Here is a 55,130-nt window from a genome sequence, read left to right as displayed (position 1 = left end):
TATAGGCGTTGTGCGAGACTGTTAAAGAGGGAAAGGTGGGGAAGAGGAACAGGGGCGATAATCTCTACCGCATGCTGGCGTGGCGTCGTACAAGTATAGCACATCCAATCGCAGCAATTGCTACAAAGGAAACCCATACGGGTTCCTCGAAATAAATGAGGTGCATTGGCGCAAGCTCTTGGGCCAGCTGGTGCATGATGAACTTGAAAAAAGTGGGCACCAGCAAAACACAAAGGACGCGCACGCAAGGAAAAGACGTTAGACACGGACGGACGCTGGACTTTCAACGCACTTTATCGTAATTTACATTGCCGCACATAACCTCCGACGCATGCGCATCTTGAACTCCTCCCAAGACACGTGCATAGATAACACCTCGAAGATACATTACCGTGTGAAAACAGCCGACGCATGCGCAACTTCTATTCCTCCCAAGACCTGTGCATGAATGCCAATTTTTTTATTAATCATACTTTACCTACTCGATGTACCTCGATGTACTTTACCTACTATAAGTAATACCATAACATTTATAAAATTTCCCACAGCATTAAGGTGTGGCAAGGCGTAAGCGTTGTGTTTTCTGCACCTTGCAAATTGGCTAGCTTGTGCGGGAGGATTGGAAACGAGGGGACGAAGACGGGGGCCTGTAACGTTAAACACGTGACACCCTTCATCAAGTGCAGCACTGGTGTTGTTTACCGCAGGCCAGACAGGTATGTGTGTTAATAAGCACTTGCAAGAACATAACCTATCCTTAAGCGGGGAGCAGGGAAGCAATTTGGCGGTTCATTATCGCGGCTGCAATAAGTGCAAAAAAAAAAGTGCGCCATTGTTCGGTCATGTGACCATTTTAGGGAAGAGCAAGACCAGATACGAACGCGTAATCTTAGAAGCTTTTCACATTGGAAATGAGAAAGAAATTTGTGCCAGCGATACGTCTTTGTGTCCAACAAACAAGGAACGTGCTTACCTATCGAGTAGGTAAAGTATGATTAATAAGAAATTGGCATTCATGCACAGGTCTTGGGAGGAGTAGAAGTTGCGCATGCGTCGGAGGTTATGTGCGGCAATGTAAATTTCAATAAACTGAGCTGAAAGTCCAGCGTCCGTCCGTGTCTAACGCCTTTTCCTTGCGTGCGCGTCCTTTGTGTTTCGCTGGTACCCACTTTTTTCACGTTCATCATGCACCAACTGGCCCAAGAGCTTGCGCTAATGCACCTCATTTATTTCGAGGAACCCGTATGAGTTTCTTTTGTAGCAATTGCTGCGATTAGATCTGCTATACTTGTTCGACGCCACGCCAGCATACGGTAGAGATTATCGCCGCTGCTCCTCTTCCCCACCTTCCCTCTTTAACCGTTTCGCACAAGGCCTATATTAGCACGCATCAGAGCAATAAACGTTTTCTTGGCCTAGTCACCGCCGTGTATCATGCGTGTTCTTCAATGGCGACGAGGGTGGGATGACAATGGGCCGCCCTCTTAGTACGCCACTGCTTTCGCCACCATGAGAGGTTACGCCAGCCCGCCGCAGTTTGACGAGACGAGCGACAAGTAGCCAGCTTACCAAGTTCGACTGCAGATGAGCAGAAGCATCTGCAGACTGCAGATGACTGAAGATGCGCATGCGTCGGAAGTTATGTGCGGCAATGTAAATTTCAATAAAGCACAGTTGAAAGTCCAGTGTCCGTCCGTGTCTATGGCCTTTGTGTGCGCGTCTATTGTGTTTCGGTGGTAACCCCTTTTTTCAAGTTCTCGAAAGAAAAGTCGCGCAGTTGAATAAAAATTCGTCCGGGTTCAAGTCCTGGATCAGGGCGAATCCTTTTTTTTTCAAGTGCGGGGCTTTTCTTTCGAGGAACCCGAATGGGTTTCCTTTGTACCAATTGCTAGGATTGGGCGGACGCCTCATTTTCTTTTTATTGATTAGTTCTCTCCACCTTGCGGGTTTCCGCTGAACTATTACGTCAAACATCACTTTGATGTGATTAGCAATCGCTGTGACGTCGCGTTACAAATAGGGGAAGTGGACGCAGCCTGAAATGTTTTGATTAATAGCGGAGGGTTAGTGGCGAAAAAGGTTGGAGTCAGGAACAGTTAGTTTTATTTTGTTCGGTCTAATCATGTGTAATCATCGTGCACACCTCACATCAGACGGGGAATTCTCGCGTTTTTTCTGACGTCGCTTGACAGACAGGGGACGTGGGGGCAGCCCGGAAACTATTTCACTTATCGTGGAGGGCTAATTTCAGAAATGAAATAAAAACAGTTTGGAGCAGCTTTACGTTATAGCGCCCCTGAACTCTAACCCATAGGTATTTTTGTCGGTTCGACACCGTCCACTGATAATGATGACGGTTAAATAAAAAAGGAAGGAAACCATCCCCTCGCTTTTCGATCTACGGACCAGACACGTACGCAATTAGCAAATAAATATTTTTGTTTATTTTTAAACTTCTGCTTCACGCGGCCGCAATTTTGGACCAGGCACCACAAGGTAATAAAGGGGGAAGCGGACCAATCGCAGACGCCGGCACCACCCTCCTCCTCCAGTTATCTATTTGAATTGAGCTAGCTCGGCCCCATTGAAACCCTCTCCAGTGCTGCGTGCTTCTCGTCTCTTGTCAGCCAATTCGACAAGAATATTGGGAAGATACAATAAGTGGTAATCTGCAGGGTGTGCCACCTAACATTAGCCAAGATCTTAAACATAAAATATAGTATATACGAGGACGCAACCAATGGTATTCTGTAAGCCAGGCACGCACCGAGGGGGGAGGGGGGGCCGGGCTCCGCTCTTCACCCCACGCCACCGCTCCTCACACATATCCTTAAAGCGCCGACAAATCAATCCATTCGGCCGCTGACATTTTGCTGCTTTTTTACAGCGAACGTTGTATTGACAAACCCTCCGTAGGTTTTTCGGCGTCCGTCAACAGAAAAAATCATGTGGGCCGATCCTTGTGATAGTGCACAAAGGGTCCAAAAGCTCAATGGCGCATTCCCCTGTCGGCTCGGGAACCTGTAACACGCCCTTCGAAAACTTCGGGATGGGCCCACGTATGAGGGGGGGGGGTGCACTTAACGCCTGCTTCACCTTTGCCGCCGGTAGGCCCGGCATTGCACTACCTTCGGGCCGACCCACGGCGGAGGTGAAGCATTTTAACGCGACAGCGTTAAGGAGCTCGTGTCGTAGAAAAGCAGCTGTCGTCGGTGTCGGCGCGCCAGCGGCGTTGGCCGTGAGTGATAAATACCAGAAGGCACTTCATAAATAAAATACATCTTGCAAGATGGGCTGGTGGGAATCGAAGCTGGGTCTCCGGATTGTGAAACGGAGACGCTACCACTCAGCCACGAGTTCGCTCCTTCGAAACTGCACAAAATCGCCTCTTGTGAATGCGGTGTTGCCTTAGAAACGTGCCGTAGAAAGTTATACTGCGGTATATATCGGTAATTATGACCATGTAACTTACAGAAGTCGCAGTTTCACGAGTAGCGAAGTACGTTTCCGCTACATTTCTTCTGCGTTTTGCGCACACGCAGAGCCATCTTACGGCAAACACAGAAGACCCCCTCCTCGCAATGTACGGCGCTGCCCCGACAGGTGGCGCGCCATGATCGCGTCCGCCTTCATGGCGCGTCGGGGCCTGGCTATCTGGGCCGATCGCGACGTTTGGCTGGCGTAGCGCGTTTGAGTAGGCGGTGCGAACGGGGTGCGATAACGCTATCGCGTTACACTCTTGAAGGCGAAGCTTAAGCGTCCTCCAAATTTTTGTTTTTCGTTTGAGAGCTTTGACTGTCGTCAGCTCTCGCTGCGATTCAATCTTCACAGAGTGGAATGGTTGTCAATTTTTTCACTCTTCTTGGTTGGCGGTAGTTATCGGCATCTCCTGGGGCGTCAAGGCCAGTTTTCTCATCGATTCGGTGACGGCGCGATTAAACCGAGATGAGTTCAGTAGTGACCATCTATTCAACGATCACGCGCATCGCTGTTAAAAAAAATTAAATTATGGTGTTTTACGTGCCAAAACCACTTCCTGATTATGAGGCACGCCGTAGCGGAAGACTCCGGAAATTTCGACCACTAGGCGTTCTTTAACGTTCACCCAAATCTAAGTACACGGGTGTTTTCGCATTTCGCCCCCATCGGAATGCGGCCGCCGTGGACGGGATTCGATCCCGCGACCTCGTGCTCAGCAGCCCAACACCATAGCCACTGAGTAACCACGGCGGGTTAGCATCGCTGTTGCTTGGTTAGTCCAGCCTTCTTTGTTTAGACTGATCGAAGGACCAGGAAAGGGATTCGGTTCGTAGTCAGCCTCGTAGGCAGCCTCGCTCCAGGGATACAGGGCCGTGTCGGGCCGGCCCGGGGGCCGAGGGATTTGCACCTTGATCGATAAACGGCTAACTCATATCACCCACGACCTCAAGCTGGCGAGTGGTAGAATCGAATATGTCATGGTTGAGATCCTGCTCGACGTTCCGCAGCGGAATCAGCGCAGAAACAGCGTGTTCGTCCTCAATGTATATAGCAACCCCAGAGACTCGCGCCAGCAGTTCAAAACTATTCTCAAGAAGGCGACCGACTTGGCCGGCCCTCGACCCTTCGTCGTCATCGGCGACTTCAACGCACCATATGGCATCTGGGGTTACGTCTACGACACTACCAAGGGGCGAAACCTGTGGCAAGACGCCAACGAGATGGACCTCACTCTGGTCACTGACAAGAATTTCCCTACGCGCATTGGCAACTCCATCACCCGGGACTCGACACCCGACCTCGCCTTCGTGAGGAACGTCGAGGACGTGGGTTGGGAGAACACCGCCATGGAGTTCGGCAGCGACCACTACATTCTCGAGACCAACTTCAAGGTGTCTCGGAGTAGGGTCAGGGAATTCACGTTCATTGATTGGGACCATTTTCGCAAGATTCGTGACGAACCCGGGAGAGCCAGGGCACCCGCCACTCTCGAAGAATGGTGTGAAGGCATCCGGAACGACGCTTCCGCGGCCACCAAGAAAGTGGAAACAGATCTCGACGTCGAGCGGATGGACAGCAGACTCGCCCACCTGATCGAGGCCAAAACCGCCATGCTCCGCCGATGGAAGGGTCAAAGGCTCAATCGCAGACTCCGAAAGAAGATTTCGGAGCTCAACAAGGTCATCGAAGACCACTGCAAGGCGCTATGCCCGCAGCAGTGGGACGAGCTCTGCGAATCCATCGACGGACAAATGCGCAACGGCAAATCCTGGGGTATGCTGAAGCACCTTCTCGATGAAAGCGGCTCGAAGTCCAATCAAAGGCATACGTTGGCCCGGGCCCTTCACGAAGCCACCAGGTCTAACACGGTCGATGAACTCGTCGCAAAACTCATAGAGAAGTACTTGCCTGTCCGTCGCGACGGAAATCCGTCGACCCAACTCCTGGACTACCGAGGCCCTCCACGCCCCGAGCTGGATGAAGACTTCTCCATTGCCGAGGTCAGACAGGCCATCTTCGCGCTCAACCGCAAGTCTGCGCCGGGTCCGGACGGAGTCACCAACAGAATGTTGAGAAACCTCGACGACACGTCGATTGTCTTTCTGACCGACAAGATAAATGAGTCCTGGAAGAGCGGCATTGTACCTGCAGAATGGAAGACGGCCTGCACGGTGCTCATTCCCAAGCCCGGCAAGGCCCCGAACATCGAAAACTTGAGGCCGATTTCTCTGACCTCCTGCGTCGGCAAGGTCATGGAGCGCGTCGTCCTCAACAGGCTTAACGGGTACCTCGAAGACAACGAGGTTTACACGTACAACATGATCGGCTTCCGCGCCGGACTCTCAACTCAGTATGCCATGAAACTAATCAAGCATCAGATTGTGGATGGCCGTTCCAGAGACGTCAAGGCTCTGCTGGGTCTGGACCTCGAGAAGGCTTTCGACAACGTGCTCCACACCTTCATCGTCAAGACCATTTCAGACCTGGGTCTCGGTTCCAGATTCCACAACTACGTCAGCTCTTTTCTGACTGACAGGAAGGCCAAGCTTCGCATTGGAGACTTCCGCTCCGAAGATGTACCCCTCGGAGGGCGGGGCACTCCTCAGGGCGCCGTCATCTCCCCAACATTGTTTAACATCTGTATGATTGGTCTTTCCGAGAGGTTGGCGCGCGTCGAGAACGTCAAGCACACCATTTACGCCGATGACATCACCATATGGTGCTCCCGCGGCTGCGAGGGCAGAGTCGAAGAAGCCATGCAGGAGGCGATTGATGTGATCGAGGAGTATCTCCGCCCCACCGGACTTCGATGCTCCCCCGCCAAGTTGGAGCTGCTACTTTACAGAAAAGAGAAGGGAGGCAGACCCAAAGATTGGAAGCCAGTCTCTGAAAGCAGCATCAGACTTCGCACTTGTGACGGGGGGGTGATACCCAGGGTCGACGTTATTCGGGTCCTGGGCATGTTTGTCGAATACAACGGTGGAAACGGAACTGCTCTCCGCAAGATTATCGCCAAGACGGACAACGCTTTCCGCCTCGTTCGCAGAATCGCAAACCGGCATCGAGGCATGAAGGAAAGCAATCTTCTCAGGCTGATCAATGCCTTCGTACTCTGCCACCTCACGTACACGATTTCTATGCACAACTGGCTCAGAGTGGAGCGAGACAAGCTCAACGTTCTTATCCGCAAAATAGTCAAGAGGGCTCTCGGGCTACCCATCAGGACCCATACCGAGGATCTCTTGAAGCTGGGGGTACATAACACCGCCGAGGAGATTGCCGAAGCCCAAGAACGCGCGCAACTCACTCGCCTGGGCACCACAGCAGCAGGTAAACGCATCCTCGAAGAGCTGGGTTACCACCCTGCGGGATTCCCGATGGTCAGTACCCCGATCCCTAGGTGCATTCGAGACAAGTTCGAAGTCGCCCCTGTGCCCCGAAACGTCCATCCCGTCCACAACGAGGGCAGACGCAAGGCCAGAGCAGCCGCCATCCTCAAACAGATCAAGCGACACGACATTAGCGCAAGCTTCGTCGACGCTGCGGAGTACAGTGACGGGAAGACCTTTGCGGTCGTTGTGGTCGACTCGGGCGGCAACATTTCCAATAGCGCCTCAATTCGCACTTCAGACCCCGGAGTCGCCGAGCAAGTCGCCATCGCCCTCGCCCTGCTAGACGGTCGTGGCTCCGAAATTTATAGTGATTCCAAAACGGCAGTTAGGGCTTTTCAAAAGGGTTGCATCGCCAAGGAAGCTGTTCGTCTTCTTAGCGGCTCGAGTCCACATGCTCTCACAAACCATTCAATTCACTGGTTTCCCGCTCACGTAGGATCGGTCGAGGGTGCTCCCCCGAACCTCAATGAGTCTGCCCACGAGGCTGCGCGTGACCTCACCGACCGCGCTTCCTCTATAAGGAGCACTGACTCCCCTCCTCTCTACGGTCACAGGGACGCTCCCGCTACTCACAATGAGATTATTAAATATTTCTACATGTCCAGAAGGGTCTTTCCACCCCCTCACCCCAAGTTGAATAGGGCGCAAGCCGTTTCACTTAGGCTCCTACAGACCAGCACATATCCGTGTCTGTCCGCTCTCCACGAGGCTTACCCCGACGTGTATCGCGACGACGCCTGCCCGTCCTGCGGCCAGACCTCCACTCTACCTCACATGCTCTGGGAGTGCGGGTCGACATACCCAAAGTTCATCAAGGAGGAGTGGGACTCGCTTTTGCGTAGCCCCGCTCTAGAAAAGCAAATCCTGGCCGTCCGGCGTGCCCGCGACCGGGCCGGTGGGCTAGACCTGCCGGTCCCGACGTGGGACTAGCCGGGTGCGCGACAAGTTCGCGTCCTCGCCGGACCTACAATAAAGTTTATTCACTCACTCACTCACGTAGTCAGCTGGTCTGTATGCTCGTGGAAGGAGTTTCGGCCGGAGAAAACGCCAGTTGCGTTTAACTTTTCCTTTTGCTTCATTATTACCTCGATTGACGGCTCGCCGCGACGCTGGCAGATCCTCGGAACCATATACCCGCGATATCGGCTGCATAAGGGGGAAAGCAGGATGCGAAACAGCGTCTATCATCACAACCCGCAATAACCGTTTAAACCATAAGCAATATGACTGTCACCCGTTACCTCTTGTGGCTTTTCCCTAATTGTACAGCAATGTTCGTGCAAAATTCGCAACTGGAAACAAGAATCGCAAGGAGTGGATAATTAAATATATATATGTTGCCGTTAGTCGCGCATGACAGAAGCGCAGGAAGAACACTGCCAAAAACAACCAAACAAGGGAAAGTGTAAAATAAAGATTACTAGTAGCGTTTTTTTAATTAGCTCTGGACGAATTATACGGAACTTTATATATATATATATATATATATATATATATATATATATATATATATATATATATATATATATATATATATATATATATATATATATATATATATATATATATATATATATATACAAGGAACCACATCAAATGGACTCGCGCATGACAGAAGCGCAGGAAGAACACTGCCAAAAGCAACCAAACAAGGGAAAGTGTAAAATAAAGATTACTAGTAGCGTTTTTCTTAATGAGACATATGTATATATATATATATATATATATATATATATATATATATATTATATATATATATATATATACATATGTCTCATTAAGAAAAACGCTACTAGTAATCTTTATTTTACACTTTCCCTTGTTTGGTTGCTTTTGGCAGTGTTCTTCCTGCGCTTCTGTCATGCGCGAGTCCATTTGATGTGGTTCCTTGTTTGCCAAGTAAAGCTGTGAGGTACACCTTATTTCAATTCTCTTTTGCGGCTTTGCGCATCTTTATGGCGAATGGCGGGCATTATTCACATTTGTACTAGTAAAGGTAGATCCCCCCTTCATTTGCATAGAAAAGTTACCCATAAACCTAATGTTACGTTTAGAGCAACAGTACCGGAGGGGAACACTTGACTGTTCTCGGTGTCAGGGTTCCCTTCAGAAACATTTCCAATACTTGCACATTAGTGCACTTTCTCTGTTCCTTGCTCTACTTTTGTTGTAGATTCTTTGTCGGAGAAACGCTATAGGTTACAGAGCCTTTAGCAGTGACCTTCAAGAACGATATTATTCTATGCCGCATCACGCCTTCCTGCAGAGCGTGAAAGAGTGCCGCACCTTTCTTGGAAAAGGTATCTTCTTTCATGACGACGAAAACCCCCCCTCTGTCCGTCACGACGGCCGGGAGGCCGGACGTAGCTAAGTCGTCAGCGAGTGAACCGGTGTGTCCGGTGCGAGGAGACTGTTGGCCAAGCTTTGATCATTTGAGCACTCACGCATTCAGCGACACATGCGCTCTTGAATTACTCCTTCCGTCATTCCATTGTCGTCACTGCGTCGTCATCAGTCATCGCCACGCCGCCATGCTCATGGCAACCTTGACGAGGGTGTGCCATAGCAGAGTGGGCCAATAACGGAGACGGTGTACGTCGCATGTAGCCAAATCTACGGAAGTCTCAGATGAAGCACTACTGATTATTAAAAGACTGCTTACGTGTAAGAATGCGAAAGCATTATGTCGTTTGCAGACCTCGGAACGTCATGAACGCGCTCACTCATGACGTGGCGCCACGTCCTCCCCATTGGCTGCGCTGTCACGTGCCCAATGACGTATGCGCTAGGCACACCTACAGTCAGCCAGAACCGCGGAGCCCCCCGTGACGTCGTATTGGCGTGCTCGTCTCGCACCCAGACCGAAATGTACGAAATTTTTTTCAAGGCGATTTACTTTGTTTACAGGAACTTTCCAGAGAAATTTGACGCCAATTCGAGCATTATTTAACGTGTTTTTGTTTTTACTCTTTGCGCCGTCGTCCATTTTTTGTACCATGCTTCGGTCACGCTGACTACGAGGGATTTTCGCTCGATGGGACATTAATAAACGTGACCTGCGAAATATGCTGTGTGGCTACATTGCTCGAATGCTAATCATATCACCATCCACAATAATCGTGAGACGGGTTCTGCCCTAATTGTTCGTGGTGGAGAATCCAACGTCCCTCATTCGACAAGCTTGGTCGTGCGCGGCGCGCACCGTCCCTCAGGCACTTCAGGACTTTCACGTAGAACGCTGTCTTGACAGTTTGACCTTCCGCCACAGATTCGTGGCGCACAATTTCGTGGCACTCAGGACGCACCGTCCAAAATTACCGTGCGCACAGAATAGCATCACGGTAATACTCGTCCGAAGCGGGTGATACGTGTGATTGCCGGTGTCTTAGGCACAAAAACACAAGGTGACGATAAAAGTTCTTTTATTCCCCTGTTACCCTGTCGGCTCAAATCTTCATGTGAAACTACCCATTTTAGGAGGAGCGGGTGACGCGGCAGTGGCATGATGACGAATCGACTAATATCGCGCTGTAATATACGCCAGGATCGCGGCACTGTCGAGCAGTACCGAGCGCCTGCGAAGAGTACGGCACTGGACTAAAGTGATAGCAGCAAATGTACATTTTTTCACACATAAAATAAATCGCTTCGTATACGCGCTACGCTTATGCAAAACATGTCAGTCTAAATCATGCATCTGTCACACCTTAAAGTTCCGAATACGTAAAAAAACGAAGGAAAAAAAAACAGCATGCGGCGCGCAGTCAGTCGCAGCTGTTGAGCCACGCAGAGGGGGGTCCTGTGTGGGACCTCCAGCTGCCTCGTCGCTGTCTCTGCGCAGGGTCTATTTCGCTAGGAGGTGTTGCGGGCAGCGGGCGGCGGCGGTGGTCCGAGGAAGGCGTCGAGTATCCGCCATCGCCTGAGCACGTACTCCTCGAGCAGCGCGTCGAGCGGCGCCAGCGAGTGCATCCACAAGGGCAGCCAGGCCCAGGAGCGCAGGAAAGGCGGCAGCCAGTGCGGCCGGTGTCGCTGGGCCGTGTTCAGCGCCACCAAAAACAGCGCGACCAGCAGTAGCGGCACGCCCACGGTGCTGAACAGCGTGTTGCCTGTGGTGCATCAAGGGACGATTGTAGGCTGTAAGATATGTCCGTCGGGGTGCGAGACCAACTCACATCCGGAGTGTATACGCATGGGCATAAAGTGCATTTGCGGCCATTGTCCTTAATGCTTTTGAGCAGGTGCTCACCTGGGCTCAACATTCAAGAGCGCATTGAGTGACGAAAGCCTTAGAACTCTCTTCAGAAGCGCCTATACACTTTTACACTGTTTACAAGTTGGACGTAGGAATACGTGTCGGGGACTGCTCGAAGAACCCCAGAATGCAGGTAGTGCTGGCGCTGCATGGTCGGTCACTGCAAATTCGTATGTTTGGTAACTGGGGTCCCATCTCACCGGCAAGACACAAACAGGTGCATACGTTGACCAATACTAAATTCGCTCACAGGGTGCTAATCGGTGCGCTGCCCAACCGGATATTTGAAAGAACGGCTTGAACGAGACAGCTAATGGCAGCTAATATATTAGCCTTTAGAGGCGTTGGACTCGCCTGAGAGCAGAATATTTTGGTACAGTATACGCGAAACTCGGTGAAAGTCGTTCTTCCTCTGACTAAGGAGCATTGCGAGCAACACCACTGAAGACAAGGCCAAAAAGGAAAAAGAAAGCCACAGGACACATCCCTAGCACAGCCAGAGAACATGTACGGTGGTTGTCCTTCTGTCATCGTATTGAAACCATTCCGCTGGAAATGCATTATTTCCGACTAGTATAGCTTGACATCCTAGTAAGTGCCCATTTCTGAGCTGAAGAATGTGACTTGCGTCTGCAGAGAATCTTTGTTTGAGGTAGTTGGTGGGCCGTAAATCAAAGAAATTAACGGCACAAGATTTGTTAGCGTGAATGTATTAGAGTTAGCAGAGCGTCGTCGCTTCCTCGTTTGTCGGTAGGCACGAAAAGAAAAACTGCCGAGAGTTTGTTTTATGCACAAACTAGTACTTTGTATTTGCATTATTTGCAATTTATTCGGTTGTGAAAGTGGCGACAGACATTTACAGGCAACCAACGATGTCGAATTATTGGCTGGTAGTAATCGGTGAAGGCCATAAGCGCGATAGCACTTTCAGCAATTCGCTTCTACATTTTGCAGCGTTGTCGCCATTTTTTATTTTGTGCTTTCCTTTTCATATTCTATCCCTTCTACAGCACTGCGCGATTGTAATGCAACAGTATTCCGATAGCATGCCATTCCGCAATGTGGGAATCGGGTACGTACACCTTAAAGGGACACTAAAGTGAAAAATGATTTCTTCTGCATCAGTAAATTGCCGTTATACAGCACCAAAAACACCACTCATACAACGATAAGACGTTTGGTAAGCCAGAAGAAGCGCAAGAACGAAATACGAGTGGCGACGCCTACTTAAGTTCCCGCACCTGGGGGCTGTGACGTCTTGGATTTTGATAGCTTCTTCTAGGGCCTACTAATTATATATAGCGGTACAGATTGACTACACTGTGTTCTAAAGGAACCAAATATTAAACATGGTAAGTTTCGGGAACCTTTATGCAGCCAACGCGACCCAAATGCGGAAACATAATTTGGAATTCCTGACGTCACGCTGACGTACCGGCGCTGGGGTTTCGGCGCGAAATTCAAATAATGATACTTGGACCTTCATTTTCTCATCTAATAATCAAACTATTTTTTTGAAATGACTGCCTGCAGGGTTCTCATACAATGCTTCATTAGTCTAAACTGATTTATTGTTTTGCTTTAGTGTCCCTTTAACTTAAAGATAATGAAGACCATTCTACCTGGCGTTTACGTATACCATTACGAGCTGGTGCTATACAAAGTCATAGACCGTAGACCCTGCAGTGTCAAAATATTTGAGACTGTGTTCAGTCAATGTGGGTTTTAGTTTTGTGCGAACCGCGACTGGCTCTTCATTTAGGATGCATTTAGAAGCTTCTACTCAGGTTTGTTCCTTGGTTGTTTGTTTTCTACTAAGAAGAGCAACGCAGCTAAACACACGTGTAGCACACGCCTAAATACGCTGCAGCTGGTGATACTGTGCACCTCAGTACCACGTAAATATGAAAACTCTAATGCATTTTTTACGCTGAGATAAAACTCCCTCAGTGTTTCCTTCTATTGTTCGCACTTTGTGCAATAAAGATTCATTTACGATTCAACGTTATGGTAAGCTATGTGTGTTCTTCTGTGTTACCTACGGGTGTGAGAACAGTTATTTTCGAGATCGAACAGAACGTGGATCTATTAGAACCAGAAGCGAACCAAATTCAATGGCGAATACTTTTTCGAATAATGTGCGAATAATGAATAGTCGTTTTAACCATGAATATCAAAAAGATGTTCACATCCCAATTCACAACGTGCGCAAGCTTCCTTCATTACAATGTACACCATGCAGCTTTGATTACTAAAAGCACAAATGGGAAATTTATGCAATATTCCGGCGGTTCTTTCGCATGCTCGAGAATCTTCAATGAGTGCGAATGATATCGGTTCCTTCTTCCTTCTCGGAGTGATGTATAGCTAGCTCTACTATGCAGCTTGTATTTCTGACAACCTGAATGAAATTTATCGTCCATTTGGTCCAAATTCACGTTCTATCGCCTACAGCTGTAAATTGAAAAGCGTAGAAAATATTCAAGAAAGCTACTTGAAAAGTATTTGCATCTACAAGATAGCGATTATTACATTTCAAGACCAGCTAGAACTTTACAATGTTGTCTAACAGCGTAGAACCATCACGACCACGTATATGAATATCTTCAGTAAGCGTTGTCATGCGTCCTCGCGCACCGCCGCAACAGCTCTAGCTCACCGGCGAACGACAGGACGAGCGCGAGCAGCGGCAGCGTGAGGAACACGAGCAGCAGGTAGGCGACGGCGAACCACCGGTACTGCGCGGCCGTGGCCGCCAGCAGCTGCGCCAGCGGCAGCGGGAACCGCATGAAGGGCACCGGGTAGAACAGCAGGGCGCCGTACACGTTGAAGAAGCCGTGGCACAGCGCCAGCTGGAGCGTCTCGGGCGTCGGGTCACCCGCGAGCGCGGCCAGCAGGCCCGTGCTGGTGGTGCCGATGTTGGCGCCCACCAGCACCGGGTAGGCGCGCTGCAGGCTGGCCACGCGGTCGCCCGCCGACGCGGCGAGCAGCGCCAGGGTCGAGCTGAGCGCCGTGCTGCTCTGCATCACCAGGGTGGCGAGCAGGCCCAGGCAGAGGCAGGCGTAGCCCTCGAGCAGGCCCTGAGCGGGACGAGCGGGATTGACGTGTGTGCGTGTACACGTATGTATGTATGTATGTATGTATGTATGTATGTATGTATGTATGTATGTATGTATGTATGTATGTATGTATGTATGTATGTATGTATGTATGTATGTATGTATGTATGTATACGTACGTAAGTTATGAGCAGCCCCTTAGAAACCAGGGCCCGCATTCACAAAATGTTCTTACGCTAAAAGCGTTCGTGCCAGCCAATAGTAATGTAGTACATCTTATTAGCGAAGGCGATCAGCCAATGAAAAACAGCACTTACAAATGAAAAACTTTGTGAATTCGGCCCCAATTTTCTGGATGATGAGTAGTGCGTGCTACTGAAGCAATCTTTGCAAAGGTGAAGCTTTGGGCTAGTAATCGTCTTATATTCTTATTAGCAGCCTGATGATAGCGCCTAAGTAGACGACACGTGCTAGTGGTAGTTAGTGGATATGATGTGTGTCCTAGCGAGTCGCCTCCGAGATTTCTCAGCGCGCGGCGGACAGCTGCAGGTGGTGCCCAATCTCGGAGGCGACGCCAAAAATTCGTGCGTTCCGAGTCATGCGTCACTACCGGCGTCACGAAAGGGTCACCTACTTTTGCGACCCTTTCGTGACGCATCCACTCGCATTAGAACCGTAAAATTTTCTACAGAGGCTACTTCTGTATCGAACACTTTTTGCACCTATGCATGTTACGTGGCCCAATATTTCGTTCCAGTTGCCTTTTAAGGCACATGATAGTTCGTGCTAACGAGCCATTGAACCTGATATAAACTCACTGCCTTATAACTAAACGTATTTTGTGTATGTGTTATCTGCGACTATGCCACAAATACTACAGCCGTTTGTTGCTCTACTTACTCCACAGCGCATAAAGTTCAAGATGGCTAGCTGCGCATTTTACAGCGGAGCTGTTGGAACCTCACTGTGTTTCTCTTGACGTGGGCAGCTTCGCCGAGCTGGGGCGAGAGAGCTGAGAGAGAGTGAAAGCAGAGTATAAAAATAGCATTGCGCACTATAAATGCCCGCTACAACGCTGGCAACTTTACTGAAGACTGCCACCTGTCCCGCATAGTGGAGTCTATTAGGCCCCATCCTCCTCCTTTCTCTATCATCTTTCACTTCCCACTCCCTCTCCGCTGGCGACGCTTCGCCGTGCTCCCTCACGGGTTGCAGAATCAAGCGTCTTTCCTTTCTTTAGATCACTATCATCACTATCATCACTATCATCATAGCGACGCGGCTATGGAGGGTGGAGACTAGCACAGAAGGAAAAGCGGCGCGCATGCGAGCGAGCAACGCGGCCCGGATGCGTGCCCTCTCTTGTGGCGCGCGAGGAAGGAGGGGCGTTCTTCTCCGGTGGTTGCTAGGGTGCCTCGATGTCCTCCTCGCCCGCTACTCCGTACAGAGTGGAGACAACCGCAGCGGCTACTACGGCGTTGGCCACGCGAATCGCGGACGCCACAGCAGACGCCTTTGGCGCACGCCATAGGGACGCGTTGCCGGCGCTCGTGTGTCTTGTGTGCGGTTTAGCACTACTTTACTGGCCTTCCACCAGCTCCGCTGGTCTCTGATGTTTGCTATAGTAGAGCAACGCATCATTGTTTACCTGTGGCACCCGAGACAACGCCACCTGTAGCCGCAGGGCGGGGCTCAGGGTGCGCGCCAGCAGGCTCAGGCAGCCGAGAAGAAGCAGCAGCGAAAAGAAGAGCAGCACCAGGCCGGCCGTCTGGTCGCTCAGTTGGAGGCGCGCCAGCGCGTTTTGGCCTGCGAAAAAACAACATGCAGCCCGGACGGTCAGAGTGCTGGCCCTTGAGATCCGCATTTCACGCAGAGACGATGGCACGTGAAGGCGCTAATTGAGTCGAGGGTTTTACTTTCTAGCAGTCTTGTGCCGCTGGGCAGTAACGGCCAGCGGGAACGTGGTATATTTTACCACAGCGTGACCAGCTGTTGCGCTAGCATGGCAGGAAACACTAGCTGACCAGTGGCGACCGACCGAGGTTGAGCCGGAAGTTAACCATGAGTTGCATCCGTCGTCGAGACGTCGCGAAATTAGCCTTCTCTCGAGCGTTACATAAACAAAACAACATCAACAACAACGAAATGGCTGCAGCCCGGACCTGAGGCGAAAAGGGGGGAATTTCATTTTGATGTCACGTTATCATTTGCTAACCAACTGATTTTCCACAACAGCAACAGCCGTGGTGTGTGATACAGTGATGAGATAATTATTTGCCAGATACGACAGACAGAATGGCCCTTCTGTAGCATACTGAACATTCATTGTCATTAAATAGACGGATTGTATTGTCCCGTCCAAATTATAAATAAGGCCTCTCTGAAAACTTACCCGCAAGCTTTTCTATCATTACTCGAGCAAACTGGTTTAGAGAAAGCGCCATAGGCAGGTTTTCGATATTCAAGCACGAGTCGGGACGCGGAAAAATGGAGCCGCGTAACAAGGGTGCATAATGGTTCCATCGAGTAATGCTATTAGGATTTTTTTTTCTGGGGGGGGGGGGGGGGGGGTAGTGCCGGGCAGGCCACATGCTAGCGCAGAAATTTCAGTGCAGGAAGGGGGCACGTCCTTGATGTGTGACGCCCTAGCTACGCCTCTATCCGTGTTATGACTTTTCGCCACCTCCTGCTTGTCCCTTGTTCTTTCCACCCCGCCCATCAAGCAGAGGAAAGGAACTATGGCTATAAGTAAGACTGTCTAACTTGACGTACGAAAAGGCAGGTTCTTTAGCAAATTTTAAAACAGAAACACGCCTTGTCAATTTTTGTTCCCTACCACTCAATGTTTAAAGCCCAGGAAAACCAAATTAAAGATCACGGTATAGACATATAAGGTTATTTATTTCTCTCGCACATCTTTTGTCAATGCTTCTGCTTAATGTGTAACATAAAAAAGATAACTGGCTACCGACTTGTGGTTGGACGACTCGCGCAGGCAGGTTACCTAAAACTGCCATTTCTCAATATCGGGGAATTTCCTCTAAACACCACTGAGGCGTCATAGAGAGCTTTAGGTTAGGGGACGACTAAAACACCCGAAGTCGGCTTAAACTTTTGCTGGGACTGAAGCAGCTTGCGTGCACAATCGGAACACAAGACTCTTGCGTCTCCTAATCTGAACCTCTCTCAGGTTCGGCAAACCGGGGGCGTCAGGATGCCTTCAACACGACTGCTTTGGTTTAACGCCGCTGGGTGCTTGCCTGCCTTTCGTCCCACAGCTGCCCATTGTTCGTATCGCACGTCTCCGTCAAACTAGTGACTAGACAGCAAATAGAGCTTACATTGTTGCAGGCATCGATGCTTCCTCCTCGAAACCCGCCACAGTGCAGTCGATTTCAGGATAGGACAGAAGTGCTACACTAAACCGGTTTAAAACGACTGACAGCGCCGGGGCGTGTGCCCAAAAGGACAGACTGAGGCGGATCCCGACTAATGTCAGTTTTGAGCGAAATTTTTATATGAGGTGGGAAAATTTCTCCGTAGAAAGGAATCAACCTTCGCTTGCAAAGCTTAGTACGGACTTTTTTAAAAATCTTATTTCACTAAAGGTGGAAAGCAGGTCTAATGATTTTCGTTATTACAAATTCAAAGGCCTATTATTTTAACATTAACGCATTGTGCCCCGCCGCAATATTTTAGATAAATCTACGCCACTAGTACTATTGGCCCACGGGAAGCTTAAACTATGCCACCCACAGTATGTTTTTTTGAAAAATTGCCAAACTTTGGTTATTGAGCAACTGTCTCTGATTGGCTCCGAAATCAGTGTTCTTCTTTGGCCATTTTAGCTTAGTCAATAAAGGTGAAAAATATTTGAATGTTTCTCGCAAGCTAAAAAAAGGTATGCAACTAGACCGCGCTCTTATTTCGTTACAAAATCTGAAAAAGCCAGAATTGTAAAAATAACAACTTGGAACATCTTAGAGTGGTCTAAGAAATAATCATAACCTATTTATTCGAAAATTTATAGAATACCCACCAATGGCTTTTAAATCTAGTACTACAAACAGATGTTCCATTATTTTAAGTGGGAAAATAGAACCTGTTTCAGAATTCATTTATGGTCGGCCCAGCGATGTTCTACAAAAGTAAAATATAAATCACACATGTATTGAAATCTGATCTCATTCTTTTCGTTGTAGTGAAGAAAAGCGACTCAGATTGTGTCTGTTTTGTCTATGTTTCGCCGTGAAACGAGTTGAGCTTGAGTTCTCAGGGCTCCTGGATCCGTATTCCTACTAAGGTACGTTAAGGTAGCAATTTGAAGATTCTAGCAACCGACTTTTCTCTGTGTTGTCGCCGAACCTTTTGTGAACACATTGACAGTACTTGAGTCATTAACGCAGTAGCTTTAAACTGATGTCAGGCTAGTGTCATGAAAAGAAAAAGCGGTTGACAAAAAAAGCATAGGCCGATCACAACTGCAAATTAAAGTGAGTGGTGACCGCTGCAGGGAAGAGCGAAGCAGGGAAAAAAACGTGGAATCTCGTTTTCTCTCGCGCAGAACTCGCCCTCCTACAGAACAACTGCAGGAATCGTGGACGGTAGCGCTTCAACATTGAAATCTCGCACGACTGTGCATTCCAGGTCTTGTACAAAGCACCAGCGAATACGCTTCACACAGAAGAAAGAAAGACGAGGTTTTGTGTGGGGCAGCCTAACTATGGAGCATGTTAAGAAATTCACGTGTGACACGAGTCTAAAGAGTGGCTGTTCTGCTATTGCGGAAACGTTAGTTTACGCCTCACTAGCACGAAGTGCAGACGACTCCAACAGGAGGAAAAACACAAAACTCCCTGTATTCGTCTTAATATTTAAATGAATTATTTGTTTACAAATTGCGGTGTTTCGCGAGCCAAAGTCCTACCTTTGCATAAATCAAGTGATAAACAACTCCCTAACTGCATGCCGATCTCTCTCACACACCAGTCATGCTAGATGTTAGAGCTCATTACTGACAAACATATGATCGAATTCCTTAACTCGAATGATGTTCTCTACCATCTTTCTAGCATCTTTATTGACTTCTCTAAAGCTTTTGACTCTGTGATCCATTCTAAACAATTGTCTCGTTTTTTGGATGGTCAATTTTATTCCTTATCGCTCACAATTTGTTTCGTTTAACTCAGTGGGATCAATCAACTCCTGTCGATGTTACGTCAGGCGTTCCTCAGGGATCCCTATTAGGCCCTTTATTATTTCTAATATACATCAATGATTTACCTCGTAGCACCTCAACTAAAATCAGACTTTATGCAGATGACTGCGTATTATACAAGTCTATTAGCTCCACTGATGACCACCACAGCCTTGTCCAATCCTTTACCACTTTCTGCGCTTCGTGCAAAACGTGGCAAATGAACATCAACTGTAGTAAAACAGTCGTGATGTCATTTGCCAATAGACAGAGCCCCCTCTCTTTCGGTTATTCTCTCGATGGCATCCAACTTAACAGACTGTCGCAATATGAATATTTCGGTGTCATTTTAACAGAATATCTTTCATCGTCTGAACATATTGAATATGCAAACGGGAAAGTCCCAAAAACTAGGTTATTTGCGCTGCACTTTAGCTAAGACCCCCCGCGGTACTAAACTGCTATTATATCAAACGTCAACTAGCTCTGTTCTAGAATATGCATCTGTCGTTTGGTTCTTCTACAAACAATGCGAAATAAGCTCGCTCAATAACGTTCCACGAAAGTCTATCCGTCTCATTTGCCAAAATTACAGCCGCACTTTCTCACCAAAAAAGGCTCAACAATCGTTGAACATTGAGCCATTATTTTCACGTTATCACATCGAAGCCTTAAAACTTTTACATGCAATTAATAACTTCCCCTCTGGTCTTTCTGATTGCCACTATATCACATTTACTAACGCAAGCTGTACCCGTAGCTCCAACGCCTTGAACATAACATCTATTTATGCCCGTCCTAACACATTCAAGTACAGTTACTTTTAACACGTACAATAGAGCATTGGAATTCTCTACCCGGCAACATTCCTTTACTATCACTAAAACAATTTATAGCTACCAGTGTAAGCACTTCGCTGGCATGTAAAGCGCTTCTTTTTGATCCTTCTTATTTTTCGTGTATATGTGTGTTTTTAATGTGCAATGTATAGCAAAGTATAATGTTCCCACTCCTGCCATCGCCATATATTGGGCTGCAGTATATGTAAGTGAATGACTGAGTGAGTGAGTGAATGAATGAATGAATGAATGAATGAATGAATGAATGAATGAATGAATGAATGAATGAATGAATGAATGAAATAGTAATAACTGCGCACTCACAGGGTCTCACACAGCGGCTCCCGTTGAAGGCGCAGCAGGTGCGGACGGTGTTGATGACGATGCCACTGCCGTCGTTGCGCTCGGCGGTCATCCTTTGCGGAGGCCTCGCTTCTTCCAGCTGCAAAGTACGAGCATTCACGTTGCGTCTCGATAGTCTAAGAAAAACGCGGAGATGGCTGGTGCGTATGATAACGCGATCGCTTCCTGCGAGGAGTTGAAATCAAAGTGAAGCACCAACGATGGGGGCCACGCAAGAAAAAAGCATCAAAAATCAGGGCCCCCTCCGTGCAAAGTTTTACGCTTGAAATTAGATTGGAAGCATCAGTATAGGTTCGCAAAAGTAGACATTTGCGACATGCAGACTGAAAAGAAGCAAGAAAATCCTGCAGAACCTGATGAACGTCGATGTTAATGCGAGCAAGCATTGAAGTAATTTATCGACGCGCCATATTGCGACTGCTCGAACGCGTCATGTATGAAGCGTGTATTCAGCCGTGCAACTCTCTAGTTTTTCCTGTGGCCTCTGCGATCAGCTCCGGCAGCGCGCCGCAGCTCATCACGGAGGCCAGGCGCTTCCCTTAGACATTCACAAACGCGTCCCGAAGTGGCGCATTTGTGAATGTCTATTCAAACGAGACCGCCCACCAAGGGAAAAATTTAAATTACCTTAGTCATTGAAGAGCAGCACAAACGCAGTGGCATACGACCAGCGACCCAAGTTGGGGCCACAGAGGATCACTACAGAGCGGCAGATGCCTAGTTACACATAACCTAGTGACCCAAGCTGGTGTTAAAGAGATTCGTCGCAGAGCGTATCATACCCAGTCACTCCTACCCATTGACCCAAACTGACATCAAAGTGGTTAACTAAACTGTGGCACTCAGAGCGGCGAATAAACAATGACACATACCCAGTAAAGACAAGTTCGCGTACAACGGTTTAACTGATTGCGGCAAATACGCAGTGCAACACATCTGTTACGCAAGTCGGCCCGACAATTGATTTCCAACAAGGTTCCCTCGTCAGTGCGATGCTCTAAACATCATACCGTGTACCGCCCAGTGACCTCAGCTTTCGGGACAGCAGTTAGATACACATTCAGATAGATAGATAATCGGACAGATACACAGCCTCTGAAAAGGGCGTGGTGTAGTACCCTAGGAATGACAAACGCATTTTAAAACGCCGCCATTACCGCTCGCCGGGAGTCAGGTGAGCAATTTCTGCTCAGAATCAAGCCGGGCTCCAACATCTTTATCGTGTCCACGCCGCACCAGACAGTGGCGGACTGCGTTAGACGTATTGCAATGCTAAACATCAACGGCCGGCCTCACTCTGTCAACGCCTACGTAGCGACAAGTGACGGGACAACCAAGGGTGTCATTCACGGCTTGGACCCGCACACGACGCCTGAAACGCTAAAAGCGAATCTACGCATACGCACGCAAGGGGTTGAAATTCTCCAAGCGCGCATGTTCCATAACACTAAAACGGCCATTATCATCTTTTTTGGAGGAATTACGCCGCGGTACGTCTACTACAACTGCGGAGAACTTGCTTGCTATCCCTACAAGATTACCACTCAGGTGTGCAAAGTGTGTCACCAAATTGGTCACCGATCGGACGTCTGTCCCCAGCCGGACACTCCAGTATGTCGTACGTGTGGACAACGGGACCCTGTAGCCGGACATGAGTGCGCTCCCAAGTGTGCAGCCTGTGGGGAAGGTCACATGACAGGAGACCGAAGTTGTAAGAAACGTCTCAAACCCCAAAGCAAAATAACGCCGAGGACTGGCGTTCAACGGACTACCCGGAAGGACAGTTCAACGAAGCCACCTCAACGCCTACGTTGGTTCAGTTCCGATGATGGAGAATCCTCATCGGATCCCTCGCCGGAGGTACCAGAGACTCGCCGTGGATCCAGGTCAAGATCGGGGACCCGAAAGAACTCCAATCCCAAAAACCCACCTCATTCCCAATCACCAAAATCGCCTAAATCGGGGGCTTTCGGCACTATGACCACGCAAGCGCCACAAGATAACACGGTAAGCTGGGCACGAGTCGTTTCTCCTGCTGCTCCTGTAACAGAAAATCCCGAATATCGGAAGATTATTAACGAGAACAAGCTTCTCCGCGAGAGCTTGGCAGAAATTAAGCGAGAGTTGGCCTCCCTCAAAGCTAGTCGCTGTACCGAAACGAACAAAACAGCCCATACTAAAGCAGTAGGCACGCCTCTCGAGGTTATAACGACGCCGCATTCTACGGAGGTCACACTCCAACAAGTTGTGCATCAATTACAAACTACGCAAAATTTTCAGCAGCAGATGTACGCAGAATTTCAAAGCCTAAAAACTTACGTCGATGAATCTGTGGCCAGTGCAAAGAGCGCGGCTCGTAAGCGAGCCAGCATTAGCCCCAGTGCTCAATCTAACCGCCGTACGCGACCCATACCTACCTCGGACAGCGAAAGCACTATTCGTGGCGAGTAGAACGCGAGCACATCACGAATATCTCGAAATTTGGCAATGGAACTGCCGCACCTTCCACAAACGGGCGGCAGCTCTACAACAATACATTAACACGGTGCCAGTCAAACCTGATGTTATTCGTTTGCAAGAGATCGGTAACAAGCCGGTCAGATTGACTGGCTACTACACGATATCCCGCCCAGACTACGCTAAGGTCGCGACGATGGTGCTCAAGGACATAGCAATCAGTATAGATCATCTGGCGACTAGCAGCATCAACCACCAAATTATAACAATACTACCGCAGAAGCGTAGCAAGGCAAAAACCATAATCACGAACGTGTATAGCCCACCTAAAGAAAGGAGGGCCGATTTTGAGGCCATCATTCGGTACGTCATAGGTCACACCGGCACCCAGGATAGACTACTGCTTCTTGGGGACTTCAATGCTCCTCACACCAGCTGGGGTTACCGAACAGACGCCCCCAAAGGCCGGGAGCTCGAGCGAGCGGCCGAAGCATATAATCTCCAACTCATCATTCTCCCTCAAAACCCGACGAGATTAGGTAACAGCGTCAGTGCAGACACCTTTCCAGATCTCACGTTCACAAATAATGTCGACGAGGTATTCTGGACCAATCTAGGAGAGAATCTAGGCAGTGACCATTTCATTATCAGCGTGTCGGTAGGCTCCCCGAAAATTCGGCGACCCTGTGGCCAGGTGGTAATCACGAACTGGGTAAATTATCGCAAAATCTCCATGCCGGAGATATCACCTGAGAACGCTGATGAGTGGGCAACACACATACGAGACGCCCATAAAGCAACATCTAAGCTGCTAGCGCTCACAGCGGAAACGCCGGTAGTTGACAACCATCTGCTACATATGTGGGAAGCCAGAAGGAGGCTAACTAAACGATGGAAAAAACAGCGACTTAATCGCAAACTGTGCCACAGAATTGCTGAAATATCAGAGCGGGCAAACGCTTACGCACAGCAGTTAGAGACAGCGAGTTGGGCGAGCTTTTGTGACTCACTTCGCGAAACGTTACACACCTCCAAGACATGGGCGATACTTCGCAGCATAATGGAACCAGGAAAAACAAAAACGGCCAATAACCGCACCCTTCAAAAACTTGCCGGATAATTTTCAGGAACAGATCAGGCCCTCCTCACTAAGCTTAAAGAGAAGTACGTAGGAGCAGTTCTCACTCCCCCATGCACCTTGCCATACCAAGGGCAAGAAAACGCGGTGCTAGACGCTCCGATAACTAAGGCAGAACTCTTTGCGGCAGCCCAAGCTGCGAAGAGAGATACTGCTCCAGGACCAGATCAGCTCACAAATGCTATGATTCGGAACCTGAGCGACGAGCATCTAGAACAGCTTACCCGGTATTTTAATGAACAGATATGGGAGAAGGGCGTAGTTCCGCAACAGTGGAAGGAGGCCAAAATCGTGCTTATTCCGAAAGCAGGAAAACCTCATGATCTACAAAATCTCAGGCCGATATCACTAACCTCCTGTCTGGGCAAATTATTTGAGAAGGTGATCCACACACGTCTCACGTCTTACATTGAAGACCGCAACCTATTTCCTACAAACATATTCGGCTTTCGCCAACATTTGTCGACACAGGATGTTTTCCTGCTACTTCGCGAAGAAGTTATTTGCAACACCACCGTTGGTGCGGAACATCTCGTCCTGGCTCTTGATTTGAAAAGCGCATTCGACACTATTTCACATGAACTTATCTTATCTGAGCTAAATGACATCGGTTGTGGACAAAGAATCTATGATTACGCCCGCTCTTTCCTGACCTCTCGCATCGCGACAATAGGCATTGGCACTACGCGCTCAGACCCTTTTCCCATGCCTTATAGAGGTACACCGCAAGGGGCGATACTCTCCCCCCTTCTTTTCAATATCGGCATGAGACGCTTAGCCAAAACACTCGACGTCATACCTGGGCTAGGGTACGTGATATATGCAGACGATATTACCCTATGGGCAACCGGCGGCTCGTTAGGACAAAAAGAAGAAATCCTGCAAGAAGCAGCGACCGTTGTTGAAACCTTCGCTCGCAGCAGCGGCATGAGCTGCGCTCCCGATAAATCAGAATTTATCAGGATACGAGCTCGAGGCCGTCAAACTCGCGAGCCGGTCAACCTCTTTCTAGGAGACAGCCACATAAGGGAGGTCCAGAAAATGCGAGTCCTCGGACTATGGCTGCAAAGCAACAAACGATTACACCACACCATTAAAACCCTTAGGACTACGGTGAAACAGATCTCCCGTATGATTCGTAGAGTAACTTATCACCGAAATTGTTTCAAGGAAACAGAGACGATCCGGCTTGTTCAGGCTTTTGTGCTAAGTCTCCCACATATAGCCTCCCTTTCCAGGACCCCATGAAAACAGAACTAAAGGCCCTAGATGCGTTGATCAGAACGTCGTACAAAGCGGCTCTCGGCCTACCACAGGGAACCTCTACTGAACGCCAGCTGGCCCTCGGGATTCACAATAACTACGAGGAGCTACGGGCAGCGACGCTCATATCTCAACGGGAGAGGCTTAGCTTAACCTCCTCTGGCATAAAATTACTTTGCCGCGTGGGTTACCCTACTCGTCCCCAGTATGCGGGAGAAGAACTCGAATCTCTGCCCAAACTCCTTCGTGAAAGGATCATAGTAGCCCCAATTCCTAAGAACATGAATCCGAAATACCACCGGGGACGTAGAAGTGCTCGAGCTAGAAAGTTAATGCAGCAATTCGGTGGAAACCCGGATACAGTCTACACAGATGTCGCTCGGTGTGGTGCTTACAAATACGCGCCCTCGCAGTCGTAGGAGCGGCCGCAAATCAAGGGCTTGTGACTTGCGCCACGGCTACAGTTGCATCTGCGAATACCGCAGAAGCTTCAGCCATCGCGCTAGCTATTAAAACTAAGGACGCTGTAGGACAATCGTCGATAACTCTAACAGATTCCCAAGTCGCATGTAGACTCTTCCTCACCGGGAGGCTACCACACAGCACCACTCACCTATTAGGACCCAACCTAACGCAGAAACACATGATCATCTGGTGCACGGGTCACGCAGGACTCGAGGGCAATGAGAGAGCGGACGGCGCAGCTCGTGCTTTTATCAACCGAGCGGCCGACCACTCTGACGAAAACCCCTTTTTACCACGAGACATCCTTGAGCACCAGCGGCGAGAGCGAATACAGTCCACCACACCCTGACCTATCCAGGCAGGACTCTTATGACTGGCGCCGTATACAGACGCACACATTTCCAAGCCTTTATTTGAAAAATGCCATTCACCCAACGCTGTACAGCGCTCGCTGTCCTTGGTGCGGAGGCCGGCCAACTCTCGCCCATATTATGTGGGACTGCCAGAACAGGCCACCCAAAATTAATACACCAAAAATAGCCGGCAAACTTTCCGGAAGGGAGCAATGGGAGACTTGGCTCGCCAGCGAGGATCGGGAAATGCAACTAGCGCTCCTCGACCAAGCACGGCGGACCGCTCAAGCCAGTGGGGCCCTGGACTAGGGGCTCCACCCACTCGCTTTCTGCCTTTTTTTTTTAATATACATTTTGATATATATATTAGATGACACGTAGACCTTCGGCGAAGAAACTCGTCTTCTAGCCGTTTCAACCGCTATTTCTCGAGATAGAGAGAGAGAGAGAAGGGAGAAGGGAGGAAGGAAAGGCAGGGGGTTAACCAGAATGAGCCCAGTTTGCTACCCTACACGTGTGGAGGGGGAAGGGGAGTGAAAGAGCGCAAACATGAGTCTATATCGCACTTTCAGATGCACTAAGTTAGGTGCAGGATGTCTACTGTCGGGCACTCAAGTCTGTTGGCTTCATGTAGTGAAGAAGCGCTCAAAAGGTTTTCTGGGCTAATGAATTGTGAGGCCAGGCTCCCAAGATCCTTGCTTCTATGAATGGCTGCCGCGGTCGCTTAGTGGCTATGGTGTTGGGCTGCTAAGCGCGAGGTCGCGGGATCGAATCCCCGCCACCGCGTCTGCATTTCGGTGGGGATGAAATGCCAAAACTCCCATGTACTAAGAATTAGGTGCACGTTAAGGAACACCAGGGATCCAAATCATTCTCGTTTTTGCACCTAAAACCCAATAATTTCTTTTTTAATGACCCCATTCTATCAGTCGTGCTCAGCCTGAGGCGTATTGCCTTATTTGATCACCGAAATTTGCTTTGGGATGTTGTGAAAACACCCCCAAAACCTAGCTAAATGTGTAGTGCTAACGCTGTAGAACAGCTCCCATGGCCGCGGTTGAAGCACGACGGATATTCATCCAAACATCCATTCAGCGAGTGTCCAGAAGGTGTGTGCTACGTCGCACTCTTTTACTACAAGCATGTTGGTTTCTCGTTCTCAACAATGTATGCACTTATCATTAGGCACCATTTTGGTTCAACGTTCAAGCCTGTCTCTTGTTCGCAGAATGCCCCCTTCCCCCCTCCCCCAGCGATCAGGGGATAGGACGGTTGTCTATAGTTTGAGCAGAAGCACCCAAAAGAAGCAAAAAAGCGTGACGTAAAAAAGGGCCAGACAATGGCGGGTGACTATCAACCAAATGTTCATTAATTCAAGCAGCATATCTATTCTTCCGTTTAACAAGAATAACAGAAAAGCCACAGCAGGAGTATGGGTAGAAGTAGTGAAATGAATCACTCGGGCAGGAATCATGCATCCTTCGGCAGGAGCGAAATGGATGGGTAGCTTGCGCATGCATCACCACTTTTCTACGTGTGGCATAGTACTTCGGATAGAAACGCGTCGTGCGCGCTGATCGTGGTATTTTGACACAATGGTGCAATTTCTAAAAAAAAAAAAAATATTCACAGCCAGATTCAACGCAATACAGTGGCAAGCGGTTATTTTTTGCTAGCTTACAGGCCTCACTTGAGCATTCGCGCATTCAGTCAGCCACACAACGCCCCGTTTCTCCGACAGATAAACGCCCGCCGGGAAGAGGAATCCGGTAAGCAACATTACAACGGCACTTCACAACTGCAGCCACTGCTCTTCCTTTTTTTTTTTTTTGCAATTTGTTTAAGGTTTCATCATTATGTCAAAAACCATGATGACCAGAACGTGCATCATGCAATGCCCTCATGCCCTTTAGGTACAAATAAAGGTTACAGAAATTCTGAGAATCGCGTGCGTCTGTTAGCGAGCGTTATCGCGGGCCTCCGAGACGGTAATAGATACCATGTTAATATCAGAGGCCGCAACACGTGATTGCAAGTTGCAGCTGTTTGCCATGAGAGGCGCTCGTTGCCTTTTCGCGGAGGAGAGAAAAGGGAGAGGGCCCGGAACCGAGCTACCGGACAACGCGGCAGGCATCTAGTAAAGGAGGCATTGCTTATGCGTGTCTAGCCATGGACTTCCGGTGGCAAAAAATGCTTAGACTTTAGTGGACGATTGTCAGATTTTCTCGAAGCATCCGGCCTCCTCGCCAATTTAGCCGGACCACCGGGCACGGGCGCGCCTCGATGGAGCAGTGCCGTCAAAAGGGAACACCAGCTGCCGCAGTAGCGCGTGAGGAATTGCGTGAGGGTCGCTGTGGCTCTCGCCAACCTGTGTTGTGCGCGCGTTCCTTGTCCACGCAAGCCCTCGCCGGCGTTCTGACTGCATCTCCGCAAGGCACAAATGAAAACGCGCTAAGCGCCTCAACGTGTTGGCTTGCCCATGAGGTGTTCAGAACTCGAAGGACGCTCAGCAGTTTTCCATTGGACACCGGGCTGCACCAGAATCTCAACCTTCTAATTTAAGTACGTCCACCCCCAAATTTCAATTTGACCCACCCACAAATTTCAAGTGGGCCCGCTCCCCAATTTATGTTTGGCCACCGTCAAATTTCAGTCGGCCCACGTTCAATTCCAAGTTGGCCCACCCCCAATTTTACTTTGGCGCACCTCTAATTTAGGTTGGCCCATCCCACATTTCTAGTTCACCCACCCCCAAATTTCAAGTTAACCCAGCCTCCAAATTTCAGTTGGCCCACCCTTACTATGAGCTTCCCCATGCATTTTCTAAAAACAAGTTATGGGTTTTTACGTGCCAAAATCACGATCTCTTTATGAGGCACACCGCAGAGGGGACTCCGGAAATTTAGAACAGCTGGGGTTCTTTAACATGCATCTAAATCTAAGCACACGGGTGTTTTCGCACTTCGGCCCCATCGAAATGCGGCCGCCGTAGGCGGGATTTGATCACGCGACCTTGTGCTCAGCAGCCCAACACCATAGCCACTAAGCAACCACGGTGAGTTGGCGTTTGGCGTACACCTAAGGACCCCTATGCATCTCTATGGGTATCCTTTCTATTTTTTTTAATTGTTCCTTACCGCTTAAAAGCTTCCATTCATCTACATTTGCCGTATCATAACGTATAAATGCCTTAACTTTGTAAATTACGCATTTTTGTGCAGATACAAGGCATTACACTTGTCGCGTGACAGGGCTGGGGAGCCCGCTTAAGAATGCTTGCACATTCAAATAAATAAATGAACGCGCACGACTGATATCCGGAGTATTCCATATCCGGACAAGTGACGATGTAATTCATTCCTTCCTAAAAAGATATCATTGCTATCAAAGTAATTCACTACAATACTTCCACGCATGCTCCTTTTCTGTTTTTTTTTTCTTGTTGAGTGGTATTGAGCGTTAGCCAGCACCATTGTCTGTCCCTTTGTTACGTCCTGCTCTTTTGAGCTGTTTCCGTCAAGTCATAAACGAACCAGCTCAAATGCGTACGCTTCTGCTCTCCACGTTTGTGCTGTAGCTGAGATTGGAGGTACAATTGTCGCACACATCTTACAAAACCTGAAAACTGGTGTCACAATGTCACTTTGTACTTGGTAGTTGTACAAGCTGACTGTGTAAGCGTACAGCTGTCGCACAGTGCGGCGCTGGCATTACGACTGTCGGAGTCGAGACGTCGACCTTACGGACTGCAAGCGCTCGACGGTGGTGGCCAAGTGCACCTTGAGCTCCGCAGTTCGCCTCACGTTTATTTTAGGCCCAGACATTGATTTAACACGAAACACTCACATAAGACTACCCTAATTCTTAAGAACAAAATTGCGTCAACATATGCCGATACCTTTATGCATTCTGTTCCCGGCATGGCAAGTCGTCTGTCCAGCGCATTATCACTAAAACGTTTTGACCATGCGTCGATTGCAAACGCGAATAATACATATGACAAATAGTAGCCGTAATGGACTTGCCCTGTCACATTATAGCTAGGGGTCAGAGTGCTGTTAAGTGGTAGCTCAGCTTCTGTGCTAGAGTACAATATAGGTAGGATGTGTACCACCTCTATGGAAAAGGTGAAGTAGCGCAGCACTTCGAATAAATGCTGGTGCTCTAAGAAATCGAAAACTTTGGCTTGGTCCAGGCCTAGCGATACTCCCGAAACTTCCCGCGCTGTTGTGTACAGTATATCACGTGCTAGACTGAGAGATGAAAATATGCTCCACAGGAAGGGAACCAGTTGGGTGGACACTAATCATTTTCGGCAATAATACCTTCATTCCATCTAAAACAATCGTTGTCAATGTCACAGATTGTGTTAAACGGTATTATAGGTCTTCAGGACGATGGTTCTCGAAGCATAGAGCCAAGGCTTTGGCAGAAGTCTCGCACAGCCTCCAGTAATTAAACGAGTTAGCGGAAAGGTGAAAGACGCACGGCAGTGCGAGGAATATTGAAACGGAAGAATGCGGAGATAGTAAATGAGTAAGCGAAGAGTGGGGGCAGCGATGACCTGTTACCTTTTTATTACGATGGCGTAGTCAAACCTAGACTTCAGGCGAACAAGCCTTAGGTGCAGTAATCCTGAGTCCGTGCCATCCCGGGTGCCTCGCTCCTGCCATGGAATGCCGTCCACCCTCCCCTTGTCATGGATACGTTACCCGGGACTACCTGAACCACCGAGCTATCACGGGATGTCGTCTAAGTTTCCTTAATCATGAATCTTGTGATCGCGAGTACTGCAAACACCGCACTGTCCGCGGACGCTGTCCCTGGCACCTCCGGAGGCTCGCCTGGCAGCCCTACCGATGTCATCCGAGCTCTGTCGCTGTTATTGCAGCAACTCGACATCGTCTCGGTTGCGTACGGCTTCCGGCCCACAGCCGCCTGTCTCGGAACAAGCGGAGTTACGTGGTTTCAAAGATCATGCTGCTCGCTGAGTGTAGAAGGTGACTGCCATTTCTGGGGCCAACCCGCAAAAAAAGAGATGGTTGATGGCACAGGGGGGACTTTGCGGTGTCGTCAAGACGTGGGACGAGTAAGAAGGCCACGCCTACCGGTTCTGGACGGAATTAAGTGAAGCTTTCGTCACAGTTTTGCAGAAACTCCAGTTGATCGCTGACACAACCTCCACGCACACCGCCGTGTAAAGACCTGACTGCGCAAGCTCCCGAAATAATACCATTTGCTCAGCCCTAACCCATGAACGCGCGGCAGACCACCGCTGCTACTTTCACCGCAGTAGCTGGGCTGTCTACGTCAGCGCAGCTGCTGCGACGACAGCCCAGCAAAGCTCGGGAGAAGTACAATCCCGCCGCTGCCGCAGTGCCCGACAAGGCAGCAGCAGATGATCTCTCAACCGAGACCGGTGTGGACCCAGAATACGGGCTGTTTTTTCCGCAGCGGCTGTTGAACCCTGCGTCGGTATTCGACACTACACCGTCTTCACTGCCAGAGACCGAGACCCCTTTGCAACCGCAGCAGTCGGTGAAGCCGCCTTATAGCGCTGATTATTGTTTGGGAACATGGAGGCGCCGGCTCCTGTCGAACTTGACGCACTACCCTTCCGGGACCCCGACCACGCGGCTGCCGCCGAAAAATAGCGCGACGTGTGCATGTCCCAAAATTCTGGTCATGAACGACTTGTAAGAGCCACATCGCTGGACTACAAGCCCGTCATTGGGAAAATGTGCCACCGACTCGCTGAAAAAAGCCAAGGCGACCAACACGGCTGAGACCATCATTATCACAAACATGCCCGTGGTACCCAAGTCTCCCTATCAGACACGCACAAGACCACAGGTTTCGGCGAAGACATGGCTGTCCCCTGTTTGGAGCCCTGAAAAGCTAGATTCTCCGCATTACGCGCAGAACATAAAAGGTACGTCGTCTATAATGCCACGGCTCATGACCACGAATCGCCATATATATTCAATTGGGGCATGGACGACTCGGCAGCATGCAGCATTTCGTTGAGCTCGGGCAGTTTGAGCGCATTGGCATGCCTTGATTCGTCAGCAGCAGCCACATTATATTTCGCGCACCGTGGCAGCAACGCTGCGAAGACGCACCCGACGACTGAGCAGCCGGCTTTGCTGTTCGCACGGTGCATCAGCGCGGCAGCCGCTTATTCTGCACATCACCAATGTCCGCCATATTGTCAAATTGTGTAATGCCCATAACGCCACCATTATAGAGTTTGACAGTATGGCAGTATTCGGCAATGTCCGGAATAACAGCCCAAGATTCCCCGCCATGATTTTCCAACTGCGACAGAAGAATCTATCGCGAGGCCTGCGACAATCCCAAAACAACCAGTGCCGCCCTCCAGAGGAACCTTTGGCGACCGGGGTGGTGGTGAAGTAACGCTGTAAACGTGTCCGCGACTGTGAATAGATGAAAGGGCACAGGACAGTGTTAGGAATGGGAAACGAAGAGAAGGAGAAGTGAAGGAGTAAACTAGGGATGAGAGGGACGGCCTCTTGCCTCTTCGTTACATTAAGAATACCTTCTCGTGCAATAATTACGTTATTGAAAGATATCAGTGGCGTGCTTCCTTGCTGCCAGCTGGGCCGGTAGAATTCAGCTGGCAAGCTGTCTGTAGCGGGCACTGGTTCCCTGGCAGATTAGTTGAAGGCATTAAACTATTGCCTTCTCTGTCTTCAACTTGTGGTAGGCTATCACGTAAACTTAATACTTATTCGTGGAGGCTTGCACATTGTAAATATTTTCCGATGAGAATGTCCCTGAACCCGTTTCAAAATATATTTTCGATATCTCATCTCGCTCCGCTTTCGGTGGCATCTTTCATTAGAATCTTTTCTATAAAAGAGTTTTCGCTTTGCTTCCTGCCGTACTGCTAATGGTGTTACGGTTCACTTTCTACGGCAACGAATGAAACAGATGCCAAACGCCTGGGACACGGCGTGCCTAATTGTCACGCTCGTCAACATGAAAGGGCTTGTCCGTCGGGTGTGTGCGACGGCATTATACGCGGAATGTGCAAACCCTACTCCCCTCTGTCCTACGTTCAACCCCTCTACGCCAAGGAGTGGTTTGCCTCTCATGCGCCTCTCTGTGGGTTGACCCGAAGTGTCCTGACAAGGCCCTCTACCAGGGGTAAGCAGAGAATAAGGATGCCCGGATAGTGGAGGGTATCAGAAAGCCAGCGAGCCGCCACTTGTGGTCGCTGCGTGCAGATGCACGCACGCCGAACGTTTCTGTATTTTTTGTCTTGGAGCGCACTGCTCACCCGTAATGACGTATTAAACTTCTGTTATTTGTTCTTACATTACCTCGTATTTCCTGCCGAAACCTCTCCGATGATCAACCTGGTTCGAGATCGAAGCCGATGCTGTTGAAGGTTCACAAAACCCCGTCCCCTTAACAATGGTAATAACGTCTTTATGTGTTCTAGAATCTCAACGAGTAGTTAATAATTAAAAAAAGACTCAAGAGTACTCAGGATTAGTCTGTGGAAAGAGCAGAAAAAAGATAAAGTACCTGGTTCGTGAATTTTGAAATATGTGTGCGTGTGCGCGCCTGCGTGCGTGCAAATATTGCGGCACTTCGACAAAGCCACTTCCCAGCATCGCCTTGCCGCCGCCACACAAGGACGGCAGGGCAATAATTTTCTTCATTTTCTGCCGGTTCGCTACTTGAACTTGCTCTTTCCAACTGCCGCTGTCTTCAGTACTTACATCACCTGAATGGCCTTGGTAGGTATTTTCCCGCTGACCCTTTTTTTCTTTACTGTCATCCTCCCTCGCGGCAGCTTGTGTTGCGCCAATAACTGTTTATAAATTAGTAATTTTTCTGACCAATTAGAGTTGTGCGTATTCCATTGACTAGTCACATGTTTGTAACGTTTCGGTACGAATCGCTTCTATCAGATCGGTCTTTAGCCACTTAGGCAATCCATTCAAATATCTCTACGCATCTTCAAGTTACCCGATAAAATTTTCTTTGGCCGATTCATCGATTGATTGACCTAAGCAATGTGGTGCGGGATTACTTTGGCCCTCTTTTCTTTCAGTAGACAGAGCGCACATTCGTCGCGCGATGCCTGCGAGATGAACGTTCCCGTCCATTAGCATGCGACAACTTCGGGCACATACCCGCTGGACCGTGTTGTCTGCTCAGCGAGGTCTACCAACCAGCAGCATGCGACAGCTCCACATTGTTTAAGACGTCAAAGGGCGGCGTAAGGTGTCCCTCTCGACGCTCGAAATGCCGGGCGAGCGATGACGCGTGCGCGCGGCGTCTTGCTATTAAACTTCCAAGCGCCGCAATGCAGGTTTTCACGCTGTTTCGTTCACACGTGGCGCTGAACGCACCTGAATGATGAAGCTGGTCAGCGGCCGAGTGAGCGCACGCAGGTGGTTGTACCGGAGCAGGCGGTGCTTTCGGTCCAGGGCCTCCACTGCCATTCGCGATGACGACTCTAAGAACGCTGCGGGCGAAAATTTTATTATCATTATTCCTGGAATGTTACGTAAACGGGCATACTCATTCTGTGGAGCATCAGTGGGAGGTCCCAAGAGTAAGAGTGCCAGAGGGACCTCCCAATATTAGTACGTACAAAAAAAAAGCAGTCACTACATTTAAACAGTAGTGATACGAACGTGTAAGGAGACACGTTTCTTTAAATCTTCGTTGGAGCGAATGATACACGGGCTGATTTAGGCTTGCCTCAGGGACTCCTTTTAAAGTACATACGAACAGAGAGATCGATTTTCTCATTCGAATCCCCGTTTTCAATTTTATTTTAAGCTCGTAAATCACCGATTTCGATGAGGTAGGTTACATTTAAAACAAAAGGTTAAAACCTACTTACTGTAGATAGGGAAAGTTTTTGGCTGTCTTTCTTTCGAAAACTTATCAACACCGAAAAAAAGAATTATTCTACAGTCAACTCGGACATTTTTAAAGCACCATATCAGAATTTCAGAATTTTGTAAGCGGCGTCTATTGATAAATCTTAAGCGGACAAAAATTGATATATTCTACAGTGATTTGGAATATACTAATTCATTATTACCAATTTTGCGACATACTCGTAAGCACTGTAAACTTACGAGTATTTCACATAAGCTGCAAACTCGTACATCAAAGTTATTCGCTTCCGACACAATTACAGATGTTGTTTAAAGAGTTGCGATATCTCCTTTTTGCGAGACTTTTTGTAAAATTTCATGTTCTAAATGAAAACTCTGGTTACTACAAGGTGTACAATTACCATTTTTATCTTAAATGCAAGGCATTGCATCCAAATCAGTTCATCGGTTGTCTAATGATAGTGCTTCTGTGTTTCACGTTCATTTCAATATTGAAATCGCAGTTGGCGCCAGGTAAAGATTACGCTTAACCTTAGGCAGCATATTGGCAAGAAAGAATTCTCGCGATTCTCGGTTTTTCCGGCAATAGCAAAACTTTTGCTATTCACGTGGTTAAGCCTGCATATTGATGTGGATAAAGAGATATGGACAGGACAAGCGCTACCTACATAAAGCGGAAACCACAGCTGTCTCAAGCTTTTAAGCTAATTAAAACAAAAACAAAAAACAAAATACTCTGCGACCAGGCCATGGTAGCCACATTTCAAAATGATCCAATGTGGAGGCCTTTCTCGTTGAATCCACCGCAGTGGCCCCAGTCGCTACAGCTTTGTGCCGCCTAGCTCGAGGTCGCGAGTTCAAATCCAGGCCGCGCCGGCCGCATTCCGATTGCGGCCGGAATGCAAGAAAGCACTCACATACCGCGCTTTGGGCATGCGGTAATTAATCGGGTAATTTTTTATCAGCCGTTGCTCTTGTGTCTGAAATTTGGCAGAAGCATCGCACTTTCCGATGTACGTCCTCAACACCTCGCACTTTGCTTGCCCTGTTACGGTTAAAATTAAAAAAAAAAAGGTTGTTGCACGTTCAACTCGAAGGAGCAAGCCGATTCAGAAATGTGGACGGATTTTGTCATTTCAAATCCTTGTGTTATACTGAACGATGCAGACCAAAAGAAAATGCACTCTAAGAGAAAAGTAGGCAGCAGTAAGAACAGCAACCCTGCTTTCTTTTTTAAGCTCTTAGAATTGGAAGGGAATCATGAGCAAAGAGAAATTCGCATTGCGTTGGGCTTTAGTTGTTGGAAGCTGGTAAGGGTAAGGTGAATAGCCCGAAAGAAGGCTGCGGAGGCGAAGCGAGATTTTGACTGTACCTCTTTATAGCTGGAGCCTTGTCAAGCTGCAGTTAGCAGCTTTTCTTTCCGTCACCCCCATATTTCTCGTGCAGAAACAAAAGATTGATTGATTGATTGATTGATTGATTGATTGATTGATTGATTGATTGATTGATTGATTGATTGATTGATTGATTGATTGATTGATTGATTGATTGATTGATTGATTGATTGATTGATTGATTGATTGATTGAAAAACATCATGCGCCTGCGTTATGCAGCCGTCCGTCGCTGTCGATATAGGCCAAAGCCGGCAATGTGGATTGGGCGGCGAGCAGTTATAAAATGGGACAGGCTGTTGCAGAGTCGGAGAAGCAGCGTCCCTCACCGAAGGTGACCTCGAAGGGGAGCAGCACGACGAGCGTGAGCCAGTTGAAGAGGCCGTGCGCGGTGGCCACGGCGAACGCCCGGCGCAGCTCGTCGCGTCGCGTCACCTGAGAGAGCGCGGCCACGCTGCTCGTCACCGAGCTGCCCAGGTTGGCGCCCATCACGATCGGGATGGCCTGCTTCACGCTCAGCACTGCGCACGGCAAGACAGCGGGGCCGCGGGCGCAAATTCGTGGCTACGCGGAAAGCGTGGGCGCTGTAGCAGCGCTAGAACACTCCGAAAAACGGTGAATAAACGAGCAGTGAAAGTAGAAGAGTTGATTGTTGAGCTAGTTGGTCGTCCATAATTGAAGTAGTAACTTACCGACAATATGTCGGCCTCAGATGTCCACAAACTACTATTTTGTAGTTTTTATTGCGATAGCATGGTGCCGAGAGGTGCTCCCTAAAGGGCTGCAGAAAAGAGCTCCTCGTCCTCTCTGCCATCGCTCTCTCTCTCTCTCTCTCTCTAGATAGCAAACACACGGATGCTCGAGGTGCATTTGCGCCATCGCCGTCGGTGTCGGCGTTGCCGTGCTGTCCTGCTATAGAAGACGCATGCGCGGCTCGTGCATGGAGAATGCACCGTTTAAGAAACATGCAGTACCGCGCTTTCTCCTGGTGGCGTATATTGGCAAGAGGATGCGCCGGGCAGCTGCCGTCAATGCTAATGCGAAGGTATCCTTCGAATATTTCTTTTTGTTTTTTTGTAGCAGTTGTGACACCGCTCGTGGTTTTCGGCTGCAATAAGCTAGTGTGATACTACGGGACCTTGAGCAAGCATTTCACAATTAGCCTTAAGCATGCCGCAGAAAAAGAATAAAAGTGGCAACCTAAGCTGCGTGTGCCCAGCGAAATGTTCGATAGGCAACACCAACAAGAGCTTAGCAAAGGAAAGGTTGCGTCAAGGGGTTTTTAAAGCTTCGCCGCATCAGCTTTGTACGATGTGGTGAAGCGTACAAGATGCATTCTTGAGAAAAGTGAGAATCGCAGTCATGCTGTCTTGTATGCGAACATACCCCCCCCCCCCCCCCCCCCGACATGACTGCAGACAGCGAGTCGTCGCGGTGTCACATTTCGTGACGCCGACACCGACAAAACCAGTCTGCAGACTGCCGTTCGACTAGTCTTGGTAAAATCGGCCGCATAGAGAAAACATCGCACCGACAACGAGATTGCTCAAAGTCAACGGAAACATACTACCGAAGTTGAAATACATGATCGTCAGCTCTTGCCAACAGTCTTGTGTCGCGCTAACAACTGTGCCGATTTTGTCCAGCGAAGAAACTACCTGCAGCCGGGGTTCGTGCACGTATGTACCGATAACTGCTGACCTGAACTAACAACCCAGTCACGGTAGGCCGATGCGACGCTGATTTTGGTCTCTCGAGTTCAGTGTAGTTCACTTCTGCTCGCTGCAACATGAAATGGACCGCTCTTGACTTCGTGCAACCCGCACACAAGAAGGGGAAAGCAACTGACAAAGCACGGAAAGCGAGAAACCTGCCAAAATCAGCAGTGAGAGCCGTTTGCGAAGTCCGGTCGCTCATGTAAGCTCGTCCCTGGGTGATTCGGCACTGATTGTAAGCGCAAATCTGTACTTTTTGCAGCATTTCCTCAGTAGTTCAGGTCGGCGCAGGCATTGTTACCACAAGAACGTTGGTTTCCACTGTATTTGAAACAAACGGCAAACCACCAACGGTGATTAATATAAACACATGCGCTTTTCGGCGCCCTCGATCTGTCGAACAACAAACAAGCAAGAGAGAGAGAGAGAGAGAAAACAAGCAAGCCTCTGAGAAAAACGTATCGCCTCCGAGATGTCAGAACGCTTATAATATCAGATACTTTGTCGAACTTAGAGAGCTGCATTCGCTAGGCCTAATGGGCTAAGAAACCGTGAACGGATCTCGGAAAGAGCGCCAGGTTGTCTCTAATAGTTTGTTGTCGAAGCAGAATTACTCAAATCAAACGCAAATACAGGTACCTGTCGTGAGCGATAGTAGGAAACAATGCAGGACAACGACTTCACAGATCCGAAGCGACCGGCTTTCGCCGTGTGAAAAGAAAATCGCCTCCGCCGAGGCGGCCGTCAGCAGTCCGTCTGCAGACTGTCGGCGTCGGTGCAGTGTGGCAGGGACGCCGACAGGACGGTAAACGCTGTCGGCAACCGTCGTCAGACGAAAATCGGTGCCGTGTCAGCCTAATGTAAATGAGCCTTAAGCATTCTTAAGTGTCTCTGCCGAATTTTTTTTTTTGAGTTCATAGCATAACTGACTGGAACAAATAGCAATCAATAACTAATTGATTGACTCATTCATTCATTCATATTCTGACACTGTCTTGAACAAAAAGATACTGTAAAATGGCGTTATAAGTAAAACCTGGGCAAAGCTATACTCTCCACAGGGAGCAGTTATACTTTGGCGCAGTGATCGCTCGTCTACTATGTAAGTAGCTTTCAGAAATCTCGTTCGCCCAGTTGGAGTGCACCCACTCTGCTGGTGACCAAGCGGAGCAAGCATCCCGCATAAAGGAGCACCACAGAAAACTAAACTCAATCCAACAGCAGCAATATTGCCGGTACTTTTTTGTTGTTGTTCTCAAGGACGCAAATGCGAAGTACGGCGTAGCATGTTTACACGTTCAGCCCACAAGGGACCCTTCTAAGTGCGGGCACTTACAAATACTTTAAAGAGGAACTGTCAGCATAGTTCAATTAGTAATGTTTTCAAGAACTGGAGTTTTATATATTCTTGTGGCAAGAAGTGGTTAGCTATTGGCTCAGAGAAGGGCCAAGTTCTCATATATAAATGTCGCACCCAAAACGCTGCGCGGGTACTTTAGTACGACGTCAGAGATATTGAAGCATCTTTGGGTGCTTGGGTCTTTCGTGTTTAGAAGCATTCACTCGTGCTCACAAGGTTGCTCTTTTTTTCGCGCTGTTTATCGGCGCGGGACAGATCTGTCGGCGTATTTTTCTCGTAAAATACGTACTATATAAGAGACCTTTAGCCTGGCCGCTATTCCGGCGAACCGGGGCGGTTTGGGCGGATTATACCGGATGGTCGGGGGCGTAAACGTGAGCGGCCGGAGCGGTGCAGCCGCCTGTTGTAGAGCTCAATCAAACAAACACAGAGCTAAAATTGCAGTAACCTACTTTATTCTGTTTCGCTGCTGGTGCAATTTTTCGGCAGCGGCGTAGTTGTGTTCACAATTACGCCGCTGTCGAAAACTTACACCCCAGCTGAGAACAATATAGCAATTGGTTCTGTGTTTAGGTAGTTGAGCTTTGCACCACAAGCTGGCGCCACCAATCTGGCCGCTCACGTTTACGCCCCCGACCATCCGGTAATCCGCCCAAACCGCCCGCCCCGGTTTGCCGGAATAGCGGACACGCTAAAAGTCTCTATTGATGGAATGAAATGCAAACGGGAAAATTTTCATTATAACAGCCCTCTGTATGCGCACTCGAGAGTGTCATGCCATTTCGCGACAAATGTGGGCCTGCATTCACAAAACGTTCTTACGCTAAAAGCAGCCGTACCAGCCAATAGTGATGTAGGACCACGGCCGGTCTCTAGGGGAGCGCGCGCACCCCTCGAAACCGGTCGTGGTAGGAGATACTAGTAGCGAAGGCGATCAGCCAATGAAAAAGATCACTTACGAACGAAAAGCTGTGTGAATACGGGCCCTGGTCCCTAAAGTTTATGCACAACTCTGATCTAAGTGCACGAGCCAAAATTAACCCGATGTCCCACGAACTGCAGTTCGTCTCCATGGAGGCTGCTGAAGCGAAAGTTAGGCGCACTGGTTAGTTAGTGCTAAATATACGCGTTTTATTCTGCGAGTATAGCATGCAACATCTAGCTCACTGTACTCACGTTATCCTTACGTTGAATATACTTAAAAGTTTCCCGAACATTGCGGCAGCATGCTGCAAGCGTGCAGCCAGTACGCACGCTGGGATCCGACCAAGGAGATGGTGATAGAGGTGGACGATGACGAACTCTGCACGAGCACCGTGACAAGCAGGCCCGTCATGATGCCCACGACGGGATTGCGGATCACGTCGCTCTTGGGGACCCGGACGGACGACTGGTGTCCGGCGAAGAGCTTGAAGGCCGAGCTGAGCAGGTCCAACGAGACCAGGAACAGGTACCAGCACGCCAGCAGCACGGCCATCTTGCCCACCATGGACACCACGAACTGCGGCGAACCTTCTGCACGTGTAGGAGGAGAACACGCACTGCAGGGCCTTAGGAATGCAGAGTGTGGCGTCTTCGCGGCTTTATATAAGAACAAGGTACGCAGTGTACGTAGGTAGGATAGCGATAGGATCTGTCGATTAGTGGGGACCCGTTGCAGACTCCTTGTCTATGAGGTTGTTAATGCGACAGGCCGTTGCACCAATGACATCATTGAAAAAGTACTCAACAGCTTCCCATCAGCCATATTTCGGACCCATCGCACGTTACTGTTTCGATGCAACAGACGCCGCAAGGTAGACGAAAAGGTACCTCTGGGCTGTTGGCACGTGCTGGTTTTCTACCTTGGTCACCGGCGGGCCTGCTCTTGTAAGTACGTTGCAAATACTCTCTGCCATGTCTGTGCTCCTCCACACGATATATTGAATTTAAAGCTATAGCTTCTATGAGTCAGCTGTACATGTGTATAATATGAACAGTGCGAGGAAAACCAGAAAGAGACCGTGTGCTGTAGTGTGGTTCTGTCTCGTCACTGCCTTTATCCATTGTTTCCCTTCCAACTCTGATTTTGGTGACTCATCCTCCTGCACAAACTCACCATACTCGTTTAGATCGCGCGACTGGTGGCGCTCATATTCGATGGCGGTTGAGTCGTATGAGTATGGGCGTTATTAGCATACAGCGGTTGCCTCCAGTACCTACAGGAGCACGGATCTCGGAGAGCTGGGACGCGCAAGTCAACGCAGCCGTCGATGATATCCTTTGAACACCTATAAGCAGTCCTTGGTTTTAGGATTTGATATTGATACGTGTACTTATCTTTATCGGGCGACCACGTTTCGCCGCCTAACAAATATCGCACAGCGTGGGACGCGCCTACATGTATCCGAAGTTTCTGGAAAGTTATCGATGCTTCTATCTGCTGTCTGTTGTCGCCGAACCTTGTGTTGTCTGATTTCATCGCCTGACGCGAATGGTGTAGAACTTTGCGGAAGGCACGCGGGTCACAACGATTAGTTTGGAACATTCGACGACTGCTGTATAAAAGCCGACGCGCTTGACCCGCTGATCAGATTTTCGACGATCGCAGACAGTGTCCGCCGCTATCGTTGTGCTATAAGTGTAGCCTGTTTTGTGGGCGCAGGTTCGCCCAATAAAAGTTAGTTTTGTCGTTCACAGTATTGCTACTGTGTTCTTCAACGTCACCACCACGTGACATCTGGTGGAGGTGCTAGCGCGTTCATGTACCGAACGCCCCCGCAAAGCCGCGATCCAAGCCCGAAGCCCGAGGACAAAACCGACACCGCCCAAGACCAGCGTGCTAGCCGCAGACTGCAAGGCCTGCCCCCAGAGCACGGACTTCTACCTGAGGCGACAAAGAAGATCGTGGTCAAGACAACCTCAATGGCTGCCCCAGCGTCCCCCGTTATCCTACAACAACCCCGGGACCCACCGACCTTCCATGGAGCAGTGACTGAAGACCCGGAATCTTGGCTGGAGACCTACGAGCGAATCGCGGCATTCAACAACTGGGACTCCGACGACAAGCTGCGGCATGTCTACTTCGCCTTAGAAGACGCCGCCAGAACGTGGTTTGAGAACAGGGAGTCGACCTTGACTACGTGGGACCTGTTCCGTAGCGGCTTCCTGTGCACCTTTACAAGTGTCGTGCGCAAGGAAAGGGCCGAAGCTATGCTGGACGCCCGAGTGCAGCTACCAAACGAGAACGTTGCCATCTTTACGCAAGAAATGACCCGTCTGTTCCGCCACGCCGACCCGGATATGGCCGAGGAAAAGAAAGTTCGCCTACTCATGCGTGGTGTGAAGGAGGAACTTTTCGCCGGGATGGTAAGAAGCCCACCGAAGACCGTCGAAGAGTTTCTTCGTGAGGCGACGAACATCGAGAAGACACTCGAAATGCGGAACCGGCAATTCAACCGCCGTACAAGCTCTACCCCCTACGCAGGAATTCAATCACTGGCCACGGACGATCTGCGCGAGACCATCAGGGCCATTGTGCGCGAAGAACTGCGCAAGGTCTTGCCTTCGTCGCAGCCTCAAGTGGCTTCGATCGCCGACATCGTAAAAGAAGAGGTGCACCGATCGCTTGGAGTTCTTGAGGTGCAACCAGAACCACCGCAGCCTCAGCCGCAAGCGATGAGCTACGCCGCCGTCGCCCGCCGTCAAGGTCCCTTTCCACTACCGCGCCAGGGCCCCGTAACGCCGCAATTCCGTCGACCACCACCGCCGCCGCCAGCACGCCCACCCGTCGCCCAGCGCAGCTACCCGAGGAAGACTGACGTTTGGCGCGCTCCTGACCACCGCCCGCTCTGCTACCACTGCGGAGAGGCAGGTCACGTCTACCGACGATGCCCATACCGAGAGATGGGACTGCGAGGTTTCGCCGTTAACGCGCCGCGTCCACAGCTTGGAGAGCGCCCACGTGACATCGCCGACTACCTCGCCGCTACTCAATGGAGCTCTCGACGACCGTCGCGTTCGCCATCACCAGGCCGCTACCTGTCGCCGCAGCGCCGACCATACAGTGGCCCAGCCCGGGGCCGGTCAGCGAGCCCATATCCGGAAAACTAAAAGCAGCAACCGATGGAGGTGCGGTTGCTGTTCGTCGAACTGACGAAGATCCTCCGCCGCCGACGAAAGCGCCGAAGAAACCATCTCGACGACATAATGACGACGCGCCGCCGTCCCGAGGAAGTCAGGAAGCCAAGACCGCACCGACGAAAGACGACTTCACGACGCGACGTACTAGCTTCAATTCAACACGACGCAGCCGTGATCCGACGCCAAGACCCAACTGCAACGCAAGACAAAGAACCACCGACCTCGACGTGCTTCTAGACGGCCACGCAGTCACCGCCTTAATCGACACAGGCGCCGATTACTCAGTCATGAGTGGACACATCGCCGTCCAGATGAAGAAGGTTAAGACTGCATGGGAAGGCCCTCAAATTCGGACCGCTGGAGGACACCTGATTACGCCGACAGGAATGTGCACGGCAAGAATTACCATTCACGACCGGACTTACCCTGTCACCTTCGTTATCCTCCAACAGTGTTCACGAGACGTCATTCTCGGTATGGACTTCCTGGACCAACACGGCGCAATCATCAACCTGAAGTCGAAGTCAATAACGCTGTCGGAAGATAAAGCGATACCGCCGGAGAGCCCTCGTAGTCACCACGCCTTGAATGTGCTCGAAGACCAAGTGAGCATCCCGCCCCGCTCCAGCATTGTTATTTCGGTCGGCACCGAAATACCCGCTGACGTAGAAGACGTCATCGAAGGCGACCAACGTCTACTGCTAGACCGTGAAATTTGCGTCGCAAGAGGGATCGCTCGACTGCATGGAGGGAAAACTGAAGTGTTGCTGACAAACTTCAGCCAGGAGTTCAAGCACATCAACAAGGGCACGAGGATCGCGTACATCGAGGAAATTCTGGAAACAAGTAATGCGTTTGTCCTCTCGGATTCCGCCGCATCTACCCCGACGACCATGGTTCCCGAACCAGACTACGACATTAATCCAAGTCTCCCAGTGATTAAGCAACAGCAGCTCAGAAGTCTGCTCCGACGATACAAAAGCTGCTTTTCGACGACATCGAGGATTCGACAAACACCAGTCGCCAAGCATCGCATAATCACCGAGGAGTACGCTCGACCACTCCGCCAAAGCCCTTACCGAGTTTCGCCGCGAGAACGCGAAGCTATAAGAGAACAAGTCGACGAAATGCTGCGCGACGACATCATCCAGCCGTCGAAAAGCCCATGGGCATCCCCTGTTGTCCTGGTGAAGAAAAAGGACGGAACCCTACGTTTCTGCGTCGATTATCGTCGTCTGAACAAGATCACGAAGAAGGACGTATACCCCCTTCCACGGATAGACGACGCATTGGATCGGCTCTGCAACGCTAAGTACTTCTCCTCGATGGACCTCAAGTCTGGCTATTGGCAAATAGAAGTCGACGAAAGAGATCGCGAAAAGACCGCCTTCATCACCCCAGACGGCCTCTACGAGTTCAAGGTTATGCCATTTGGACTGTGCTCGGCGCCTGCAACGTTCCAGCGCGTGATGGACACGGTTTTAGCGGGATTGAAATGGCAGACCTGTCTCGTTTACTTGGATGACGTCGTTGTATTCGCCGGAAATTTCGACGATCACCTTAGGCGGCTTGCCACAGTACTAGAGGCCATCAAGTCATCAGGGCTCACTCTGAAGCCAGAAAAATGCCACTTCGCTTACGACGAGCTTCTGTTCCTAGGCCACGTCATCAGTAAATCCGGAGTACGCCCCGACCCCCAGAAAACAGCTGCCATCGCAAAGTTCCCGCAGCCCACCGACAAGAAGGCAGTGCGTAGATTCCTTGGCATGTGTGCCTACTACAGGCGCTTTGTCAAGGACTTTTCACGCATCGCCGAGCCGTTGACACGTCTAACTAAATGTGATGTTGAGTTCAAGTGGGAAACGCCGCAGGCCGACGCATTTGAAGAACTCAAACGACGCATGCAGTCGCCGCCGGTACTTGCGCACTTCGACGAGTACGCCGATACAGAAATCCATACTGACGCCAGTAGCCTAGGCCTCGGTGCCGTTCTAGTCCAGAGGAGAAACGGAGTCGAACAGGTGATAGCTTACGCTAGCCGGTCGCTGTCAAAAGCGGAAGGCAACTATTCTACAACCGAAAAGGAATGCCTCGCCATCGTTTGGGCTACAGCTAAATTTCGCCCTTATCTTTATGGCAGGCCATTCAAAGTCGTCAGTGACCATCACGCGTTGTGTTGGCTAGCGAGTATAAAGGATCCTTCAGGACGACTGGCACGGTGGAGCCTCAGACTACAAGAATACGACATCACTGTAACCTACAAGTCAGGACGAAAACACTCCGATGCCGATTGCCTATCATGCGCCCCCATTGACCCGCCGCCGCAAGATGACGAAGATGACGCCTTCCTTGGCATGATAAGCGCGGAAGACTTCGCTGAACAGCAACGGGCAGACCCGGAGCTAAAAGGCCTGGTGGAATATTTGGAAGGGCACACCGACGTTGTCCCCAGGGCATTTAAGCGCGGATTATCTTCCTTCACGCTTCAAAACAATCTCCTCGTGAAGAAGAACTTTTCACCAGTCCGCGCCAACTACCTTCTTGTTGTCCCGTCAGGACTTCGTCCAGAAGTATTGCACGCCCTACATGACGATCCGACCGCTGGACACCTCGGTTTTTCCCGTACACTATCGAGGATACAAGAAAAGTATTATTGGCCGCGCCTGACCGCCGACGTCGCCCGTTATGTCAGAACATGCCGAGACTGTCAGCGACGCAAGACACCGCCGACAAGGCCAGCCGGATTACTACAGCCAATCGAGCCTCCTTGCCGACCATTCCAGCAGATCGGGATGGACTTGCTGGGACCCTTTCCGACGTCAACAACCGGAAATAAGTGGATCGTCGTGGCGACAGACTACCTCACCCGCTTCGCTGAAACTAAAGCACTGCCGAAAGGTAGCGCAGCCGAAGTGGCGAAATTCTTTGTCGAAAACATCCTGCTTCGACATGGCGCCCCAGAAGTCCTCATCACCGACAGAGGAACGGCCTTTACAGCGGAGCTCACCCAAGCCATTCTGAAATACAGTCAGACAAGGCACAGGAGAACCACGGCCTACCACCCGCAGACGAATGGTCTTACGGAGCGGCTGAATAAGACCCTCACCGACATGCTAGCGATGTACGTCGACGTCGAACACAAGACCTGGGATGCCGTCCTGCCGTACGTAACATTCGCTTACAACACGGCGGTGCAAGAAACAACACAGATCACGCCGTTTAAGCTGGTTTACGGCAGGAACCCGACGACGACGCTCGACGCCATGCTGCCCCACGTCACTGACGAAGAGAATGTTGACGTCGCTAGCTATCTCCAGCGAGCCGAAGAAGCCCGACAGCTCGCCCGCCTACGGATCAAGAACCAACAGAGGACCGACAGCCGACACTACAACCTCCGACGACGCTTTGTTGAGTACCAGCCCGGCGACCGTGTTTGGGTTTGGACCCCGATACGCCGACGAGGACTCAGTGAGAAACTACTCCGACGCTATTTCGGACCCTACAAGGTCATCCGACGTATTGGCGCTCTGGACTATGAGGTCGTGCCAGACGGCATTTCGCATTCACAGCGGCGCCGCGCACGATCTGAAGTGGTCCACGTGGTGCGCCTTAAACCCTTTTACGGACGCTGACGAACTTCGTCATTTTGTTCTTTTCTTTGCTACGAGTGCTTTTGTTTATTACCTTCGTTTGTTTGCAGCATCGGGTCGATGCTTTTTAAGAGGGGGGTATTGATACGTGTACTTATCTTTATCGGGCGACCACGTTTCGCCGCTTAACAAATGCAATCGCACAGCGCGGGACGCGCCTGCATGTATCCGACGTTTCTGGAAAGTTATCGATGCTTCTACCCGGCTGTCTGTTGTCGCCGAACCTTGTGTTATCTGATTTCATCGCGTAGCGCGAATGGTGTAGAACTTTGTGGAAAGCACGCGGGTCCAAACGATTAGTCTGGAACATTCGACGACTGCTCTATAAAAGCCGACGCGCTTGACCCGCTGAGCAGATTTTCGACGATCGCCGAGCGTGTTCGCCGCTATCGTTGCGCTATAAGTGTAGCCTGTTTTGTGGGCACAGGTTCGCCCAATAAAAGTTAGTTTTCTTGTTCACAGTATTGCTACTGTGTTCTTTCTTCAACGTCACCACCACGTGACAATATTGTTTTCCAAATTCGGCGGGTAAAAATAGCGTACAAGTTTTAATATGTATTTTATCTTAAATATTCTCAGACTGTTATTAACATCGCAAAACAGTATCAGTGCTCAAAAATGATAGTGAAGTAATTTTATTAGCTCGGCTCCTTGCGAGCAGCGTAGTGGCGCCCGTGCAATGTCATTACAGGCCGTACACGGTGTGTTAAAGTGTTTAAGGGCGCCAGAAATTGCGGCGCACCCGCATTTGCCGCGGGTGCATCAAAGTCTAAGCGCAGACGCTGAACCTTGCCATCGCAGTAAATGCTCCGCTCTTTTTAGATGGAGTCGCTCCTAAAAACCCTATTGTAATTGTCCCACCGAGACAATTAAGTAATTCTGTCGAAACGTTTAGCTTCCTGTAACGGTTTTTGTCAATGGAGTGCCAAGTGAGAGTCGACGCCTCACGTCGTCCCCGCCTCACCTTCCCTGTCGTCCGGCTGCCTGTTGCTGACGTCGGGGTCCTCCACCTGGAGCAGGGAGCGCACCGACAGAACGCTCGAGAAGGTCCCTTCGCAGCACTCGCCCCCCTCTGCCTTGGCCGACGCGGCCCGTTCCGCGGTCGCCTCGGTGCGCGCGGCAGCGCCGGTGGGCCGACGTGCTTCCAGAACGTCGGGCGTCGGCGGCTGCTCGAAAAAGCTGGGTATGGTCAAGCGCGGCGAGAGCACGTCGGACGCGTTCGGCGGGCCACCACCGGGCTGTCCTCGGTTGCCCACCGACGTTCTGGCCGCGACGAGGCCGGCCGGAGGCGTGGCACGTTGAACTATGGCGGGGCCAGAGGACCTTCTGACCACCGCTTTCTTGGCGGCCTCGAGGGACGAAGGGAGACCTCGGGCGGACGTGCCTTCCTGCGTCGGACGTGGAGGACGGTTACCTCAAGCAATAAAAGCTGCTATAAAACTGGGACCTGGGCGAGGTGGTGTTGCTTGTGGGGATGCGCGACTCTCGCGCGTCCCCTGATGTTTTTCCCGCATAGCGCATCCCCTGATATGCTGTTTTCCCGCACGGCTCGCGTGGCCTGGCGGTCGGAGTGGTATACAAGCGCGGTGCGAGAGATGGCGCGACTGTCGCGCTGCTGCGGGGTTACTTGGGCGCCGAAAGGGAAGGCGCTTGGTCTCTTTGGGTTCGGGAAGCGAGCGCGACGGACGTGCCGCGCCGACCATGCTTCTGCGAGACCGTCTCGCGCGGCCGCCTTGGACACCGTTGGCGTGACTGTACACGCGAACGACCAGGCGTTGGGATCCAGCATGGGGCGAACATATTCGCTCGCAATGCGGTCGCGGTAAGTCGGACTTCTAGATTTGTCGCGCGCCCATCGGCATGTTTTGGGGATATGAACTCTGCTAGCAGGCATTGATCCATGAAAGGTGCAATAAATGCCCTTGTGACTGTTTGCACTACTGTGTTGTCGTTCCTTTGTCCCAAGAGTACGGAGGAGAACCCCGTATCTCCCACATGCTTTATTTAGGACATAGGACAGCGCGCATAGAGGACCAAGAGGGACAGATAAAACGACAAACACCAGCAGGCAGTGTAAGTCGCTCTGTCGGTGCCTGCATGCTGGTTTTCTTTTGTGTGACTGTTGCATGATCGAAATGAAACAAGAATGTAGGGCCGATGTAATGTAACCATTCTATTCCAACTCTTTTTTTCGCTTCCCACGCTCCATGAGTAGCCTAGGCGTTGCTCCGCCTGTACGTTATCGCCAGGATCGGCCGGTCGTGAGGGGTGGACGGTACGAAAGGTGTAAGATCAAGTGAAAGGAATCGCTACATTATACCGAGCAATATTCTTTTTTTTGCATGTGATTCTATATTACACGACGTCGCAGGAGCAACCATATTCGAACATGCAGTCTTTTTTTATTATTAAAGGCACTTACAGCAGCACAAGGGTGGAAGCTTGTCCCACCTTTAACCTTAGCAGAGCCAAACAGGCGACTTAACGCATGGTAGGAGTTATTAGCTCTCAGCTGGAGATATTTTTTTTCTTTTCGTTATGAGTTTAACGTATGAAAACTGCAAAGTGGGTTATGAGGGCCTAGTAAGTTGGAGACCGGGTCAACTCTGATAGGCTTGGGTTTTTTAACGCACAGCGAAGGTGCGGCACCCCAGCTTTATTCCATCCCCCTCCCTCCTATCGTAATGCGGCCACCAGGGCAAGGATAGAACCTGCGCAGTGCCATAGCCATCAGAGCAACCGTCTGGAGGGACTTATGAAGATGGCCGTCTGCGTAATCACAAAGCACGGCTGGTCTTTAAAACACTTGTGTTTTATAAAAGCCGTCTGCGACCGGCCCCACGCCAGACCGTTCGTTTCATAATACCTATATCCCTGTCACGAATAGCGGGCGCGTTCTTGCGCAGGCCAACGAGGACATACGTTCTTACTTTAAAAAAAAAAATCTAACAAAAAGACCTTGCTTTGCAATGAGGTCATTGTGGCTGCCATCTTGGGGTATCAGCACATCGAGAAGAAACGTAAACAAGAAACACGGCAGCACGACTACAGGCGCCTCTTGCGCTGAGCGATAAAAATCGATTACGAACAGCGAAAATCTGGTCGATAACGCTTACCGTCAAAAAAAAAAGAAAGAAAGCAAATTAATGCGTGAGTGATAATGCATGCTGACGTCATCGTTCGGGGTTAGCACCACTAGCACGGTGAGAAACGGCGTGCATGACGTCATCATGTGCACGCTGTCTGTACCGACCAGGTTCAGGGCGGCAGGCGCCCCCCCCCCCCCTCCCCCCAAGAAACGAGCGATATATTACCACGTATGTATTGATTTACCTTTCGCCGACTACCGCTTCTATTTAACAATGATAGTTATGAACTTATGTTATCGCTCTCGCGTAATACGCTCTTAGTGTACCAGAACATCGGTAAAGGCAAGCTGCTTTTGCGTTGCCGCACGCGGCTAGCGCGGTAGTATACATATTTAGTCGGTATGGAAGGAAACTGCAGATTTGTATTTAACGGCGGCAATCTTCCTCATTGCTGCCTTGAACAAATTCCATGACGGAACTATTCTGCACGGGTTAACTATTTAACAAATAACAGTGAGCGACGTTCTGATTTTCGCATTCGCAAGAATCGCCGTTTCAACACGGAGTGATTTGTTCCCTTTTACATCGGCAAACATTGAATGAAAATTGCCGAACCGATACCGATGCGAGCGAAAAACTTGGTAAGTTCCCAGGCTTGCTCCTCGTGACTTATAGCATTTGTTCAATGTTTGGTAGGGACAGTTGAATACTTCATCAATGAACAAGGATTGCATTGCCTTCTCGGAGAACAATTAATGGTTCGTTGAGAGTTCTGGCAACATTTCTAAACAAAAAGCGGCACATGCACGCGAAAAATTTATTGAAATGCCTGACGTCATAACAACAGTCGTTCAGGTACAATATTTAAAAAGAAACTGTAAATAAGCCTTCATTTTGTAATATATGTGTAAACATGTGCCCTCCAAAGCTGTATCCTACGCTCGCAAAACCTACGTTTACCAAATAAAAGACCCGTACGCAGTATACTGGAACCAAACACGTACAAGAAGAAACACGAGGAAGAAGTACAAGACGCACAAAAGGGCGAAAATGAAGACTGTACATGTGTGGAATGTGCAATGTGAAATACGAGACTACGGCAATATATCTTTGTCGTTAATTCCACACACATACGCGAGCATTACTCTTCCCACAACACATGCACAACAAAGCCGCAACCGCAGCGGAAGCGAGCCGAAGCCCAGTATAGCGCCACGTATATCTTGGATAATTCCCGTTCGAAAGGGTTCAGCTTTCCTTTTTTTTTTGCATGCTTGCCGCTAATCTTTCCTCGTAGCTTTGTTGTCACCTACCCCGTCATCAAACCCGGAGTCCCGGCGCAGGCCCTGCCAACAGACGGCAACGGGTCGAGATTAAAGTCGCTTGCTCCGAACGTGGGTGCTAGTGTAAGAGATTGCGGTATAAAAGAGAGAGTTTCTTACAAAAATTACTGCGGGTGACTTTAGCGCTGGTGTCCAAGAAAGCTGAGAACATGGCGGTTCAGTCGTTCACTGCAGCCAGCATGGGAATGGTAATTAGTACACGCATTGGCCTTAAGTTCGGTCTTTTTACTTCAAACTGCTTTATGGCTTTGCAAATTGATCACTTGGAGCCAAATACTGCGCTATAGATGCAACAATTCGTAATGGTTAGGCATGCACAGAAACTAATTGCCTTGTTGAGCTTAAAAAAAGAGAGAACAAAAAAAAAACGCGGTGGCTTAGCGGCTGCATTCCGATGGGGGCGAAATGTAAAAACGTCCGTGGTCCCGCGCACTGGGGCACGTTAAAGATCCCCTGGCGGTCGAAATTATTCGGGAATCCCTCACTACGGCGTGCCTCATGATCAAATCGTGATTATGGCACGTAAAACCCCATAATTCAATTCAGTTTAAGAAAAACTATGTTTGCTCGGAAATTTAGAGAGACAAATAATGCCGCAAGACCACTTGAAGCCACAAGCACGAAGATCAGACAAATCCATCCAGAAGCAGTCATTCCCTCGCCGCCCGAGTTCCCGGGGTAAATTTCGTGCGTAACCCCGTGTTCCGTTCCGCAGCGAGGACAAAGACACTCGGTTAATAATTTTATGCCCAGGCACGTACGCTCACAACGTGTACCGGCTCGTCGGCTACGTCGTCGGCTGCTCTCCGGGCGGGACGCGCGTTCGTCGCGGTGCCCCTCGCCTCGTCGGGAGGGCGGACGTCGCGGCCGGCGCTCGTCGAGGGCGCCGGGCGAAGTGTTCGGCTCGCCGCCGGCGGTGCCGCAGCCGCGCCCCCCAAGACCGGCGGCGGACGATCGCTGCTTCGTCGGCGGCTCCGCGGTGCAGCGATGGTCCCCGGGCACGACTGCGTGCCCGAAGACGACGGCCCGCCGATCGACCGCGAGGACGGGCACTCGGACCTCGCCCGGAAGCCGCTCGAGCTCTCGGAGCACGTCTCTTCTGTGACGAATGGCGTATTGGACAACGTCATCCTCCCGAGACCCGAACACAGTTCGCGATCTTGATCGCCTTTTCATGTCGCTATCCTTGTTGTCTACTGGGGAGCGGGTGTGGGGGGGGGGGGGGGGGGGTATTTCGCAAGAGTACGTACACCTTGTGGACCACCCATTTCGGCCGCTACTGATTGGATGCAGCTGTACGAGAGAGACGAGCGGCCGTAGCCAATCAGCAGCGGCCGAAATGGACTGACCACTAGGTGGACTGTTACAGAATACCCGCACCCCCCCCTCCTGGTGTCTCAGGAATCTTAAAACACAAACACACATTTCGGAGACAATGCAGTTGACGAGTTACTAGCACTTTTCTGCATCGGGTATCTGTGTTTGCGTAGCCTCTTTTCGTGGGCCTGTCCCGAAGACTGTGCAGTCTGAAAATGTGGGTTGATTTCGAAATATAGCGCAGTCAACAAATTTCAGCAGTCCGATGCTCCTACTCCCTTCACGCGAGGGGTGACGCGATAGGGTGCCGTGCGCAGTGACTCCAGCCCATTCTTACCTCCAGCTCTCTCAGGGAGACATTGTCCTTCTTTGACTTCAACGACAGGTTGAATCGCCTTTCAACTTTTTTTGTTTAGATACTATGGTTAGAGACCAAAAGTGGCTAGCCCATGCACGTAAAAACTGCTTTTCTTCGCTTAAACACAGAGATGAAGATCTGATATCGTGTAGCGAGCTCGTATGATAGCACGTCCCGCATTGTCATGCTATGGCGTGGCACGTGAAACGCACTTACACTTGCTTTTTCCTCGTTTGTGACGACACAGCGGTTTCGATCAAGTTGGGGTCAATTTTCTGGAAAACTTTCGGCAAGATTATGAACGAAGCAATTCCGTATGGTTTCACATGGACCTCACTTCGAATTTATGATAAATATTTATGTAATGGGTTCTGAGTTACTTTTGAAAATGGTTGTAGGCAATGGGCGATGTCATGCACGAGGGGTCTCAGGAGGTAAGTCAAACCCCGTTATAACGAACAGGCTTACGCCCTGAAAAACTTGTCCACTAAATATATACGATAATTGCCAGTCTAAGCGAGTAGACCAATTGAAAGAACGAACAGAAGAAAGAACGGGCGAGGGAATGAGTGAACGTTTTCATTCCGAGTTCGCCCGTTGACCGACCATGAAAACGGCCGAAAAATCCAAATAATGTCAATCGATTTGATATAGCTCGACGTATCAGATAATTTGACATACTCATACTGGCCTGCAATGAACTTAAACCTACTTTTGTGACGCGTTTGCTATACGCGTATTTCTTTAACTTCTTTAAATGAAAGAGGCAAGAGAACCAATTATTGAACGTACGACTACGCGCATTTTGCGCCTAGAACTCCAAACAAGGCCCCAGCCGGCCATTTCGTCACGGTTCCGAGCATTCTCACAGGCATGCTCGAGAAGCGCTCCTACCCCAAAAAATAGTAACTGCCCTGAACACCGCGTTTGCAGCCTGCAATCAGCTTCATCACGATGGCCGCCTAGGCCCCGAGTTCGATATCTTGAATGTCCGTTTTGTTATGAACAATTATTTTGCATCAGTATTGGTCAGTGAGTTTGGTCAATCTAATGTAGAAAACAATTCGCTTCATCCGTGTTCCTTATGTTCAGGTGCCAGTGTATCTTATACCCCTATAGCACTATTACTAGAGCACTATTGCGTCGTCACCTGCCACCTGCCTATCAGTTTGCTTGTTTCTCTTTTTTCCGGTGAGCAACAGCAGGCTTGACACATGCTCTTCCGGCCGCAACTCTGACTTCCTTTCTCTTCATTAAAACATCCGTTCTTCTACACCTGCTCCTTGGCAATGCCTTACTTCCACGCGAGCCTGTCAAGATATCTGCTAATCTCAACCGCGTTGCTCATTCTCTGGAGCACGAGGTGGTCGTAGAACGTAATGAATACAACTATAATGCACAGTTTTCTGCCATCAAAAAGTGCGTCAATATCCATTAAAGTTTCTCAAGCATTTTCTATCAGAGGAACTGTTACAATTCCAAGGTAACTGTTACAATTGCATAAGCGAACACAAACTACTAGCATAAACTACTAAAACGAGTTACGAGTGCATACTGCGAAAAGTATTCAGTGTAAACAATTACGGAAGAAGCTCTTTTGATCACAAGGAATCCGACTGAGCACCCACTTTTGCAGT

The 55,130-nt window shown here is 49.7% G+C and overlaps 2 protein-coding genes across 2 annotated transcripts; both read right to left on the bottom strand.

The window, feature by feature from the left end:
- Positions 1–10,724: 10,724 nt before the first annotated feature.
- On the bottom strand, positions 10,725–34,839 carry LOC126530268 (sodium-dependent phosphate transport protein 2C-like). The gene is made up of 5 exons (XM_050177584.3): positions 34,646–34,839; positions 20,544–20,661; positions 15,832–15,989; positions 13,784–14,204; positions 10,725–10,978 (listed from the first exon to the last, which is right to left on the bottom strand). Exons 1-5 carry the CDS (start codon positions 34,784–34,786, stop codon positions 10,725–10,727), a joined length of 1,092 nt encoding a protein of 363 aa, XP_050033541.3. The 5' UTR covers positions 34,787–34,839.
- Positions 34,840–36,818: 1,979 nt separating this feature from the next.
- LOC140218543 (uncharacterized) lies at positions 36,819–52,948 on the bottom strand. The gene is made up of 4 exons (XM_072288320.1): positions 52,576–52,948; positions 48,351–48,800; positions 40,869–41,129; positions 36,819–37,060 (listed from the first exon to the last, which is right to left on the bottom strand). The coding sequence occupies exons 1-4, from the start codon at positions 52,946–52,948 to the stop codon at positions 36,819–36,821; spliced, it is 1,326 nt and encodes a 441-aa protein (XP_072144421.1).
- Positions 52,949–55,130: the final 2,182 nt, after the last annotated feature.

This window comes from Dermacentor andersoni, chromosome 5 (assembly GCF_023375885.2).
Source record: "Dermacentor andersoni chromosome 5, qqDerAnde1_hic_scaffold, whole genome shotgun sequence".
Lineage (NCBI taxonomy): Eukaryota > Metazoa > Arthropoda > Arachnida > Ixodida > Ixodidae > Dermacentor > Dermacentor andersoni.
The sequence above is the reverse complement of the archived record's forward strand: the minus strand, read 5'-3'. Positions and strand labels throughout refer to the sequence as shown.

Bases quoted from the DNA above. Each gene is read 5' to 3' on its own strand.
- LOC126530268 (XM_050177584.3), bottom strand. From the start codon at position 34,786: ATGATAATAAAATTTTCGCCCGCAGCGTTCTTAGAGTCGTCATCGCGA. The intron at 15,990-20,543 runs GTGAGTGCGCAG...GTTTTTTCGCAG, and splicing joins GAGCCGCTGTGTGAGACCCT to GCCAAAACGCGCTGGCGCGC. The intron at 14,205-15,831 runs GTAAACAATGAT...CGTCCCGCTCAG, and splicing joins CGTTGTCTCGGGTGCCACAG to GGCCTGCTCGAGGGCTACGC.
- LOC140218543 (XM_072288320.1), bottom strand. From the start codon at position 52,948: ATGACGTTGTCCAATACGCCATTCGTCACAGAAGAGACGTGCTCCGAG. The intron at 48,801-52,575 runs GTGCCTGGGCAT...TTATTGCTTGAG, and splicing joins GGTACACGTTGTGAGCGTAC to GTAACCGTCCTCCACGTCCG. The intron at 37,061-40,868 runs GTGCGTACTGGC...TGCCGTGCGCAG, and splicing joins CTCCTTGGTCGGATCCCAGC to TGCTGAGCGTGAAGCAGGCC.